This window comes from Coregonus clupeaformis, unplaced genomic scaffold, assembly GCF_020615455.1.
Source record: "Coregonus clupeaformis isolate EN_2021a unplaced genomic scaffold, ASM2061545v1 scaf0277, whole genome shotgun sequence".
NCBI lineage: Eukaryota > Metazoa > Chordata > Actinopteri > Salmoniformes > Salmonidae > Coregonus > Coregonus clupeaformis.
The window spans coordinates 150123-222211 of record NW_025533732.1 but is presented as its reverse complement, the minus strand read 5'-3'; the positions used below and the strand labels follow the sequence as shown (position 1 = coordinate 222211).

General features: G+C 44.8%; 1 protein-coding gene across 1 annotated transcript; it reads right to left on the bottom strand.

Annotated features, from left to right (window-relative positions):
- Positions 1-13354: 13354 nt before the first annotated feature.
- On the bottom strand, positions 13355-38793 carry LOC121586811 (transmembrane protein 170B-like). Its single transcript, XM_041903812.1, has 3 exons — positions 38411-38793; positions 17809-17979; positions 13355-13754 (listed from the first exon to the last, which is right to left on the bottom strand). Exons 1-3 carry the CDS (start codon positions 38580-38582, stop codon positions 13624-13626), a joined length of 474 nt encoding a protein of 157 aa, XP_041759746.1. The 5' UTR covers positions 38583-38793; the 3' UTR covers positions 13355-13623.
- Positions 38794-72089: the final 33296 nt, after the last annotated feature.

Sequence of the window (72089 nt, the reverse complement as noted above, 5' to 3'; positions counted from 1 at the left end):
CCACTGGGAATTACAGCTTGCCTCGAGTTGATGACGTACAGAGAATTACTCATACGCTGCTGCTCCCTGGTGGACGTTTACTGAATAAACATTTGAGTTGCAGTCAAAAAATAGCCAGGTTCATAATAGTGCCGTTTTAACACCTGCCCGCCAATCAGATCCTGAAGTATTGAGTAACACCTGCCCACCAATCAGATCCTGAAGTATTGAGTAACACCTGCCCACCAATCAGATCCTGAAGTATTGAGTAACACCTGCCCACCAATCAGATCCTGAAGTATTGAGTAACACCCAGAGCCTCTCACCCAGAGCCTCTCACCCAGAGCCTCTCACCCAGAGCCTCTCACCCAGAGCCCCTCACCCAGTGCCCCTCACCCAGAGCCTCTCACCCAGAGCCCCTCACCCAGAGCCCCTCACCCAGAGCCTCTCACCCAGAGCCCCTCACCCAGAGCCTCTCACCCAGAGCCTCTCACCCAGAGCCCCTCACCCAGAGCCTCTCACCCAGAGCCCCTCACCCAGAGCCCCTCACCCAGAGCCCCTCACCCAGAGCCTTGTGTGGCTGATTGTCTTGTCAACATCTAAGAAGCCTGTAACAGAACCAGAAGCCAGGTGGGTCGACGCCCGCCGCACTGTCCCCGCACACGACAGCCACCGGTCCTGACAATGGTCCCCTCTCAGGCGTTGAACAACAAAGGAAGTACCTCTTTCAGAGGGAGAGTCGGGGGAGTCGGGAGTGTCGGAGAAGAAGCCCTAAACAATGAGAGCCGAAGAGGTAGGTCATTTTTCATCCTGTCTATTAATAGAATGAGAGGAGAGAAGACCGTAAATCAGTCCCAGAGTGCATTGTGCCGTCGGCGGCGCAGTGGGCCTGGAGCCAGTCAGCCAGAACTAGGCTGCGTCCCAAATGGCACCCTATTCCCTATTTATTGCACTTAGGGTTGCAAAGCTACCGGTAATTTACCAAAGTTACCGGAATCTTCTGTACATTGTGTAATTAACAGAAAATCGATTGCAATCTATCTTAACGTTGGTCATTTATACTTTAATAAAAAAAAAAATTTATGTATTCATATATAGTATTCCTTTTTTTATATCTGTGTCCATATTGTCCATGAGTTTCTAGTGGATAGCCCATATGGTTCAAGAGAATACAACCTAATTAATTAAAAAAGCATCGAATCAACAATAGCACAATAGCATCTTCCAACTTTTAACGCCAAAACATTGACAGCAAATTCATATTGACATAGTAAAATAAATAAACGTTTGTAAAAACAAAATAAAGGATATTTCATGCTGAAACCCTCATATTAAACACCAATATTAAACCCTCATATTAAACACCAATGGTATCCACTATGTTGATGGTTTATATTTAGGATCATGTTTTACAGCTTTGTCATTCTTTTTTTTTTTTTTAAATAATCTATTTCATGATTTCATATATTTTACATGTGATACGGCCACACAGAAGGCCAGAGATAATTACAGACACCTGTGATAATCTTAAGTATTCAAAAGGGCCACTAGATGTCTGATATGAAAGATACCAAAATTCAGGTAGTTTACTGGTAAACCTCAAAAGTTTCCAGTAATATACCCTCCCTAAGTGCACTACTTTTGACCAGGGCCCATAGTAGTACACTGTATAGGGAATAGGGTGCCATTTGGGGCACAGGCCTAGTCAGACCCAGGCCGAGGTCCAGAGGACAGTGCAGTAAACTAACCTGAGGGTTCTCTCCATCCACTTGACTAACCCATAGAATGACTTTCCACCCTCAGTGACTGTGGCTAAGCCAGACTAGCCTAAGAAATCCCAGACCTAGGGCAACATTACTGGAACATTGGTACATTGTGGGAGGCAACCCGTCTGTCTGGAGAGACTAGGGCCAGCCCAGACTGTAGGCGCTGCCGTCACGACTGAACCTCTGGCCAGTCCAGGAGACAGACCCTGGGTAGTCTGATGTCTGCAGCTCATTTAAAGATGATGACCCAGGGGAGGCAAGGTCAATCATTTGAGATGATATGCCAGGTCAAACGACTTGGTCTGGATCCAGCCATTGTGGAAGGGGTCTTTTTTTTCTCAAGGCGAGCATGCATCCCCTTTGTCTCGTCCTCAACTCTGGAGTATTTCCTGAGGAGGAAGCAATAAGACAATAGGAACAAGACTTAATGAGCAGACCGATCTACTCTACGGAGCCATAATAAATCCTATGATGAATCAATATAGAACAAACTGTTTGGATTAGTGCAGTGATATGACTAAATTAGTCACCATGGTGATAGGATGATTTACAGCACATAAATGTAGTCTAGAAAGCAAATGTCTCAGATGAAGTAGTAGGCTATATCCGAAAGAGACACAAGTTGAGCCGCTGAGTCGTGTACAGTATGTCCTGAAGGAACTGAAACAGACAAGCAGAATAGATCTTTTCTCTTTTGAAATAAGACATGATTTACTAATCATCCTTTTCTACCTGTCAGTGTTTTAATATTTATCCTGGTGGTTCACTAGTTCATTCATCTCTGTATCAGTATTTGAGTGGAAACTGTTCCCCCACAGCCAGTCCTTAGAATAATAATCCCATGTCTGTAGAAAAGTGCTGTGTTTGAACTCGATCACAGAGAGGTGGCTTCCTGCCGTGACCAGAGCACTTCCAGGTTAAAGGATAAATACATTCCTGGAAGAATAAGGGGCACAGATTGCACCAAGAGGCCACGTAAAAGACAATTGGCTTTCGTTCCAAATGGCAACCTATTCCCTATATAGTGCACTACTTTTGACCAGGGCCCATAGGTCACTATATAAGGAATAGGGTACCATTTGGGATGCAGCCTCTGATGTGACATGTCAAATTCCAGAACAAGCTATGGAAGACAGAAAACAGGAAAGCAACATAACAGACTTCCTGTTTGGGATATAAAATACAGACTGACAGGTGATGTTCAGGGTGGCACCAAGTTGACACACAACACAGACACCTCTTGACCACACATTCCGTGGATCATATACACTCATATACACTCACCGCCGCTCTGCTCTGTTTCTGCTCTTATGGAACATTTCCTTCCCCCTATCCGTGCCCAGACTACGTCCCAAATAGCACCCTTTTCCCTATATAGTGCACTACTTTTAAACAGATCCCAGGCCAAAGGTAGTACACTAAATAGGGATATAGGGAGCCATTTGGGACACAGCTTCAGACTGGGCCACTGACCTCTTATCAGCTCCTCTCCAGCCACTCTACAGGTTATAAAACAGTCCCTTGTATGGAGCTTCCTGGAAACCACAGGCCTAGCCAGGAGTGTGGTCAGTAGAATAACAAAAATACTCACAAAACACGGTGATAAAGACTTGAGACCTTTGCCTTTTTTCATTCCACAAGCAACTGATTCAATTCCAGTGAGAGCAATGAGTGCATTGTCGCTTCCAGGCCTCAATCAACCTACATTAGGCAACAAAGATGACAATGGCACCTGGACACAAAGTGCTCACAGAGGGGACTAGGACATACAGTAATAGGACACTAGGCCTTGAGCTTTTGGGTTCAAGTCAAGTTGCTTTGAAACCTCCGACAAGGCACATTACACAAATATCCATGGAAAGACTAATTGTCCGAGGTTATAAATGGTATTTTGTTCCGACATGGAGACTAGGATCGGATCAGGAACTTTGCCATTGTTCTGCTCCAATCACTGACTGATGATCCATCACTTACAGAGGGTTCTTACTGAACATTGAAGGGCTGTACCATATTAGCCAAAACAGCAAACTTCCTCAAACCCAGGGGCGGCCGCACCATGTCTTTCAGCAGCTGGGTTAAAAATGGCTCTTAAACTGTATTAAGAGCACGTAGTATTGAACTACTTTGTCTATTGCCTCACTCTGCCAGTTGTAAGGCTCCAAGGGCCTTCCAACTGGCAGAAGCAACTCTCCTCCAATTGGGCTGGTCTAGCAGAAGCACCAAGGGTTTGGGCTGGTCTAGCAGAAGCACCAAGGGTTTGGGCTGGTCTAGCAGAAGCACCAAGGGTTTGGGCTGGTCTAGCAGAAGCACCCAGGGTTTGGGCTGGTCTAGCAGAAGCACCAAGGGTTTGGGCTGGTCTAGCAGAAGCACCAAGGGTTTGGGCTGGTCTAGCAGAAGCACCAAGGGTTTGGGCTGGTCTAGCAGAAGCACCAAGGGTTTGGGCTGGTCTAGCAGAAGCACCAAGGGTTTGGGCTGGTCTAGCAGAAGCACCAGGGGGTGTGGCTGGTCTAGCAGAAGAACCAGGGGGTGTGGCTGGTCTAGCAGAAGCACCAAGGGTTTGGGCTGGTCTAGCAGAAGCACCAAGGGTTTGGGCTGGTCTAGCAGAAGCACCAAGGGTTTGGGCTGGTCTAGCAGAAGCACCAAGGGTTTGGGCTGGTCTAGCAGAAGCGCCAGCTCGAGAGACAGGCCGCTCCCTCTTCTGATGATCCCTCCCTGGCTCCACATCCAGCTCGTGATAACTGGGCAGCCTTTTGGTAGCACTGCCAGGAGGCCAGCCATGAATGGGAGACAATGGCAGAGTCATGTGGAAACACAATGAGGATTTATGATGGCTCTGTGTGTGGGGTGTGTTGGCCTGGTACGGCTTCAGCATGGGCAGACCGAGGGCAGTGTTCATATGGACAGAAGGAAGGGGGAGGAGGGAGGGAGACAGAGCGAGAGGGAGGATATGGAGGGACAAAAGGAGGTAGGACAGAGAGTTATAGAGTTATGTCCAGAGGAAGAGGATAGGGTAACACTATGAGGATAGCTCTAACCCTAACCTTCACCCTAACCCTTATTCTGACCCTAAACCTAACCTTAACCCTTACCCTAACTCTAACCTTAACCCTTACCCTAACCTAATACTATCCAGGTCTGTGCCCAAACAGTTTGAGCTTCTACTTCTAAAAATCCACCTTTCCAGAAATAAATCTCTCACTGTTGCCGCTTGCTACAGACCCCCCTCAGCCCCCAGCTGTGCCCTGGACACCATATGTGAATTGATTGCCCCCCATCTATCCTCAGAGTTCGTACTGCTTGGTGACCTAAACTGGGATATGCTTAACACCCCGGCCATCCTACAATCTAAACTAGATGACCTCAATCTCACACAAATTATCAACGAACCTACCAGGTACAACCCTAAATCCGTAAACATGGGTACCCTCATAGATATCATCCTGACTAACTTACCCTCTAAATACACCTCCGCTGTCTTCAACCAGGATCTCAGCGATCACTGCCTTATTGCCTGCGTCCGTAACGGGTCCGCGGTCAAACGACCACCCCTCATCACTGTCAAACGCTCCCAAAAACACTTCAGCGAGCAGGCCTTCCTAATTGACCTGGCCCAGGTATCCTGGATGGATATATATCTCATTCCGTCAGTAGAGGATGCCTGGTTGTTCTTTAAAAGTAATTTCCTCTCAATCTTAAATAAACATGCCCCATTCAAAAATACAGAACTAAGAACAGATATAGCCCCTGGTTCTCCTCAGACTTGACTGCCCTTGACCAGCACAAAAACATCCTGTGGCGTACTGCATTAGCATCAAATAGCCCCCGCGATATGCAACTTTTCAGGGAAGTTAGGAACCAATATACACAAGCAGTTAGGAAAGCAAAGGCTAACTTTTTCAAACAGAAATGTGCATCCTGTAGCACTAACTCCAAAAAGTTTTGGGACACTGTAAAGTCCATGGAAAATAAGAGCACTTCCTCCCAGCTTCCCACTGCACTGAGGCTAGGAAACTCTATCACCACCGATAAATCTACAATAATCGAGAATTTCAACAAGCATTTTGCTACGGCTGGCCATGCTTTCCACCTGGCTACCACTACCCCGGCCACCAGCTCTGCACCCTCCGCTGCAACTTGCCCATGCCCCCCCGCTTCTCCTTCACACAAATCCAGACAGCTGATGTTCTGAAAGAGCTGCAAAATCTGGACCCCTACAAATCATCTGGGCTAGACAATCTGGACCCTTTCTTTCTAAAACTAGCCGCCAAAATTGTCGCAACCCCTATTACTAGCCTGTTCAACCTCTCTTTCGTAACGTCTGAGATCCCCAGAGATTGGAAAGCTGCCGCGGTCATCCCCCCTCTTCAAAGGGGGTGACACTCTAGATCCAAACTGTTACAGACCCATATCCATCCTGCCCTGCCTTTCAAAAAGTTTTTGAAAGCCAAGTCAACAAACAGATCACCGACCATTTCGAATCCCACCGTACCTTCTCCGCTATGCAATCCGGTTTCCGAGCTGGTCATGGGTGCACTTCAGCCACGCTCAAGGTCCTAAACGATATTATAACCGCGATCGATAATAGACAGTACTGTGCAGCCGTTTTCATTGACCTGGCCAAGGCTTTCGACTCTGTCAACCACCGCATTCTTATTGGCAGACTAAATAGCCTTGGTTTCTCAAATGACTGCCTCGCCTGGTTCACCAACTACTTCTCAGATAGAGTTCAATGTGTCAAATCGGAGGGCCTGTTGTCTGGACCTATGGCAGTCTCTATGGGGGTGCCACAGGGTTCAATTCTTGGGCCGACTCTTTTCTCTGTGTATATCAATGACGTCGCTCTTGCTGCTGGTGACTCTCAGATCCACCTCTACGCAGACGACACCATTTTGTATACATCTGGCCCTTCATTGGACACTGTGTTAACAAACCTCCAAACGAGCATCAATGCCATACAACACTCCTTCAGTAGCCTCCAACTGCTCTTAAACACTAGTAAAACTAAATGCATGCTCTTCAACCGAACGCTGCTTGCACCCGCCCACCCGACTAGAATCACTACTCTCGACGGGTCTGACCTAGAGTATGTGGACAACTACAAATATCTAGGTGTCTGGTTAGACTGTAAACTCTCCTTCCAGACTCACATTAAGAATCTCCAATCCAAAGTTAAATCTAGAATCGGTTTCCTATTTCGCAACAAAGCCTCCTTCACTCATGCTGCCAAACATGCCCTCGTAAAACTGACTATCCTACCGATCCTTGACTTCGGCGATGTCATTTACAAAATAGCCTCCAACACTCTACTCAGCAAATTGGATGTAGTCTATCACAGTGCCATCCGTTTTGTCTCCAAAGCCCCATATAATACCCACCACTGTGACCTGTACGCTCTTGTTGGCTGGTCCTCACTACATATTCGTCGCCAAACCCACTGGCTCCAGGCCATCTATAAATCACTGCTAGGCAAATCCCCGCCTTATCTTAGCTCATTGGTCACCATAGCAACACCCACCTGTAGTCTGCGCTCCAGCAGGTATATCTCACTGGTCATCCCCAAAGCCAACACCTCCTTTGGCCGCAATTCCTTCCAGTTCTCTGCTGCCAATGACTGGAATGAAATGCAAAAATCTCTGAAGCTGGAGACACTTATCTCCCTCACTAACTTTAAGCATCAGTTGTCAGAGCACCTTACCGATCACTGCACCTGTAGACAGCCCATCTGAAATTAGCCCGCCCAACTACCTCATCCCTATATTGTTATTTATTTTGCTCATTTGTACCCCAGTATCTCTATTTGCACATCATCTCTTGCACATCTATCATTCCAGTGTTAATACTAATTGTAATTATTTTGCACTATAGCCTATTTATTGCCTTACCTCCATAACTTGCTACATTTGCACACACTGTATATATATGTATTTCTGTTGTATTTTTGACTTTGTTTTGTTTTACCCCATATGTAACTCTGTGTTGTTGTTTTTATCGCACTGCTTTGCTTTATCTTGGCCAGGTCGCAGTTGTAAATGAGAACTTGTTCTCAACTGGTTTACCTGGTTAAATAAAGGTGAAATAAAAAATAAAAAAATAAAACCTTAGCAACCAGTTGCTTATCAACAGATAGTTTGTTGATAGTATGACCTTCTGTAAAGCATCTACAGATGGAAAAACCGGACTATCCAAAGTTTGAGGATAGGAAGGGTTGACAGGTGACATTGTGGTCCTCTGTAGCTCAGCTGGTAGAGCACGGCGCTTGTAACGCTAAGGTAGTGGGTTCGATCCCCGGGACCACAAAAATGTATGCACGCACGACTGTAAGTCGCTTTGGATAAAAGCGTCTGCTAAATGGCATATTATTATTGTGATAGATGGAGGGAGAGAGGACATGGTCAGACTAGTCACACAGTATAATAAGGAGTGAGCTTCTAGAAAGAAGAACGGTGGATTGCCAGGAGAGGCAGGAGAGCTTCAGCATCATAGTCCCAATAATACTACCACTCTCTTCTTAACAAAACCATCCTTCAACTGAACATACTACTGTACTCTATGAACAAGTAACAGTCTATTTAATACATTTAGGAATAAGTGAAAAGACTAACCAACAGTATTTTTTACTGCAAAACATTTTATTTCAACAGAATGCTGAGTATGTACAGGAGAACATTTGTACATAAATATGCAAGTTATAAACATCAGCGGTTCGCTGGTACAAAATTAAAAAAAAAACATATTATACATTATCTACACGTGCCACTTGTTTTGCACCACCATTGTCTGTGGATTGTCCAAATCCATTCACACACATTATCCGAGTTGCATTCCGCATACAGTTGCTGAAGGGGTACAGAGTTGTCCTTGGAGCGTCCGTGGTATTTGTATAACACTGAACTGGACTGAGGGGTTGGCGTTGGTTATAAGCTCATGAGAAATACAAGCCACGGATGATAGGACAGGGCATCGTACGGTCGGATGGGGGGTTGGGGGTATTGAAAACTGTGGGGATCACCAGTTGCAAAATGTCCCTTTAGTTATTGCCGTTTCCACAGGATTCCCCGCCCACGTCTATGACATCATCACATGGTGAGGACAGAGCAGAAAAACGTACTCATCTTCCTCATCATCCAACTCCAACAAATGTCCATTCATGGCAATTACATTAAAGGAAAAATCCACCCAAAACCATTCATTCCATTCATTTACAGTGTTAAATAACACTAATATGTGAGAACAATATTTTTTTATGAACACATTTTTCATTTTGGCATTATAATAATGTTGGTAGCAACATGGAAAATCGTTGTGGAAATTTGTTGCAGCTCAAGTCAACTACAAAATCCACAATGCAATGATATCTCTATGGGCTGGCTGGCTAGCTAGCTAAGTAGCTACACTCTTAGAAAATAAAAGGTGCTATCTAGAACCTAAAAGGGTCCTTCGGCTGTCCTCATAGGATAACCCTTTGAATAACTATTTTTGGTTCCGGGTAGAACCCTTTTGGTTCCAAATAGAACCCTTTTGGGTTCCATGTAGAACCCTTTCCACAGAGGGCTCTACATGGAACCCAAAAGGGTTTCACCTGGAACCAAAAAGGGTTGTACCTAGAACCAAAAATGGTTCTCCTATGGAGACAGCCGAAGAACCCTTTTTTCTAAGAGTGTAGCTAGCAAATCCCAAAGATAATATCAGCATGTGAAGTAGCTAGTTAGCTGTAAAATCGCCTAAACAAACTGCACTATGAATTTAGGAGTCTACAATCTCACCATGTTCAACCTGCAGATCGATGTGCCTCACAGAGTGGAGTCTAACAGGAGATGTGAAACTTTGACCGTGCTACGTCCATGGGCAGCGCGGTGCATTCTGGGCGATTCTGGGACAAGGAGCACTCTCTTTCAAGGAGTGAATGGGAGTCTATTGGGCGCTAGCTCAAAAACCCCAACATTAGCACGGATTTTGTCAACAAGAAGTATAACATTACAAATCTTTTCCGAGATGTCAGATAATTAACTTGCTATCTGTAGTATCGTATAGCTTTGGAATCGTGACATTACGTACTTTCGAGGAAAATAGGAAAGTTTCTCGACATATACACTGATTTTGAGACGGAATTGAGTGACGACTAGCTTAGCAACGTGAACGCGATTGGTCGACAGTCTGCTGGGTGGGGCGTTATACGTTCCTTCATTCAGTGGCTTCCTATCTCCTTTCTATAATATCTCTGGAAACGGCATCCTGCAATGCACCCTGGACTAAAGAGGCAGACTGATAGGAAACATGTGCTAGACCCTCCGTTAAATTACAAATTTCTCGAGGTAGGAATATCGCAGAAATATTATCAATGGCTCATTCAAGAGAAGACATCCTCTCGAGTTATGACATCGGTCAGTATTGAAATCTGACATGTATGATAAGACATCTTCGCGATCTAAAAGTCGTATTCCTATTAACTTCCAGTGTAGTGAGAGAGACTTTATCACGGTGCTACGTCATACCAGCCGGATTTCTGCCTGGTTGAACGGCAATAACTCAGATACACATGAAAACAAGAAATGACCCAGGGAATCGATAAAACATCACTCAGAGATGCACCAAAACAATATAACGTTCAAAATGGGTGAACCTTTCCTTTAACGTTCCCAAATATGGTTACTGTTTGTAATAGACAAATACATCTTCTTGGTATCAAAATACTATCCATGGTGCAAATGTAATGTCAATGTATGTCAGTACAGCTCATGCTACATATCCTCTGGTGAACACTATATCAGGGTTGGGGTCAATTCTTCAATTCCAGTCAATTCACAAAGAACACCGAAATGCCAATTCTGTTTAATGCTTTTAAATGACAATATTTAGAATAGGAATTTGATTTACTTTTTTAAATTGACTGGAATTGAAATGGAATTGACCCCAACCCGGCTTTGTATAATATGCACAATAATACATGATGCATGTGCACTGACCATCTGGCCAACAAAATATATACTTTGTCTCTCAACAGTATTAGGAATAGTTTTTGGAACTTTGATGGCAGAAAAGTAGTTGTGAACACCTTGTAGATTAAATACATCAAAAGGGTTTAAACCACATTATTATGTACGACATTACTCAGTAACCTGCCATAAGGCAACATTTTGCCCAAGACTCGAGAAAGCGCTTTTCAGGGATTGCAATGACTATTGTATTGCAGGCCTCTTATGAAAGAAAATAAGTTAATACATGTTAAAACAGTCACATACACAACCACACCACACAGACATACATCAAGTACAACATCAACACTCAAGTCCTATGCACCATACGCAGTAACTCTGTCAAACACAGTTTCACTTACAAACAGAAACATACAGTATAGATCATATCGCTCTGACAGCAGGGTAGAGTCATCTGAAATAATTCATATTTGCTTCCTGAACTAGAACTAGAAAAGATTCCAATGAGTGTAATAACTTACTAATGAACTACAAATTCAGTTGATCTGGGGAATTTGATCATTCATAATATTTACTGATTATAGTTTGTTTTAAGTATTTTCTTTAATCAAAGAGTTCTGAGAGAGCTAGTATGGGATAGGTATACATTAGATTTGTCAAACAGAAAAGTTCCCAGACTATCTGGAAGCCCCAGGAATTCATTTAAGAATATAATAGAAATTCAAGTACAAACTGACAGTATATATAAAAAAAAAATGTCATCAGGCATCTCTTCAATACAAAATCCACAATCATCTTTTCCTCAATGCATTTTCACAACTAACGCTGGCTGCTACTGTCCCTTATTTAATATTCAATACACTGGCGCCATCTGGTGGGATGACTTGGTACTGAAGGTAAGTGGCGTCGATTATATAACTAATGAAAAACAACACAGCAATAGCATTCATTGGTAAACACTCTTAGATCACTCAATTAGGTCACACTGGACATTAATATTTGGCCAAACTGAAGCAAACCTTGTTAACTTTTGGGGGGGTTTGGGGATTTTAAAGTCAGTTTCTTCAGCTCGTGCCATTGTGCAAAAATAATGGTTCTGACATTAAAACAATTCATGCTTTCTCAGCAATAATAACAATCAAAAAAGTAAGCAATCCATAATAAATAAAGCTAACATGTGAGAACAAAGTCCTTTGGCATAAAAAAAATAACCCTTAGATTCCACCGAGGGCCTGTTGCGGTATTCACCCCTAGTTACTAGGTGGCAGAAGAACCCTTTATTGGTCTAATGTAATTTACTGACCAATTAAAGTGACTGGTGGGGATGGTATGTTATCAGCTCTTTGATTAAAAGTTAATTAAATTGTCAGTACAATATGCAAAGTAAAACTTAAAGAGAACACATAAACAAGTCAAACTTAGTTAAACAGAACACATTAACAAGTCAAACTTAGTTAAACAGAACACATTAACAATACACACTGGCTTGGCAAGACCTAACAGAGAGGCAGGGAGCCATAGACAATGGCCGTCTCAGCAGCAGAATCTGTCTGACTGACCACAAGGGCTCTGGTCAAAAGTAGTGCACTACACAGGGTGCGGTTTAGGATGCAAGCCTGAGTCTCTGACCTTCTATAGAAATGGCTCTCTATGGAGTGGGATTTATAGGAGTCCAGACATTGTTATCACAATGCCAAGTAGCAGCTGGATTCCAATTTCTAAACCTTGAAAAGGTCCAATGCAGTTTTTATCTCAATATTAAATCATTTCTGGGTAACAATTAAGTATTGATTTCAATCAAAATGGTCTCAAATTTTGCTAGGACTGTCTGAAGTGGGGAGGGGGAAACTGAAAACTAGCTGTTATTGGCAGAGAGGTTTGGAACTCTCTTATTGGTCTATTAGCTAATGTACCACCTGGTGATGTCACCACCCTCTCCAGCCAAGCTTTATGGCCAGAGTTGCTATTGCCTCAGAGTACGTTGGACGACCTGGACTGGTCTAGACATGAATTGACAAAGGTCAAACAGGGATATTGGTTATCGCCATAATAACCTTGAACTACGGCACCTCAACAACTTTCCTTAGTCAGACACCTTTTAGGTAAAGGAGGGGGATTGCCAACATTTAGAAAGTGCAAAGCTTAAGCCATTAGTCCTTTTCTCTCGATCCCCTAACAAATAAAACATGTAGGAGTATGTTGCCAACAAAAACACTGCTGCGGTAGTTGAAGGACTTTACAAGAAGGAATGGTTATTATGATGTCCACAGTCAGAAGAACCAGTTGTTTGTGGTTGGTTTGTGGTTGGTTTTTTAACACTGAAAGGTAGTTTGGTTGACCGTCATCGTTGGGTTGACAACCTCTCTGGCATGTCAGAATGATGATTGGTCGTCAAAGGGCCATCTCTGTTCTGGCCATGGCCCTCATCAGCGTACCGTGGCACTTCAAGGACCATAGGTTATTGAGTGTACAATTAAATACAGGTTGTTGTCGTTTTTCTTTACTGTAAAAAATGTGGGTGGTTTTCCCCCACAAGTGCAACAGAAAACCTTCAAGAACATTTTAGTCATTTTAGCAGACGCTCTTATCCAGAGCGACTTACAGTTAGTGAGTTCATAAATTTTTCATACTGGCCCCCCGTGGGAAACGAACCCACAACCCTGGCGTTGGGGGGGGTACTATCTCTTCTGCATCCCTCCCTAAATGTCTGGGACATCTGGGACATCTGGGAAACCACCGTCTTCAGCTAATTTACTGTGTTCACAACGTGAAGTTAACCGCCACCACAGTTCACCCATAGGGCTGTGTGTGTAACTGGTCGGATGTGAACCCTGGTCTCCCGCACACCGTGCCCAGTCTCTCCTTTTCTCTCTCTCTCTCTTCTCCTGTGTCTTATCTATCCATCCGTCAGTGAGTCTGTCCATCTGTGTGGACGGGCCATCTCTTCAGAGAGTGGCCAGTATGCGTGAGAAGGAGATGAGAACAGAGAGGGTGGTCTGGCCCACTCCAAACACCAGGGCCTGGAGAGGGGCCATGTCCTTCCCTGCCACCCTGTACACCCCAGCCACCGCCGCACCTGGGAAAGAGACACACCCCCACATACAGATGGTCATTCATATGAATATTAACACACACATCCTAACATACAGCAGCCAGTCAAGCCTTGTCAACTGCACCACAGATTGTTCAATAGCGTTTAAGTGCTGATAAAAATGAATGACAGAAATGTCTCTCTCCTTATTCTCAGCCTGTCCTCATGTCTCAGCCTGTCCTCATGTCTCAGCCTGTCCTCATGTCTCAGCCTGTCCTCATGTCTCAGCCTGTCCTCATGTCTCAGCCTGTCCTCATGTCTCAGCCTGTCCTCATGTCTCAGCCTGTCCTCGTGTCTCAGCCTGTCCTCATGTCCTCACAGTTGTCTCTCTAGACTCTCCCACATGGACAGTTTTAGTAGCAGCGTTAAAAGATGGCCCTTTTAAAGCTGGCCGTATAAGTCATGGCTCCACACAGACAGAGGGGGTGTGAGTGAGTGTCCCTGTTCCCTACATACTGTGTTTACTCGCCACTCTGACTGCGTCCCAAATGGCACCCTGTTCCCTACATACTGTAGAGCACTACTTTTCACCAGAGCCCTATGTGGCCTGGTCAAAAAAAGTTAGTGCACTATGTAGGCTGCCATTTGGGACGCAGTCTCTCTCTCTCTCTCTCTCTCTCTCTCTCTCTCTCTCTCTCTCTCTCTCTCTCTCTCTCTCTCTCTCTCTCTCTCTCTCTCTCTCTCTCTCTCTCTCTCTCTCTCTCTCTCTCTCTCTCTCTCTCTCTCTCTCTCTCTCTCTCTCTCTCTCTCTCTCTCTCTCTCTCTCTCTCTCTCTCTCTCTCTCTCTCTCTCTCTCTCTCTCTCTCTCTCTCTCTCTCTCTCTCTCTCTCTCTCTCTCTCTCTCTCTCCCCCTCTCCCTACAAGTTAGTCACGCCTCTCTCACTATATGCCGTTATGACCATCGCCATGGAAACAGTCTGTACTGAAGAGGGTCTCAAAAGTCCAACTGTCTGAGTTCAACTTAAACATTTTTGTTTTTGTTTTAGCTCAAGACCTTTAGATACAAATCTTATTTTGAGTCAACAACAAACAACGATGTCAAGACAAGGGACACTGGGAGAGATTAGCCTATAAACTGGCTCAAAGTTGTTGATGTCTGACTGTTGCCGGTCGACCACTAAATAACCTCACCTTTCCTCCCTCTTGGCAGAGGGCTGCTGCTGCTGCTACACGGTGCTAGCTTTTGGCTGTTTTAGTGTATAACACACGGGGCAATGCACAGTCAATAGTCTGCTCTCTCAGCTAGCATCAATATTAATAATAAATTGTCCGTCTATTTTTGGCTTGCCTCTGTGATTGAGTGTTTAATCCAGGCCTCTCATCAGGAGCTCCTGTCCTACCCTACGTCCCAAATAGCACCCTATTACCTACATATGTAGGATCTTAATTTGATCACCCTGTTGCAGGATAACTTTCCTGCAGTGCAGGGAATTTTAAACTTGTAGTGATTTGCGGTTTAAAAAGGTTTCTGAAGTTTGTCATTTCCACATTAAATTTCAGACTTGATTTTCCTTTACGAGAAATGTAGCAACCCCTACAAAAATGTCAATTAATTATAATTCACATAATAATTTCCTGTTGCTGAATGATTATTTTCCTGCTGTAGCAAACTGGCTCAAATTAAGATCTGACATCTGTATTTAGTGCACTGCTTTGACCAGAGCCCTATGGCCCTGGTCAAATGTAGTGCACTATGTAGGGAATAGGGTGCCATTTGGGACACAGACACAGACTAAGGTCTATTTACACATACAGATGCAGTACTATGTACCACTCTCTGGACTGGAAGATGATATTAGGGCTAAATATGTTGGGCATGAGTAGAGAGGACAATTGGATAGAGAGCCAGACAGATGGAGAGATATGCAGATCGATAGACAGACGGGAAGAGGACAGCAGCCACACAGACCTATCGACAGACAGACATACACAGACAGACAGACAGACAGACAGAATGGGTGGTGACAGAGAGGTAAAATGCAGACCGACAGACAGACAGGAGGAGGGCAGCAGACAGACAGACAGACAGAGGGCAGCAGACAGACAGACAGACAGAGGTCAGCAGACAGACAGACAGACAGACAGAGGGCAGCAGACAGACAGTGGGCAGCAGACAGACAGACAGACAGACAGACAGACAGACAACGGCAGCAGACAGACAGAGGGCAGCAGCAGACAGCCAGACAGACAGACAGGAAGAGGGTAGCAGACAGACAGACAGACAGACAGACAGACAGGCAGAGAGACAGACAGAGACAGAATGGGTGGTGACAGAGAGGCAAAATGCAGATCGACAGACAGACAGACAGACAGGAGGAGGGCAGCAGACAGACAGACAGAAAGAGGGCAGCAGACAGACAGACAGAGGGCAGCAGACAGACAGACAGACAGAGGGCAGCAGCCAGACAGACAGAGGGCAGCAGACAGACAGACAGAAAGACAGAGGGCAGCAGACAGACATGAAGAGGGTAGCAAACAGACAGACAGACAGAGGGCAGCAGCCAAACAGACAGAGGGCAGCAGACAGACAGACAGAAAGACAGACAGACAGACAGACAGACAGACAGACAGGAAGAGGGCAGCAGACAGACAGACAGACAGGAAGAGGGCAGCAGACAGACAGACACAGGGCAGCAGACAGACAGACAGATAGACAGACAGACATACAGACAGAGGGCAGCAGACAGACAGACAGACAGGAAGAGGGCAGCAGACAGACAGACAGACAGATAGACAGACAGACATACAGACAGAGGGCAGCAGACAGACAGACAGACAGATGGCAGCAGACAGACAGACACAGGGCAGCAGACAGACAGACAGACAGATAGACAGACAGAGGGCAGCAGCAGACAGCCAGACAGACAGACAGGAAGAGGGTAGCAGACAGAACGACACACAGACAGACAGACAGGAAGAGGGCAGCAGACAGACAGCCAGACAGACAGAGGGCAGCAGACAGGAAGAGGGCAGCAGATAGCCAGACAGACAGAGGGCAGCAGCAGACAGCCAGACAGACAGACAGAAAGAGGGTAGCAGACAGAACGACAGACAGACAGACAGACAGACAGGAAGAGGGCAGCAGACAGACAGCCAGACAGACAGAGGGCAGCAGACAGGAAGAGGGCAGCAGACAGACAGACAGACAGACAGACAGAGGGGAGCAGACAGACAGCCAGACAGACAGAGGGCAGCAGACAGATAGACAGAGAGCAGCAGACAGACAGGAAGAGGGAAGCAGACAGACAGACAGACAGAGGGCAGCAGACCGACAGACAGACAGACAGACAGACTGTAGAGGGCAGCAGACAGAACGACAGACAGACAGACAGACAGGAGGAGGGCAGCAGACAGCCAGACAGACAGAGGGCAGCAGACAGACAGCCAGACAGACAGAAGGCAGCAGACAGACAGACAGACAGACAGAAAGAGGGCAGCAGACAGACAGACAGACAGACAGAGGGCAGCAGACAGACAGACAGACAGACAGAAAGAGGGCAGCAGCAGACAGACAGAGGGCAGCAGACAGACAGACAGAAAGAGGGCAGCAGACAGACAAACAGAGGGCAGCAGACAGACAGACATACAGACATAGGGCAGCAGACAGACAGACATACATAAAGACAGACAGACAGAGGGCAGCAGACAGACAGACAGAGAGACAGACAGGAAGAGGGCAGCAGACAGACAGCCAGACAGACAGAGGGCAGCAGACAGACAGACAGACATAAAGACAGACAGACAGACAGACAGACGGCAGCAGACAGACAGCAAGTCAGACAGACAGGAAGAGGGCAGCAGACAGACAGCCAGACAGACAGAGGGTAGCAGACAGACATACAGGAAGAGGGCAGCAGACAGACAGACAGACAGACAGGAAGAGGGCAGCAGACAGCCAGACAGACAGGAAGAGGGTAGCAGACAGACAGCCAGACAGACATACAGACAGACAGACAGGAAGAGGGGGGGTGGCATACATAAGCTGGGACAGACACACACACACACACACACACAAACTCAACATCTGCCAATGACTCACTGGTGATGACCCCTCCGGCCAGGGAGGCCAGGAAACCCAGACTGACCAGGACCAAGGTGATGAGGCGACCCCTCTTGTGGCGCTGCAACATGACTAACATGAGGAGGCCCATCGCCCCGTGGACCAAGAGAGAGGAGAACAGACACCACAGGAACACCCAGTACCACATCTCTGAGAGAGAGCGGGAGGGAGGGAAGATAGAGTTTAGTGGTTGGACAGCTCTGTACCTTTCCAACAGGGAAACAACACGCACACAGACGAGTGGTTAGTTAGACAGCTCTGTATACATACCAACAACCTCAGCAAGGTGTTGAAAACATAGTATCTGAATGGAAATATACAGAGTGGTTAGAAAATATAAGCCTATATATTTGAAGTATTAACCCCTTTAAGGTGTTAGAGTACATGGCCTTCACGTACTCTAAATATAAAACCGAGAATGTGGTTTAAGACACATCTCTGAACAAACAACCACAGGAAGCAGTTTTGGGTCAAACCTCAGAGCAGGTGTATGATTATTATATCTGAGAGAGACAGAGAGCAGCAGCTGCACACACCAGATCTAGGGCCACCTTGTGCCTGGGCTCACGAGAAGGCAGCCAAGCACGGTAATACAATGTAAAAATACAAAAAATTAAATAATAATTTATTCAATTTACAATTGTAAGGCAACCAGTTGCAATATGATTGTGAGTTTGTTTGCTCAACAAAATGTTTGTTGACCAGGACCAAAACAAAATATTTGTTGACCAGGACCAAAACAAAATGTTTGTTGACCAGGACCAAAACAAAATGTTTGTTGAGCAAACTCACAACAAAAAGTTTGTGTGTGAAAATGTTGTAGAGCTGTTTGCCTTATAATTGTACATTGAATCAACATATTATTATTTTTTATAGTGTAGACACCATTCAATAAAACAGGCTGCATTTCATAACATTTCTAACATTTCATATCCAGTACCCATTTTGAAGGTTTATGAAGGGTATTAAATCCATTCAGTGAAGGATTTAAAAGCACTTAAATTAAGCATTTAAATTCACTGTTCTATCAAATTCGGACAAATTTTGCGATACCTACGAAATATTACAAAAATGTCTGCACTCACTACTGTAAGTCGCTCTGGGTAAATGACTAAAAGGTAAATACCAAACATTCTCCTGCTGTGTCCCACTCCTAGAACTACTGTACTGCTCTACGTTACCCCCAACGGGCAGGTAACTTAGTGGGTAAGAGCGTTGTGCCAGTAACCGAAAGGTCGCTGGTTCTAATCCCCGAGCCGACTGGGTGAATAATCTGTCGATGTGCCCTTGAGCAAGGCACTTAACCCTAATTGCTCCTGTAAGTCGCTCTGGATAAGAGCGTCTGCTAAATGACTAAAACAAAACAAAACAAAACAAACAAACCTGGAACGCATACATGGTACATACTGGACAATTCCTTAACAAGTATCCCTTTTCACAAAGAGCTCCTCCAAACATATTGGACATTCCAACACTATGATGAATTGATTTATCTCTATGTTCTAACATAGGAATTCCAACACATATCTGGCATTCCTAGTACATGACCAAGGTAGCACCTGCCATAGTAATCGCTCTGAAAGAACACAGAGATACTCTATGGATAAACAGGGACGCACCCAATCTTATGATGTCCCAGAGAGAGGCTTGAGAGCCCGGCAGAGAGTCCTATTCACATTCTCTCCCTCCCCTCATCCCTTGTTCTATTCCTCTTTTCCTGGCTCCTGCAGACAAGCTTTGCATAAAGAGCTGCGGCCTTCTGGCCACATCACATTCACTCAGCCAGCGAGAGGCCAGATTGGCTCCACTGACACAGAGGCAAAGTGGATTGGACATAAATTCGGACTGGATGTTTGGGGTGTTGGGGAGAGAATGTAATTTGTCTCATCACAATTTCTTCAGTCACTCCCCCAAAAATATTTTGAGGTAGGGTGGAGTTTTACCCCATGTTTCCCTACAATTGACCCATGTTACATTTAGCCCCACTCTCCCCTATGCACTAATGGCAAATTGCTGTTTTCCCCTGCAAGAAGTGTTGTGCATTGACTGCTTGTCAGAATGCATGTTTCACACAACAAGCCGACTAGGTAAATACAGTGAGGGAAAAAAGTATTTGATCCCCTGCTGACTTTGTACGTTTGCCCACTGACAAAGAAATGATCAGTCTATAATTTTAATGGTAGGTTTATTTGAACAGTGAGAGAAAGAATAACAACAAAAAAATCCAGAAAAAAAACGCATGTCAAAAATGTTATAAATTGATTTGCATTTTAATGAGGGAAATAAGTATTTGACCCCTCTGCAAAACATGACTTAGTACTTGGTGGCAAAACCCTTGTTGGCAATCACAGAGGTTAGACGTTTCTTGTAGTTGGCCACCAGGTTTGCACACATCTCAGGAGGGATTTTGTCCCACTCCTCTTTGCAGATCTTCTCCAAGTCATTAAGGTTTCGAGGCTGACGTTTGGCAACTCGAACCTTCAGCTCCCTCCACAGATTTTCTATGGGATTAAGGTCTGGAGACTGGCTAGGCCACTACAGGACCTTAATGTGCTTCTTCTTGAGACACTCCTTTGTTGCCTTGGCCGTGTGTTTTACAGCCCTCTAACCAATTGTACTATTATGTGTGTTTTTCCATGTTATTTGTAATTTATTTTGTACATAATGTTTCTGCCATCGTCTCTTATAACCAAAAAGAGCTTCTGGATATCAGGACAGCGATTACTCACCTCGTATTGGACAAATAATTTTTCTTCAACGAGGTGGCGCGAAGGATATCCTACAGACACCCGACAAGGCCCAAATCCCGTCATTCGCATGAGGAAGAGACGGAGATATCGTGGGCGTAGGTCGGGGTGCCTTGTGAGGATCCGGCGGCGAGCGAGTAAACTGCCGCTCCCATCAATCCTATTAGCCAATCTTCAATCATTGGAAAATAAATTGGATGACCTAAGATTACGGTTATCCTACCAACGGGACATTAAAAACTGTAATATCTTATGTTTCACAGAGTCGTGGCTGAACGACGACATGGATAACATACAGCTAGCGGGCTATACGCTACATCGGTAGGATAGAACGGCTGACTCCGGTAAGACAAGGGGTGGCGGTCTGTGTATATTTGTAAACAACAGCTGGTGCACAAAATCAAATACTAAGGAAGTCTCAAGGTTTTGCTCACCTGAGGTAGAGTATCTTATGATAAGCTGTAGACCACACTCTTTACCAAGAGAGTTTTCATCTATATTTTTCATAGCTGTCTATTTACCACCACAAACCAATGCTGGCATTAAGATTGCACTGAATGAGCTGTATAAGGCCATAAGTCAACAGGAGAACGCTCATCCAGAGGCAGCGCTCCTAGTGGCCGGGGACTTTAATGCAGGGAAACTTAAATCCGTTCTACCTAATTTCTACCAGCATGTTAAATGTGCAATGTGATGTCACGAGAGGCTGTGTCCTGGAGGGACGTACATCCCCCTGAGGTGGCTGCAAACCCAGACAGCTATGGCTCCATCTGCTGGTATGGTCGGGATCTCCACCCCTCTATGGCCAATCTTCCCACGCAGCTGAAACAAATGAGGAGCTGATGAGCTGAAGGTTTGGGAAGGGAAGAGACACAGTCTCCAACCTGGGCTCTCTGGAGGACAAGAGGGCTGCACGTCCACTTCCATGAGGAATATAAGGATTTGGAGATACTTACCTTTGGGAAATACTCACCTTTGGATATATGCACCTGTGGAAATACGTGAGAGACATTTGGAAGGACTTTTTGCTGGGTTGGCCACTAGCTGCAACGTGGACTACAGTAAGGCTGGGGAAAAGTTATCTGAGCGAGTGAGAATTATGATTTTGGATGTGGAAGAGACATCCCTGAACTGTTAACCCTTAAAGAGCCACAAGAGAACAGAATTTTGTTATATTTTCGTTAATTTCCCAAGACCTATAATAAAATCCTTGTTTTGTTTGAACCTTGTCTCCTTGCACTACTTGAGCAATCCCGCTGAAAGCTGTGTAGCCTCGTGAGCGTCACAGATGGTGGAGAATACGGGCACGCTCAAGCGTTAATAGTGCATGTCAGAGGAGGATACCGAAGGTTTGATCACCCAGTTTTCCAAGTTGGCCGTAGGCTCCCCGCCGACTGAAATGGAGGACATATTGAAAGCCCTTGTTGCTGGCCAGCAAGCCCAGATGCAAGCAAACGTGGCTCTCTTGGAGGAGCAAAAGAAAGCCAACCTTCTGAAGGCAGAGGAATTGCAGTTGCAGAGACAGAGGGTGGTCCAAAATACCCGCCCAATAAAGGCAAGTGACTTTATATCTAAGATGGGAGCTACCGATGACATTGAGGCATACCTGCATGCATTTGAGGCCACGGCCACTAGGAAGCCTGGCCCAAGCAACAGTGGGTTGGTCTGTTAGCCCCCTTTCTAACCGGGGAATCGCTGAATGCTGTCCGGGACCTGGGCCCTGACCAGGTTACTGACTATGATGCCCTGAAGTCTGAGATCCTCAGCAGATATGGACTCACAAAGTTTGGTATGGCCCAGCGCTTTCACAGCTGGACCTTCCAACCAGACCAACCTCCTCGGCGCAGATGCATGAACTTGTCCGAATCGCAAGGAAATGGCTGGATCCGCAGAGGAATACAGCAGCGGCGGTGGTGGAGGCCGTTGTGGTGGATCGTTACCTACGCGCCCTGCCTTATGAGGCAAAAGCGGTTCATCAGTCAACAGGCCTTGACCACGGCTGATCTGACCGTGGAAGCTGTGGAAAAGTACCAGGCCACAGCGGAGATGCTGAATGCTTCCCGAAAAAGACCCCAGGAGTGCGGCCCCACCACAAATGGGAAGAACCCGTCCAAAAAGGACCCCCAAGGTCTCGAACCCAGCCACGTCAGGACTTATCCCGGCTCCAGGGGGAGCCAGAAACCAGGCGGGTCCAAGAAGAGTACACCAGGAGGGGGAACTTCGACAGTGTTACCGGTGTGGGGAGATGGGACATATCTCCTGGCTGTGTGGGGAAACCAGCCGAGAACCTATGCCCACTGCGGAGTCCTCCCAGCTCAGCACCCACACACCGTTTGCCTCGCTCTTGGGACTCGTAGATGGCGGCCCAGATCGACCCCCCCACCTGCCCGGTAACTGTGAATCACCATGATGTGGAGGCCTTACTGGATTCTGGTAGCCGTCCACCCTGGTGCGTAAGGATTTGGTGGGCCCAACGTGTCTGACCCCGGGGAAAGTCCTCCCAGTTTCCTGTGTCCATGGGGACACCAGAGAATACCCCATTACTGAACTTACAATGACCAGCACACGGGGACCATACACACGGCGGCGGGGTGGTTGATTCCCTCCCGTCCCTGTCCTAATGGGACGAGACTGCCCAGCCTTTTACCCACTCTGGAGAGAGTCTCAGGAGAGGATAACCCGAGTACCTCGGAAACGGAGAGCAAGACTCATCCTGGGAAGGCTCCGGTGCAATCCTCCGAGTTACTCACTCCCGCCCGGGCTCTGATAGGATGGCAGGTGCCCAGACCCGACACAGAGACGGAGCTACAGAATCTGGACAAAGAACTGTCTGGTCTGAAGGGGACCGCTGAGAGGTATCGTTTGTTAAAGCAACAGTTAGACATGAAGACAGAAGAGTTAGATATCCTCCAGGCTAAACTCCAACAGAGCTCCTTCCATAAGCAACAGGGGGCTGGAGAGGCTGCGCAGGACCATCGAGGAGTGTGAGGAGACCCTGCGCAGTAGTAAGGAGGTCCAGAAGAAGGCAGAGGAGAAGTACAAGGTGTTGGAGAACAAGATGAAGAATGCGGAGGCAGAGAGAGAGAAGGAACTGAAAGCTGCTCAACAGAAGCTAAACTCTGCTAAAACCAAGGCTGATGCGTTCAGTAAGAAACTCAAGGAGAGACAACAGGAGGCTGAGTCCCTGGTCCTAGAGGTGGAGGAGTTGAAGAGAGAGCAGGCTGGCAAGCACCACGGCAATGCGGACGCCCTCTCCCGGCGTGATGCCTTCTTCGCTGCCTTTACCCCGACAGGCGTCGGTCCCGAGGAGGGGTGTGTGATGTCACGAGAGGCTGTGTCCTGGAGGGACGTTACATCCTGAGGTGGCTGCAAACCCAGACAGCTATGGCTCCATCTGCTGGTATGTCGGGGATCTCCACCCCTCTATGGCCAATCTTCCCACGCAGCTGAAACAAATGAGAGCTGATGAGCTGAAGGTTTGGGAAGGGAAGAGACACAGTCTCCAACCTGGGCTCTCTGGAGGACAAGAGGGCTGCACGTCCACTTCCATGAGGAATATAAGGATTTGGAGATACTTACCTTTGGGAAATACTCACCTTTGGATATATGCACCTGTGGAAATACGTGAGAGACATTTGGAAGGACTTTTTGCTGGGTTGGCCACTAGCTGCAACGTGGACTACAGTAAGGCTGGGGAAAAAGTTATCTGAGCGAGTGAGAATTATGATTTTGGATGTGGAAGAGACATCCCTGAACTGTTAACCCTTAAAGAGCCACAAGAGAACAGAATTTTGTTATATTTTCGTTAATTTCCCAAGACCTATAATAAAATCCTTGTTTTGTTTGAACCTTGTCTCCTTGCACTACTTGAGCAATCCCGCTGAAAGCTGTGTAGCCTCTCGTGACGTCACAGCAACCAGAGGAAAAAAACTCTAGACCACCTTTACTCCACACACAGAGACGCGTACAAAGCTCTCCCTCGCCCTCCATTTGGAAAATCTGACCATAACTCTATCCTCCTGTTTCCCGCTTATAAGCAAAAACTAAAGCAGGAAGTACCAGTGACTCGGTTAATAAAAAAGTGGTCAGATGACGCAGATGCTAAGCTACAGGACTGTTTTGCTAGCACAGACTGGAACATGTTCAGGGATTCTTCAGATAGCATTGAGGAGTACACCACATCAGTCACTGGCTTCATCAATAAGTGCATCGATGATGTCGTCCCCACAGTGACCGTACGTACATACCCCAACCAGAAGCCATGGATTACAGGAAACATCCGCACTGAGCTAAAGGGTAGAGCTGCCGCTTTCAAGGAGCGGGACTCTAACCCGGATGCTTATAAGAAATCCCGCTATGCCCTCCGACGAACCATCAAACAGGCAAAGAGTCAATACAGGACTAAGATTGAATCGTACTACACCGGCTCTGACGCTCGTCGGATGTGGCAGGGCTTGAAAACTATTACAGACTACAAAGGGAAGCACAGCCGTGAGCTTACCAGTGACACAAGCCTATCAGACGAGCTAAACCACTTCTATGCTCGCTTCGAGGCAAGCAACACTGAAGCATGCATGAGAGCACCAGCTGTTCCGGATGACTATGTGATCACGCTCTCCGTAGCCGATGTGAGTAAGACTTTTAAACAGGTCAACATTCACAAGGCCGCATGGCCAGACGGATTACCAGGACGTGTACTCCGAGCATGTGCTGACCAACTGACAAGTGTCTTCACTGACATTTTCAACATGTCCCTGACTGAGTCTGTAATATCAACATGTTTCAAGCAGACCACCATAGTCCCCGTGCCCAAGGACACTAAGATAACCTGCCTAAATGACTACCGACCCATAGCACTGACGTCTGTAGCCATGAAGTGCTTTGAAAGGCTGGTCATGGCACACATCAACATCATTATCCCAGAAACCCTAGACCCACTCCAATTTGCATACCACCCCAACAGATCCACAGATGATGCAATCTCTATTGCACTCCACACTGCCCTTTCCCACCTGGACAAGAGAAACACCTACGTGAGAATGCTATTCATTGACTACAGCTCAGCATTCAACACCATAGTGCCCTCAAAGCTCATCACTAAGCTAAGGATCCTGGGACTAAACACCTCCCTCTGCAACTGGATCCTGGACTTCCTGGACGGAGCCGCCCCCAGGTGGTAAGGGTAGGTAACAACACATCTGCCACACTGATCCTCAACACAGGGGGCCCCTCAGGGGTGCGTGCTCAGTCCCCTACTGTACTCCCTGTTCACCCATGACTGCATGGCCAGGCACGACTCCAACACCATCATTAAGTTTGCCGACGACACAACAGTGGTAGGCCTGATCACCGACAACGATGAGACAACCTATAGGGAGGAGGTCAGAGACCTGGCCGTGTGGTGCCAGGATAACAACCTCTCCCTCAACGTGACCAAGACAAAGGAGATGATTGTGGACTACAGGAAAAAAAAAGAGGACTGAGCACGCCCCATTCTCATCGACGGGGCTGTAGTGGAACAGGTTGAGAGCTTCAAGTTCCTTGGTGTCCACATCACCAACGAACTATCATGGTCCAAACACACCAAGACAGTCATGAAGAGGGCACGACAAAGCCTATTCCCCTCAGGAGACTGAAAAGATTCGGCATGGGTCCTCAGATCCTCAAAATTATACAGCTGCACCATCGAGAGCGTCCTGACTGGTTGCATCACCGCCTGGTATGGCAACTGCTTGGCCTCCGACCGCAAGGCACTACAGAGGGTAGTGCGTGCGGCCCAGTACATCACTGGGGCCAAGCTTCCTGCCATCCAGGACCTCTATACCAGGCGGTGTCAGAGAAGGCCCTCAAAATTGTCAAAGACTCCAGCCACCCCTAGTCATAGACTGTTCTCTCTGCTACCGCACGTGCAAGCGGTACCGGAGTGCCAAGTCTAGGTCCAAAAGACTTCTCAACAGCTTCTACCCCCAAGCCATAAGGACTCCTGAACAGCTAATCATGGCTACCCGGACTATTTGCACTGCCCCCACCCCATCTTTTACGCTGCTGCTACTCTGTTAATTATTTATGCATAGTCACTTTAACTCTACCCACATGTACATACTACTTCAACTACCTCAACTAGCCGGTGCCCCCGCACATTGACTCTGCACCGGTAGCCCCCTGTATATATAGCCTCCCTACTGTTATTTTATTTTACTTCTGCTCTTTTTTTCCTCAACACTTTTTTGTTGTTGTTTTATTTTACTATTTTATTAAAAATAAATGCACTGTTGGTTAAGGGCTGTAAGTAAGCATTTCACTGTAATGTCTGCAACTGCTGTATTCGGCGCATGTGGCCAATACAATTTGATTTGATTTGATTTGATTTTTCAATGCCCTGGCTGAGGGAAGGAGGTTCTCACCCAAGATTTGACGGTACATGGCCCCGTCCATCGTCCCTTTGATGCGGTGAAGTTGTCCTGTCCCCTTAGTAGAAAAACACCCCCAAAGCATAATGTTTCCACCTCCATGTTTGACGGTGGGGATGGTGTTCTTGGGGTCATAGACAGCATTCCTCCTCCTCCAAACACGGCGAGTTGAGTTGATGCCAAAGAGCTCAATTTTGGTCTCATCTGACCACAACACTTTCACACCCAGTTCTCCTCTGAATCATTCAGATGTTCATTGGCAAACTTCAGATGGGCATGTATTTGTGCTTTCTTGAGGAGGGGAACCTTGCGGGCGCTGCAGGATTTCAGTCCTTCACGGCGTAGTGTGTTACCAATTGTTTTCTTGGTGACTATGGTCCCAGCTGCCTTGAGATCATTGACAAGATCCTCCTGTGTAGTTCTGGGCTGATTCCTCACCGTTCTCATGATCATTGCAACTCCACGAGGTGAGATCTTGCATGGAGCCCCAGGCTGAGGGAGATTGACAGTTATTTTGTGTTTCTTCCATTTGCGAATAATCGCACCAACTGTTGTCACCTTCTCACCAAGCTGCTTGGCGATGGTCTTGTAGCCCATTCCAGCCTTGTGTAGGTTTACAATCTTGTCCCTGACATCCTTGGAGAGCTCTTTGGTCTAGGCCATGGTGGAGAGTTTGGAATCTGATTGATTGATTGCTTCTGTGGACAGGTGTCTTATATACAGGTAACAAACTGAGATTAGGAGCACTCCCTTTAAGAGTGTGCTCCTAATCTCAGCTCGTTACCTGTATAAAAGACACCTGGGAGCCAGAAATCTTTCTGATTGAGAGGGGGTCAAATACTTATTTCCCTCATTAAAATGCAAATCAATGTAGAACATTTTTGACATGCGTCTTTCTGGATTTTTTTGTTGTTATTCTGTCTCTCACTGTTCAAATAAACCTACCATTAAAATTATAGACTGATCATATCTTGGTCAGTGGGCAAACGTACAAAATCAGCAGGGGATCAAATACTTTTTTTCTTCCCTCACTGTAGATAAACTATTCTACTATGGGGTTGTCAGATTTTTCTATTAATTACTTGTTTTCTTTGCAGATGAAAAGTAAATGTGGACTGTTCCAGCATCTTCAAAGTGCACCTTCGCAAATATATTTTGTCATGTGGTAGTCACCTGGAATACATTTCAATTAACAGGTGTACCTTGTTAAAAGTTAATTTGTGGAATTTATTTCCTTCTTAATGCATTTGAGCCAATTGTTGTACATTGTTGTACATTTGAGCCAATTGTCAGTTGTGTTGTGACAAGGTAGGGGTGGTATACAGAAGATAGCCCTATTTGGTAAAAGACCCAAGTTTCTTCAAGTGCAGTCGCAAAAACCATCAAGCGCTATGATGAAACTGTCTCTCATGAGGATCGCCACAGCAAAGGAAGACCCAGAGTTACCTCTGCTGCAGAGGATAAGTTCATTAGAGTTACCAGCCTCAGATTGCAGCCCAAATACAGTGCCTTGCAAAGGTATTCATCCCCCTTGGCGTTTTTCCTATTTTGTTGCATTACAACCTGTAATTTAAATGGATTTTTATTTGGATTTCATGTAATGGACATACACAAAATAGTCCAAATTGGTGAAGTGAAAGGAAAAAAATTACTTGTTTCAAAAAATAAATAACGGAAAAGTGGTGCGTGCATATGTATTCACCCCCTTTGCTACGAAGCCCCTAAATAAGATCTGGTGCAACCAATTACCTTCAGAAGTCACATAATTAGTTAAATAATCCAGAGTGGCGCAGTGGTCTAAGGTGCGCCACTAGAGATCCTGGTTCAAATCCAGGCTCTGTCGTAGCCGGCCGCGACAGACCCATGAGGCGGCGCACAATTGGTCCAGGGTAGGGGAGGGAATGGCTGGCAGGGATGTAGCTCAGTTGGTAGGGCATGGCGTTTGCTATGCCAGGGTTGTGGGTTCGTTTCCCACGGGGGGCCAGTATGAAAAATAATGTATGTAAGTCGCTCTGGATAAGAGCGTCTGCTAAATGACTACATGATCTCAGTATATATATATATATATATATATATATACACCTGTTCTGTTCTGAAAGGCCCCAGAGTCTGCAACACCACTAAGCAAGGGGCACCACCAAGCCAGCGGCACCATGAAGACCAAGGAGCTCTCCAAACAGGTCAGGGACAAAGTTGTGGAGAAGTACAGATCAGGGTTGGGTTATAAAAAAATATCAGAAACTTTGAACATCCCACGGAGCACCATTAAATCCATTATTAAAAAATGGAAAGAATATGGCACCACAACAAACCTGCCAAGAGAGGGCCGCCCACCAAAACTCATGGACCAGGCAAGGAGGGCATTAATCAGAGAGGCAACAAAGAGACCAAATATAACCCTTAAGGAGCTGCAAAGCTCCACAGTGGAGATTGGAGTAACAGTCCATAGGATCACTTTAAGCCGTACACTCCACAGAGCTGGGCTTTACGGAAGAGTAGCCAGAAAAAAGCCATTGCTTGGTGTTCCCCAAACATATGGAAGAAGGTACTCTGGTCAGATGAGACTTGCAGCTGTAATTACTGCAAAAGGTGGCTCTGTATTGACTTTGGGGGGGTGAATAGTTATGCACGCTCAAGTTTTCAGTTTTTTTGTCTTAATTCTTGTTTGTTTCACAAGAAAAAATATTTTGCATCTTCAAAGTGGTAGGCAAATCAGATGATACAAACCCTCCAAAAAATCAATTTTAATTCCAGGATGTAAGGCAACAAAATAGGAAAAATGCCAAGGTGGGTGAATACTTTCGCAAGCCACTGTATGCCCAATAGTTTAGTTAGCAAAAATTCATTAGAGTTAACTGCACCTCAGATTGCAGCCCAAATAAATGCTTCACAGAGTTCAAGTAACAGACACATCTCAACATCAACTGTTTAGAGGAGACTGCATGAATCAGGCCTTCATGGTCGAATTGTTGCAAAGAAACCACTACTAAAGGACACCAATAAGAAGAAGAGACTTGCTTGGGTCAAGAAACACGAGCAATGGACATTAGACCGGTGGAACTCTGTCCTTTGGTCTGATGAGTCCAAATTTGAGATTTTTGGTTCCAATCGCTGTGTCTTTGTGAAACACAGAGTAGTTGAACGGATGATCTCTGCATGTGTGATTCCCACCGTTAAGCATGGAGGAGGAGGTGTGATGGTGTGGGGGTGTTTTGCTGGTGACACTGTCAATTGAGATGGTTTGGGATGAGTTGGACCGCAGAGTGAAGGAAAAGCAGCCAACAATTGCTCAGCATATGACTGTTGGAAAAGCATTCCTCATGAAGCTGGTTGAGAGAATGCCAAGAGTGTGCAAAGCTGTCGTCAAGGCAAGAAGAATCTCAAATATAAAATATATTTTGATTTGTTTAACACTTCTTTGGTTACTACATGATTCCATATGTGTTATTTCAGAGTTTTGATATCTTCTCTATTATTCTACAATGTAGAAAATAGTAAAAATAAAGAAAAACCCTGGAATGAGTAGGTGTGTCCAAACGTTTGACTGGTATTGTATATATAAATGCTGGAATTCACATGACAAATTCTAAGTTATTTCATGTTTATAAATGATACTGTAAAAAGTCTCACCACCAACCTGATGTGAAATACAAAACCTGCTAAGTATTGAACTAATTCCTAATATGTATTTGTTGAAAGGACCACATATGGGGAAGACCGCTGTCAGTCGCTTGTCTGCTAAATGTCTAAAATGTCAATTGCAATACATGTGCCAATGACCTGTATGTGCTGTCAACATTAACCATGTTATCTTTAGCATAGCCATTTAACCTTGTTACACAACCTTCTACCTCTGGTATCGATCCAGCTGTCAGCTGTCATGCTGGGCAGAGAGAGAGACGCTACGGTGGTGTGACCCAGGGCCCATTGTGCTGCCTGGCCTCAACAGAACACACAGCCAGCTTAGTCAGCTCATACTGTTGAGACGAGACACAATACAGCCCCTATCTATGTCAGGGGAAGACAGGGACAGTACGGGATACTGTGGAGAGAGGGAGAGAGATGTCCAACCAAGAACACAGAGATCCAGAAAACCTGAGTTTATGCCTTCACTATGGTGAAACACTAAAACAATGCAGAAATACACTAAGAAAAAAGAAGGAACAGCATGTAGGAAAAAAGCTCATTGTGATTGAAGAATCAATAGACTCTAACCACTTCTGGGAAAATTGGAACGCACTAAACAAACAACAACACGAAGAGCTATCTATCCAAAATGGAGATGTATGGATAAAACACTTCTCCAACATTTTCGGCCATATAACCAAGAGCAAAAACATATACATGATCATTTACAAAACTTAGAATCAGCTATTAAAGACACTGGATTCTCCAATTACTTTGGATGAGCTACAGGACAAAATACAAACCCTTCAACCCAAAAAAGCCTGTGGTGTTGATGGTATACTAAACAGAATGATAAAATATACAGACCACAAATTTAAATAGTCTATTCTTAAACTCTTTAACATTATGAAATCAATGTACAAAAACAACAAGTGTGCAGTTAAAATTGGCCAAAAACACACAGATTTATTTCCACAGAGCCGTGGGGTGAGACAGGGGTGCAGCTTGAGCCCCACCCTCTTCAACATGTACAGTACCAGTCAAAAGTTTGGACACACCTACTCATTCCAGGGTTTTTCTTTATTTGTACTATTTTCTACATTGTAAAATAATAGTGAAGACATCAAAACTATGAAATAACAAATATGGAATCATGTAGTAACCAAAAAAGTCTTAAACAAATCTAAATATAGTTTATATTTTAGATTCTTCAAAGTAGCCACCCTTTGCCTTGATGACAGCTTTGCACACGCTTGGCAATCTCTCAACCAGTTTCACCTGGAATGCTTGTCCAACAGTCTTGAAGGAGTTCCCACATATGCTGAGCACTTGTTGCCTACTTTGAAGAATCTCAAATCTCAGTAAGACAAAAATAATGGTGTTCCAAAAAAGGTCCAGTAGCCAAGACAACAAATACAAAATTCTATCTAGACGCTGTTGCCCTAGAGCACACAAATAATTATACCTACCTCGGCCTGAACATCAACACCACAGGTAACTTCCACAAGGCTGTGAATGATCTAAGAGAAAAGGCAAGAAGGGCCTTCTATGCCATCAAAAGGAACCTAAAACCCAACATCCCAATTAGGATCTGGCTAAAAATACTTCAATCAGTTATCGAACCCATTGCCCTCTATGGTTGTGAGATCTGGGGTCTGCTCACCAACCAATAATTCACAAAATGGGACAGACGCCCAATTGAGACTCTTCATGCAGAATTCTGAAAATAATATACTTTGCGTACTTTGCGTACAACGCAAAACCCCAAACAATGTATGCAGAGCAGAATTAGGACTATACCCGCTAGTTATCAAAATACAGATAAGAGCTGTTAAATTCTACAAGCACCTAAAAGGAAATGATGCCCATACATTCCACCACAATGCCCTCACCTACAGAGAGATGAACCTAGATAAGAGTCCCCTAAGCCAGCTGGTTCTGGGGCTCTGTTCACAAACACAAACAGACCCCACAGAGCCAAGGACAGAAACACATTTAGACCCAACCAAATTATGAGAAAGCAAAAAGATAACTATTTGACACACAGGAAAGAATCAACCAAAAAATCTGGACCTAAACAGAGAGTACACAGTGGCAGAATACCTGACCACTGTGACTGACCCCAAATTAAGAAAATCTTTGACTATGTACAGACATAGAAAGTGATGTAGCGCGAGAGAGGTAGAGCGAGAGGTAGAGGGAGGTAGAGAGAGAGAGAGAGAGAGAGAGAGAGAGAGAGAGAGAGAGAGAGAGAGAGAGAGAGAGAGAGACAGAGAGACAGAGAGACAGAGAGACAGAGAGAGAGAGAGGGAGAGAGACAGAGAGACAGAGAGACAGAGAGAGAGAGAGAGAGAGAGAGAAGGACAGCGAGGAGAGAGAAGGGCCAGACTGGGACCAGAGAGACACGCCACCGGCAGCCAACTCCATTACGATTCCACACAGTCCACAGGATGGCGCTAGCTGAGCATCTGCTGGCCAACCCTAAGCCTGGCAGGATTTGTGGGACGCTCCGCATATGGAGACAGAGGGGGCATGTCCCCACACCACACACCTCTGCTCTGTCACGCCACTGGGACACAGATCCCTTAGTGGCACCACTCTTTGCATGGGAGTGTGTGTGTGTGTGTGTGTGTGTATGTGTGTGTGTGTGTGTGTATGTGTGTGTGTGTGTGTGTGTGTGTGTGTGTGTGTGTGTGTGTGGCTATGAGGGAGTGTCGAGAAGTCAAGGTCGTCTGTAGTAGTACAAGTGCTGTGTCATCTTCAGGCATGCAACCCCCGACCCCCCTTCCACCCCCCCCCCCCCCCACGACCCCCCTTCCACCCCCGTCAGCAGACTGTAGGATTATTAATGTGTGTTATACTGCTAATCCCCTACCACGGACCTGTGGGCCTCTGTCAGCAGCTTTCACAACATACGGCCTCGCATGCTAACACAAGCATTAAAGAGAAAGGGGTAACACTTCCTTTTTAGGGTCAATAATAAACCCTTTATAAGGCATTTACAAACCGTTTGCGCAACATTTATTAATCATTACTCCCACATATGTAAATGTTAGTAAACTAGTTATTCAGACGTGTATATATGGTTCCTTAATCATACTGTGTTGTGTGTTTGTTCTATGGCCAGGTACTGCTGGAATGTCTACCAATGGCATGCCCATCTTTTTATGAGGAATTACACCGGTCACTCAGACATTTATAAAGTATAAATAGCACTCACTTTTGATTAGGGACCTCAAAAATACTTTACTAATGATTAGTAAATGGTTTATTAATGTGGGATTAATTATTAATTAATAAATGGTAAACACACACTTTATAAATGCATAATAAAATGTTTATTATGGATCCGTGTTAACGGGAAAGACATTATGTTCCCATTCCACTGATAAGCGGCGAAAACTTTTGGCCCATGGAGCCTCGATTACAAAAGGCACAGCCAGGCCAGGCATCTGTAGCTGTATGGGGGCCCGAGGGACCAATGGGACTGAGAGCTATATGGGATGGGGGAGAACAGAGGGAGAGGACCACAGGGGAGCTGGGAGCTGGGTTCACCCACTGCTTACGCCAGGCTCAGGGATCAGATTGATAGTCCTATCTCCTGCTGTGTGGGGCGAGAGGAGGAGACAGATTAATATCTGCGACAGCATAGTCAGATATGAAAGACTGTGCTGTGTGAGAGTATAGTAGAAATACAGTAGCATCATACAGTTGTCAGCACTGTAATAACATGTGATAACATGTGAACAAAGGGAGCAAGCATGATAAAGTGAGAACAGAAAGGATAACTGAGAATTGACAAACATGCAATGTGCTTTAACGGTGTCATCAATAAACTTGTCAATCAGAGCATATCAATAACACTGTCCAAAGACAATCTCTTTGCTGGACGCAGTCTTTTCAACATTTAAAAACTGAGAATAGGGAAGGAAATGAGAAGTGAAATGGCTGGTAGGACACAGAACAACATGTACACAGGAAATGTCATTTGTTAAAGTACTCTGCTAGAGTCTGTCTGTGGGTGATACTAGCAGTATAAGGGAGAGGCCTGCCATAACATGTAGTTTATGGCCACTGTGAGAATCTACATTCACAACTTCTCTGATCTTCATCTCTTCTTATTTGTGGCCTGTTTTTCATCTGACTGATAAACTATGGGGATGTGATACTGGGTGTCACTCCTCGGTTCCCTCACTACAGCAACTTTACTTCTGCAGTACTTGTGCATGCGAGTCACTTCCCTGCCGAGTCAGCATGATTAACCACAGATTCACCCCAAATGGCAATCTATGGCATCCTATATGGCATCCTATATGGCATCCTATATGGCATCCTATATGGCATCCTATGGCATCATATATGGCATCATATGGCATCATATATGGCATCATATGGCATCCTATATGGCATCCTATATGGCATCCTATGGCATCCTATATGGCATACTATATGGCATCCTATATGGCATACTATATGGCATCCATATATGGCATCCTATGGCATCCTATATGGCATCCTATATGGCATCATATATGGCATCCTATGGCATCCTATATGGCATACTATATGGCATCCTATATGGCATCATATGGCATCCTATATGGCATCCTATATGGCATCATATATGGCATCCTATGGCATCCTATATGGCATCCTATATGGCATACTATATGGCATCCTATATGGCATCCTATATGGCATCCTATATGGCATCCTATATGGCATCCTATATGGCATACTATATGGCATCCTATATGGCATCCTATGGCATCCTATATGGCATCCTATGGCATCCTATATGGCATCCTATATGGCATCCTATATGGCATCATATATGGCATCCTATGGCATCCTATATGGCATACTATATGGCATACTATATGGCATCCTATATGGCATCCTATGGCATCCTATATGGCATCCTATATGGCATACTATATGGCATCCTATATGGCATCCTATGGCATCCTATATGGCATCCTATGGCATCCTATATGGCATCCTATATGGCATCCTATGGCATCCTATATGGCATCCTATATGGCATCCTATGGCATCCTATATGGCATCCTATATGGCATCCTATATGGCATCCTATATGGCATCATATATGGCATCCTATATGGCATCCTATATGGCATCCTTTCAACAGCAGTGCAATATAAAAGGTCATAAGGAGCCAATGGTTTCTCAGCAGGAAGTATGCTCTCATAAAATCTACATGCCAGCCATGATGCCCATATATGTACATCTTTCTCTTTGCACTGCAAAAAACTGAATTCCAGTCATGAGAGATCTTGAGATATTGATTTGACGGTGTAATGTGTGTTGTTCCACTGCCCTGTTCATTCTTAGGTTAGGCCTAATGTATTCTCTCAACATTTAGGCATTTCCACCCATTCAAAATAAATACCCCGAATACAATGACCAAAGTACTAACACAATTATATCATAACTCATTATGTACAAGCCTTATTTGAGAGAGAGGGAGCGAGAGGGGAGGCAGAAAGAGGCAGAAAGAAAGAGAGAGAGAGAGAGAGAGAGAGAGAGAGAGAGAGAGAGAGAGAGAGGAGGCAGAGAGAGAGAGAGAGAGAGAGAGAGAGTATGAGAGATAGACACAGAGAGAGAGAGAAAGAGAGAGAGAGAAGTAGGCTTAATTGTAATACTGCTTATAGTCAGGCGTTTAATCATCATCTGTGACACTGTCACTCAAGTTGTCTCTTCTAGACTGTGTTGCTTCTCAATATCATGACTGTTTTCCATTCAACAAAAACTCATTTAGAAGTTACCCAAGATACAACATCTAGGTCTTCATTACCCACAAAAGTGTGAAGGCGTGGATGTAAATGATGTGCCATATTTCTCTAGAACGCCCCAGACAGCTACCTAAGAATAGTAAAGCCCCCTTTACTGGCTCAAATAGCTGACCAATCAGCCTGTTACCAACCCTTAGTAAACTTTGGGGAAAAATGGTGTTTGACCAGACACAATGCTATTTTACAGTAAACAAATTGACAACAGATTTTCAGCACGCTTATAGGGAAGGACATTCAACAAGCACAGCACTTACACAAATGATTGATGATTGGCTGAGAGAAATTGATAATACAAATATGGTGGGTGTTGTTTTATTAGACTTCAGTGCGGCTTTTGACATTATCGATCATAGTCTACTGCTGGAATAACGTATGTGTTATGGCTTTACACCCCCTGCTATGTTGTGGATAAAGAGTTACCATTCTAACAGAACACAGAGGGTGTTCTTTAATGGAAGCCTCTCCGACATAATCCAGGTAGAATCAGGAATTCCCCAGGGCAGCTGTCTAGGCCCCTTACTTTTTTAAATCTTTACTAACGACATGCCACTGGCGTGTCTATGTATGCGGATGACTCAATACTATACACGTCAGCTACTACAGCGACTGAAATTACTGCATCACTTAACAAAGAGCTACAGTTAGTTTCAGAAAGGGTGGCAAGGAATACTTGGTCCTAAATATTTCAAAAACTAAAAGCATTATATTTGGGACAAATCATTCACTAAACCCTAAACCTCAACTAAATCTTGTAATGAATAATGTGGAAATTGAGCAAGTTGAGGTGACTAAACTGCTTGGAGTAACCCTGGATTGTAAACTGTCATGGTCAAAACATATTGATACAACAGTAGCTAAAATGGGGAGAAGTCTGTCCATAATAAAGTGCTACTCTGCATTCTTAACAGCTATCTGTTTGAACTACTGGCACACAGCTCGGACACCCATGCATACCCCACAAGACATGCCACCAGAGGTCTCTTCACAGTCCCCAAGTCCAGAGCAGACTATGGGAGGCGCACAGTACTACATAGAGCCATGACTACATGGAACTCTGTTCCACATCAAGTAACTCATGCAAGTAGTATAATTAGGTTTAAAAAACAGATAAAAATACACCTTATGGAACAGCGGGGACTGTGAAGCAACACAAACACAGGCACAGACACATGCATACACACACGATAACATTCGCACTATACACACGTACACATGGATTTTGGGTTGTAGATATGTGGTAGTAGAGTAGGGGCCTGAGGGCGCACACTTAATGATAAGTGAAATCTGTTGTGAATGTTTTGTAATGTTTTTAAAATTGTATAATTGCCTTAATTTTGCTGGACCCCAGGAAGAGTAGCTGCTGCCTTGGCAGGAACTAATAGGGATCCATAATAAATATAAATCCAAATACAGTCCATTCAGGAGTTGGAGAGGATGCCACTAATTGCAGGTCACAACTCGACTGAAAGATAAAGGAAGAGGGCTGTGTGCAACAGAGATGACAACACTTCACAGTGCCAAGTGCATTCACGCACCATAAAGATTAATTAACGGTATAATAGATCATTATTAATTTAATGAATCCAAGCATGGCAGCATTTACATGGGAGTGAAATTATATTTATCACACAATTTCCGTTACACATTGCCAGATGTTATTCTAGAGATAGGCCTACCATTGACAGCCGGATGCGTCCTGCGAACCAAGGTAGGCTACCGGTAGTCTATGGAGACCGACAGAGGAAACACCTCGGGTCAGTTACCAGTTCCCGGTAGATATTTCGTGCTGTGGGTGCTCCCCATGTCGCCCTGATGTCGGTAGGCTACAGTAGGTTAGTAGATAACGGCCAGCACTGCATGTGTGTAGCCTACAACACTGGCAATTGCGTGAACCGAGCCAGACCCTACACACAGCGGTTGAAATGCTGCCAAGTGCACGACATGGCTGTACTCTGTACAGTAATAATGTGACATAGCCTACCTGTGAAATGTTGCAGCGTCGTGCCTTGCACCCAGAGGCTCAGCACTTGCTGCACTGATAGATTGATAGAATAATCATTGTTCGTGTTCATGTTTCTGTCGCCAGTGCTGCCGCGGCCCGGGTTCGCACCCCTCTTTGTCAAATGGCTGTACGTGGCTTTTGACGAAGACATCGAGGAGACCGGGGTGGCATGAGCTCGGAGGCTTTATCCCCCGGCGCGCACCCCTCTACCGGTGCCTCTGTTTCGGCTTGACGTTGTTCATTTCCGCGCGGGGAAGGAAAGGGCCAACGGCTAGTCTGCTCGTGCTCATTCTCGAACGCAGCCGCGGATTTTTGGAGGCCATGATGAGGATGGGATGGCAGCGCGATAGAGCATAGCGGAGGTGTGGTCCTACATCAGCCAGTCGATCTACATAACCCTTAAAGGGGCCGTCACCAGTTAAAGGGGAGTGTACGCTAAGCCTACGAGTTACCGTTATGATGTTGTAGCCCTTAATGAATGGTAAACAAAAGATGAGTAATCAGTACAGTCGTGTTTACGCTGAAAACGTGCGTAATCATGTGGCACATGCGGGCGTAATTGAGCTGTAAAATTGTGAAAATCATTGAGGGGACTATCAACTGTAGTAGTCTGTATATATATTTACTATGAGAGGAATGATGTGTTTTTGTATTGCAGGGCGTTGTCTGTGACGTCTCATCGTTTCCAGTACTGTCCATGGTGCTGATTTGCTCCCAGTGGAGTCAATCCTAAAACGCCTGATAAAGGTGGAGGAGCTTAATATCAATAAGAGATATAATATTCAGCAGATTGTATTCTGTATTACCATAATCTGAGTCAATATTAAGGTCATCTTTCTGGAATTTATCAGAGAGAGATGTATAAGATCACATTCCAGACACAATGATTGCTGCTGTGAAAGCAGATGAGAAGTCTGAAAGCTTCAACCCTACTTTTTATTATTTTATTTATTTATCAGGGACGTGCACAGCATGATAAGGAACCAGAGCTAGCTATAGCGGTCTTCCCCATATGTGGTCCTTTCAACAAATACATATTAGGAATTAGTTCAATACTTAGCAGGTTTTGTATTTCACATCAGGTTGGTGGTGAGACTTTTTACAGTATCATTTATAAACATGAAATAACTTAGAATTTGTCAAGTGAATTCCAGCATTTATATATACAATACCAGTCAAACGTTTGGACACACCTACTCATTCCAGGGTTTTTCTTTATTTTTACTATTTTCTACATTGTAGAATAATAGTGAAGATATCAAAACTATGAAATAACACATATGGAATCATGTAGTAACCAAAAAAGTGTTAAACAAATCTAAAATATATTTTACATTTGAGATTCTTCAAAGTAGCCACCCTTTGCTTTGATGGCAGCTTTGCACACTCTTGGCATTCTCTCAACCAGCTTCATGAGGTAGTCACCTGGAATGCATTTCAATTAACAGGTGTGCCTTGTTAAAAGTTAATTTGTGGAATTTCTTTCTTTCTTAATGAGTTTGAGCCAATCAGTTGTGTTGTAACAAGGTAGGGGTGGTATACAGAAGATAGCCCTATTTGGTAAAAGACCAAGTCCATATTATGGCAGGAACAGCTCAAATAAGCAAAGAGAAACGACAGTCCATCATTACTTTAAGACATGAAGGTCAGTCAATCCAGAACATTTCAAGAACTTTGAAAGTTTCTTCAAGTGCAGTCGCAAAAACCATCAAGTGCTTTGATGAAACTGGCTCTCATGAGGACCGCCACAGGAAAGGAAGACCCAGAGTTACCTCTGCTGCAGAGGATAAGTTCATTAGAGTTAACTGCACCTCAGATTGCAGCCCAAATAAATGCTTCACAGAGTTCAAGTAACAGACACATCTCAACATCAACTGTTCAGAGGAGACTGTGAATCAGGCCTTCATGGTCGAATTGCTGTAAAGAAACCACTACTAAAGGACACCAATAAGAAGAAGAGACTTGCTTGGGCCAAGAAACACGAACAATGGACATTAGACCAGTGGAAATCTGTCCTGATGAGTCCAAATTTGTGATCTTTGGTTCCAACCGCCATGTCTTTGTGACACGCAGAGTAGGTGAACGGATGATCTCTGCCTGTGTGGTTCCCACCATGAAGCATGGAGGAGGAGGTGTGATGGTGTGGGGGTGCTTTGCTGGTGACACTGTCAGTGATTTGTTTAGAATTCAAGGCACACTTAACCAGCATGGCTACCACAGCATTCTGCAGAGATACGCCATCCCATCTGGTTTGCGCTTAGTGGGACTATCATTTGTTTTTCAACAGGCCAATGACCCAAAACACACCTCCAGGCTGTGTAAGGGCTATTTGACCAAGGAGAGTGATGGAGTACTGCATCAGATGACCTGGCCTCCACAATCACCCGACCTCAACCCAATTGAGATGGTTTGGGATGAGTTGGAATGCAGAGTGAAGGAAAAGCAGCCAACAATTGCTCAGCATATGTGGGAACTCCTTCAACACTGTTCGAAAAGCATTCCTCATTAAGCTGGTTGAGAGAATACTAAGAGTGTGCAAAGCTGTCATCAAGGCAAAGGGTGGCTACTTGAAGAATCTCAAATATAAAATATATTTTGATTTGTTTAACACTTTTTTGGTTACTACATGATTCCATATGTGTTATTTCATAGTTTCGATGTCTTCACTATTATTCTACAATATAGAAAATAGTAAAAATAAAGAAAAACCATTGAATGAGTAGGTGTGTCCAAAATGTTGACTGGTACTGTATATATATATATATATATATATACAGTGGGGAAAAAAAGTATTTAGTCAGCCACCAATTGTCCAAGTTCTCCCACTTAAAAAGATGAGAGAGGCCTGTAGTTTTCATCATAGGTACACGTCAACTATGACAGACAAATTGAGATTTTTTTTCTCCAGAAAATCACATTGTAGGATTTTTAATGAATTTATTTGCAAATTATGGTGGAAAATAAGTATTTGGTCACCTACAAACAAGCAAGATTTCTGGCTCTCACAGACCTGTAACTTCTTCTTTAAGAGGCTCCTCTGTCCTCCACTCGTTACCTGTATTAATGGCACCTGTTTGAACTTGTTATCAGTATAAAAGACACCTGTCCACAACCTCAAACAGTCACACTCCAAACTCCACTATGGCCAAGACCAAAGAGCTGTCAAAGGACACCAGAAACAAAATTGTAGACATGCACCAGGCTGGGAAGACTGAATCTGCAATAGGTAAGCAGCTTGGTTTGAAGAAATAAACTGTGGGAGCAATTATTAGGAAATGGAAGACATACAAGACCACTGATAATCTCCCTCGATCTGGGGCTCCACGCAAGATCTCACCCCGTGGGGTCAAAATGATCACAAGAACGGTGAGCAAAAATCCCAGAACCACACGGGGGGACCTAGTGAATGACCTGCAGAGAGCTGGGACCAAAGTAACAAAGCCTACCATCAGTAACACACTACGCCGCCAGGGACTCAAATCCTGCAGTGCCAGACGTGTCCCCCTGCTTAAGCCAGTACATGTCCAGGCTTGTCTGAAGTTTGCTAGAGTGCATTTGGATGATCCAGAAGAGGATTGGGAGAATAGCATATGGTCAAATGAAACCAAAATATACTCGTCGTGTTTGGAGGACAAAGAATGCTGAGTTGCATCCAAAGAACACCATACCTACTGTGAAGCATGGGGGTGGAAACATCATGCTTTGGGGCTGTTTTTCTGCAAAGGGACCAGGACGACTGATCCGTGTAAAGGAAAGAATGAATGGGGCCATGTATCGTGAGATTTTGAGTGAAAACCTCCTTCCATCAGCAAGGGCATTGAAGATGAAACGTGGCTGGGTCTTTCAGCATGACAATGATCCCAAACACACCACCCGGGCAACGAAGGAGTGGCTTCGTAAGAAGCATTTCAAGGTCCTGGAGTGGCCTAGCCAGTCTCCAGATCTCAACCCCATAGAAAATCTTTGGAGGGAGTTGAAAGTCCGTGTTGCCCAGCGACAGCCCCAAAACATCACTGCTCTAGAGGAGATCTGCATGGAGGAATGGGCCAAAATACCAGAAACAGTGTGTGAAAACCTTGTGAAGACTTACAGAAAACGTTTGACCTGTGTCATTGCCAACAAAGGGTATATAACAAAGTATTGAGAAACTTTTGTTATTGACCAAATACTTATTTTCCACCATAATTTGCAAATAAATTCATTAAAAATCCTACAATGTGATTTTCTGGATTTTTTTTTCTCATTTTGTCTGTCATAGTTGACGTGTACCTATGATGAAAATTACAGGCCTCTCTCATCTTTTTAAGTGGGAGAACTTGCACAATTGGTGGCTGACTTAATACTTTTTCCCCCCACTATATATATATACAGTGGGGAGAACAAGTATTTGATACACTGTCGATTTTGCAGGTTTTCCTACTTACAAAGCATGTAGAGGTCTGTAATTTTTATTATAGGTACACTTCAACTGTGAGAGACGGAATCTAAACAAAACAAAAAATCCAGAAAATCACATTGTATGATTTTAAAGTAATTAATTTGCATTTTATTGCATGACATAAGAATTGATACATCAGAAAAGCAGAACTTAATATTTGGTACAGAAACCTTTGTTTGCAATTACAGAGATCATACGTTTCCTGTATGTCTTGACCAGGTTTGCACACACTGCAGCAGGGATTTTGGCCCACTCCTCCATACAGACCTTCTCCAGATCCTTCAGGTTTCGGGGCTGTCGCTGGACAATACAGACTTTCAGCTCCCTCCAAAGATTTTCTATTGGGTTCAGGTCTGGAGTCTGGCTAGGCCACTCCAGGACCTTGAGATACTTCTTACAGAGCCACTCCTTAGTTGCCCTGGCTGTGTGTTTCAGGTCGTTGTCATGCTGGAAGATCCACCCACGACCCATCTTCAATGCTCTTACTGAGGGAAGGTTGTTGGCCAAGATCTCGCAATACATGGCCCCATCCATCCTCCTCTCAATACGGTGCAGTCGTCCTGTCCCCTTTGCAGAAAAGCATCCCCAAAGAATGATGTTTCCACCTCCATGCTTCACGGTTGGGATGGTGTTCTTGGGGTTCTACTCATCCTTCTTCTTCCTCCAAACACGGCGAGTGGAGTTTAGACCAAAAAGCTCTATTTTTGTCTCATCAGACCACACGACCGTCTCCCATTCCTCCTCTGGATCATCCAGATGGTCATTGGCAAACTTCAGACGGGCCTGGACATGCGCTGGCTTGAGTAGGGGGACCTTGCGTGCGCTGCAGGATTTTAATCCATGACGGCGTAGTGTGTTACTAATGGTTTTCTTTGAGACTGTGGTCCCAGCTCTCTTCAGGTCATTGACCAGGTCCTGCCGCGTAGTTCTGGGCTGATCCCTCACCTTCCTCATGATCATTGATGCCCCACGAGGTGAGATCTTGCATGGAGCCCCAGACCGAGGGTGATTGACCGTCATCTTGAACTTCTTCCATTTTCTAATAATTGTGCCAACAGTTGTTGCCTTCTCACCAAGCTGCTTGCCTATTGTCCTGTAGCCCATCCCAGCCTTGTGCAGGTCTACAATTTTATCCCTGATGTCCTTACACAGCTCTCTGGTCTTGGCCATTGTGGAGAGGTTGGAGTCTGTTTGATTGAGTGTGTGGACAGGTGTCTTTTATACAGGTAACGAGTTCAAACAGGTGCAGTTAATACAGGTAATGAGTGGAGAACAGGAGGGCTTCTTAAAGAAAAACTAACAGGTCTGTGAGAGCCGGAATTCTTACTGGTTGGTAGGTGATCAAATACTTATGTCATGCAATAAAATGCAAATTAATTACTTAAAAATCATACAATGTGATTTTCTGGATTTTTGTTTTAGATTCCATCTCTCACAGTTGAAGTGTACCTATGATAAAAATTACAGACCTCTACATGCTTTGTAAGTAGGGAAACCTGCAAAATCTGCAGTTTATCAAATACTTGTTCTCCCCACTGTGTGTATATATATATATATATATATATATTACACATCTATAAGCATTATTGCATTTTTAATGGCTTCTTTAACATATATTAAATACATAATGCAGCAATTTAGAAAATTGCTTTGCTGTTCTTTCTGTGTTGTCTTTGATAACTAGGTCTACAGTCATTACCAGAGAAAAATGTTTACATTTCTGTGGGGATTTGATTGTAAGGACAAACTTCTAAAGAACTAGGCCAATGACACAGTATAACTTTAATTTGCATGATTCAGCATCAACACATTAAACACTGCAAAGAACCAAATGCTAATTTTAGTACAGCGTAATTTACACTGTTTCATTTTCGTAGTCTGATGGTTGTGAAAGAGAGAGAGAGACAAAGACAGAAAGAGACAGAGAGGAAGAGGGAGAGAGATGGGGGAGAGAGAGGAGAGAGAAAGAGAGGAGAGACAAACATAGAGAGAGAAAGAGAAGAGAGAGAGAGAGAGAGAGAGAGAGAGAGAGAGAGAGAGAGAGAGAGGGGGGGGGGAGCGAGAGATGTTATGATCTCTGAATGATCTGGAGCAAATTTCTAAGGGAGCAGTATTTTCAGATACTGTGCCAGTTCAAAAGGTATCAAAATGACATCTGAGGAGTAAACCTTCAACATCATGTCAGGAGTATATCTTCAACATCATGTCAGGGGTATATTTTCAACATCATGTCAGGAGTATAACTTCAACATCATGTCAGGAGTATACCTTCAACATCATGTCAGGAGTATACCTTCAACATCATGTCAGGAATGTACCTTCAACATCATGTCAGGAGTATATCTTCAACATCATGTCAGGAGTATACCTTCAACAGCATGTCAGGAGTATATCTTCAACATCATGTCAGGAGTATACCTTCAACATCATGTCAGGAGTATACCTTCAACATCATGTCAGGAGTATACCTTCAACATCATGTCAGGAGTATACCTTCAACATTATGTCAGGAGTATACCTTCAACATCATGTCAGGAGTATACCTTCAACATCATTTCAGGAGTATACCTTCAACATTATGTCAGCAGTATACCTTCAACATTATGTCAGGAGTATATTTTCAACATCATGTCAGGAGTAAACCTTCAACATCATGTCAGGAGTATACCTTCAACATTATGTCAGGAGTATATTTTCAACATCATGTCAGGAGTAAACCTTCAACATCATGTCAGGAGTATACCTTCAACATCATTTCAGGAGTATACCTTCAACATCTTGTCAGGAGTATATCTTCAACATCATGTCAGGAGTATACCTTCAACATCATGTCAGGAGTATACCTTCAACATCATTTAAAAAAAAAAATTTTTAGTAGACGCTCTTACCCAGAGCGACTTACAGTGTGCATACATTATTTTATCGAACCCACAACACTGGCGTTGCAAACGCCATGCTCTACCAACTGAGCTACATCCCCTGCCGGCCAAATCCCTCCCCTACCCTGGACGACGCTGGGCCAATTGTGCGCGCCGCCCCATGAGTCTCCCGGTCGCGGCCGGCTACGACAGGGCCTGGATTCGAACCAGGATCTCTAGTGGCACAGCTAGCACTGCGATGCAGTGCCTTAGACCACTGCGCCACTCGGGAGTATACCTTCAACATTATGTCATGAGTATAGCTTCAACATCATGTCAGGAGTATATAGCTTCAACATTATGTCAGGAGTATATACTTTCAACATTATGTCAGGAGTATACCTTCAACATTATCTCAAGAGTATACCTTCAACATTATGTCAGGAGTATACCTTCAACATTATGTCAGGAGTATACATTCAACATTATGTCAGGAGTATACCTTCAACATTATGTCAGGAGTATACCTTCAACATTATGTCAGGAGTATATCTTCAACATTATGTCAGGAGTATACTTTCAACATCATGTCAGGAGTATACCTTCAACATCATCTCAGCAGTATAACTTCAACATCATGTCAGGAGTAGACCTTCAACATCATGTCAGGAGTATAATTTCAACATTATGTCAGGAGTATACCTTCAACATCATGTCAGCAGTATAACTTCAACATCATGTCAGGAGTATACCTTCAACATTATATCAGGAGTATACTTCAACATCATGTCAGGAGTATACCTTCAACATTATGTCAGGAGTATATCTTCAACATCATGTCAGGAATGCACAGTGAGGCGAACGACCTGAATATGATTTGGGAGATGGAATGCTGTGTCAGTCAGAAGAGGATCACCTAGGGCTGGATTTACTAAGCCTTTGCACCTGTTATTTTCAGAATGCAATAAAGATGAAAACATACAAGTTTACTTTTACACTTGATCTGATTCTCAAGATGTGATTCCTCATCTTGTTTCTGCTCTACGTTTTACGTTTGATTCCTTTAAGAAACTAACAGGCGCAAACTTTGATATACTAGCACTTGATCTGATCCACAGTCTCAATTCCAAACAGCCTTGGTATCATAACAAAGATATAGTTGACAATAAAGAGACATTTACCTTCTAGGTTTTATCATTTCACTCTCTGAGGCACAACTCTGACCACATTCAAATCCATAAAGCTGGGAAAGTAGCAGAAAGTTGTAGCATGACTGTGTCAAAGCTCTTCTATGGACACCTATGGCTTCTTGAACCCTGAGGTCTTTGTTGCGGTTGAGAGGTTTTGCTTTCATCCCACACTGTAAACCAATCATCAGCCTCCAATAATTATCCTTTGTGAACTTGGCTCTTTAAGAGACTAATCATACCAGACTACTCTCACAGATAATGGAGGACGGCATAAAGAATCACAGGATCTTGATCCAAACCAATCAGGTTTCAGGACTGGTCATTCAACTGAGACTGCTCTTCTCTGTGTCACGGAGGCTCTCCGCACTGCTAAAGCTAACTCTCTCTCCTCTGCTCTTGTCCTTCTAGACCTGTCTGCTGCCTTTGACACTGTGAACCATCAGATCCTCCTCTCCACCCTCTCCGAGCTGGGCATCTCCGGCGCGGCTCACTCCTGGATTGCGTCCTACCTGACCGGTCGCTCCTACCAAGTGGCGTGGCGAGAAGCTGTCTCCGCACCACGTGCTCTCACCACTGGTGTCCCCCAAGGCTCAGTTCTAGGCCCTCTCCTTTTCTCCCTATACACCAAGTCACTTGGCTCTGTCATATCCTCACATGGTCTCTCCTATCATTGCTACGCTGACGATACACAACTAATCTTCTCCTTTCCCCCTTCTGATAACCAGGTGGCGAATCGCATCTCTGCATGTCTGGCAGACATATCAGTATGGATGACGGATCACCACCTCAAGCTGAACCCTGGCAAGACGGAGCTGCTCTTCCTCCCGGGGAAGGACTGCCCGTTCCATGATCTCGCCATCACGGTTGACAACTCCGCTGTGTCCTCCTCCCAGAGTGCGAAGAGCCTAGGCGTGACCCTGGACAACACCCTGTCGTTCTCCGCCAACATCAAGGCGGTGACCCGCTCCTGCAGGTTCATGCTCTACAACATTCGGAGAGTACGACCCTGCCTTACACAGGAAGCGGCACAGGTCCTAATCCAGGCACTTGTCATCTCCCGTCTGGACTACTGCAACTCGCTGTTGGCTGGCCTCCCTGCCTGTGCCATTAAACCCCTACAACTCATCCAGAATGCCGCAGCCCGTCTGGTGTTCAACCTTCCCAAGTTCTCTCACGTCACCCCCTCCTCCGCACACTCCACTGGCTTCCAGTTGAAGCTCGCATCCGCTACAAGACCATGGTGCTTGCCTATGGAGCAGTGAGGGGTACGGCACCTCTGTACCTTCAGGCTCTGATCAGTCCCTACACCCAAACGAGGGCATTGCGCTCATCCACCTCTGGCCTGCTGGCTCCCTTCCTCTGCGGAAGCATAGTTCCCGCTCAGCCCAGTCAAAACTGTTCGCTGCCCTGGCACCCCAATGGTGGAACAAGCTCCCTCACGACGCCAGGACAGCGGAGTCACTCACCACCTTCCGGAGACATTTGAAACCCCACCTCTTTAAGGAATACCTGGGATAGGATAAAGGAATCCTTCTACCCCCCCAATTGTAAAGTGGTTATCCCACTGGCTATAGGGTGAACGCACCAATTTGTGAGTCGCTCTGGCTAAGAGCGTCTGCTAAATGACGTTAATGTGCCCTTGAGCAAGGCACTTAACCCTAATTGCTCCTGTAAGTCGCTCTGGATAAGAGCGTCTGCTAAATGACTAAAATGTAAATGTAAATGTAATGTAAATGGATGGGTATTCCCTATGGTTCTGGTCTGTGATATCAGGTATTGAAATTGATAAGCATTGGATTGCTGTGTGTATCTGACTTCCATAACAAGTAGTGAGGAATTCAACTGTGGAAGATGACTGGGAGTGAAGGGAAGTCTATGCTCCATATCACCTGTCAACTGAAATGGAGGGTTCTGTGTAAGGTCAACTGAAATGGAGGGTCCTGTGTAAGGTCAACTGAAATGGAGGGTTCTGTGTAAGGTCAACTGAAATGGAGGGTTCTGTGTAAGGTCAACTGAAATGGAGGGTCCTGTGTAAGGTCAACTGAAATGGAGGGTGCCGTGTAAGGTCAACTGAAATGGAGGGTCCCGTGTAAGGTCAAGTGAAATGGAGGGTCCCGTGTAAGGTCAAGTGAAATGGAGGGTTCTGTGTAAGGTCAAGTGAAATGGAGGGTTCTGTGTAAGGTCAACTGAAATGGAGGGTTCTGTGTAAGGTCAAGTGAAATGGGGTGTAGACTAGATAGTATAATGCGGGGGTGGGATAGTCTGTAGATGAAGAGACGGCCATTCAGGGGGGTAAAGCCTAACCCCACCCACCCTCCATACCTTTGGGCAGTTTAGGTCAGGTTAGTGGGATGAAAGAGCTCTTTGACTCGTTCCCACCAGTCTGCCTGCATACATTTGATACCCAGCTATCTCTGTACGGTGTGAAAACGTCAATGGATATCAGTCATATGATCTATGTTCTATGTGAGTCCAAAAGAAAAAATGGTTTCTCGTTGATATGTCGAGATCAAATGCACTGGTACTTTATAGCGCTTGCCTGGGTTGACAGTGTTGATCACAAAATTGCATATTCATCATTATAATGTTTTGATGTTTATTTTTTTAAAGTCAGAAGAATTAATCTCTGTTTTGGTGATTTAAAAAATGATCTGTAAGAAAACAAACAAGTAATTTGCATATCAAAAATCGCTTGTTTAGAAAATGGGATTTAATGAAGCTGTGGCTGAATACAAAACGAAGGTCACATAGAAACGGGGCAATATTTAATGAGTCCTGACCTAAAGGCCAACTGCCAGATTCAAATGTACATGTTTCCTTTTCGAAAAAGAGGCCTAACAGCTGAACCGCAAGCTTCTGTTGTTGACATATTTGGCCACCAGGTGGACTCCTACTCCAGTTTTCCTGTATTTCCCTGTTGTAGTTTTCCACAGACAGTCTTTCAGTTCAATCTCATTCTTGCTTTTACGCTTATTGTGTTACTGCACCAAGAGGTTAGAAGAAACATTTAGGCACTTTGTTTTTGCCGTCTTTATTTTGTTTGTGCACATTGCAGCACATCAATAACAAATACTGTAGGCTTATAAAAACAATGCAACATTCTCAAAACTAGGGACACTGAACAGTTTGAGTTCACATTGAGTATAAGCCTTATAGATTTATGGTACACCATTGAATGACTTCTCTTGTTGAATAAAATGTATCCACTGTAAAGCTTTCCCATTAGAAACTCTCCTGTGTGTTTTGGTCTGAAACAGGGGGATATAGGGTTCAGCCTGAGAAGTCACAGCCTTGGGGTACTGTATAGACCTGCATTCCGGACACTTCTATACGAAGTACCTTTGATCTCTTTCATTGTGAACCGCTTTTGTTTTTCCTGTGTAATTGAATCTGTTCATATACGGGTGCTTCTGTCTTTCTTTACCGTCACTCCAGGCAGACGGCCTCTGTACAGGTGAGTCATCGGCAGATGGCTTCATCTGGTTAGGATCCCTGTCACAGGACGTCACCGTAACTGGAACCAACCTGCTGAAGAGGATGAGTCAAGGGTCTGTATCCCAAATGGCACCCTATTCCCTATATAGTGCACTACTTTTGACCAGGGCCCATAGAACTCTGGCCAAAAGTAGTGCACTATGTAGGAAATAGGATGTAATTTGGGACTCACAGCCAAGATGCTTATTTTGTCTATTAAAGCAAAACGTACTGCACTGTACACTCATCTTAATCCCTCTTTTAATTCGTTTTCCTGATCGATCAAATGAACGGAAAAACCAGCAACACATTGAACTGATTGATTGTTTTATGTGATGGGGGGGGGGAGAAGGACATTATGCCATTAGCCTGGTCCTAGATCTGTTTGTGCTGTCTTGCCAACTACTGTGGTGATTGTTTAAAAGGAAATCGCAAACAAAACAAAAAATACCTGGGACCAGGCTAAGAGGACAGAAAGAAAAGGCAAAACAGAGTTCTCTCAGTCAGGAGTTTATTTAGTGTGGAGAACGGCCAGCTAGCCAGCCACAGCAGGCTCACTAGCAATGATTTCCAAAGGCAGCTGTCCAGGAGTTCCCCACTGTAAATCCCAGGTGGAGGTTGAACGGCGTTCGATGTGGTGATCTACTGAATGTCTTACTGAGGGAGCAGATCAGATCTGGACCACCTGAACTCTCTTTGAGGCTCCTGTGTGAAAATAAGCGCCTGCTCCAGAGAGCCCAGTGCTTGGCTTGAATCTGTCCCCACACCTGCCACTGACGAAGACTAGGCCCCAGGATGCATTGGGAAAATCACATGACCTGCCCTTTATTTGTCCCCCATTCTATCAAAAATCTTCATCTAATATACATCTATGGCTCTGTTTTAGACAGGTACAGGACATGTTTCTTTATTGGAGACATTTATTCCCCTGTTGATTTGAATGTGATTACTAATGGTTCATCCTTGCATTCCACTGGAAAAATCCTGTGGGAAGACCACCTATGATGTGTTGTCATATGTGTAATGATAAGGCAGATAAGCTCCAGGAAAGTGGATAAGTTGATCAGCTCGGCGGCTGGCGGAATGCTGGGTGTGTGTATGATTAGCGGGATTCAGTTCCTGTGAGGGGTCACATCAAAAAAGAGTCCCCCACTGCTGACACCATCCGTCCACTGTGGGAGCCTTAGTTCCACTCCCAGGTCCAGCTTCTGGCATTCTGCTGTCCTCAATGAAAGGAAACAAAGCCCTAGGTATTGCAACTGTTGTGATAGGACCTGAGACTATGGCATGCATTAGATATAATTAATCATCAGAGTACATAGAGGCTTTTCATGTCCCAATGTGTGTCAATCTTTCATTGGGGGAATTGTTCACATTATATTTTTACAGGGGGCATTACCTTGAACAGTCAATCACAGTCAGTGTCAAAGGAGTAAGGGTCATTGCATTCTTTGTTGCCTCTGTCATTTAACATTGTAATTGATTTACTTTACAACCCAAATTGTTTTATGATAATGGACTGATATGGCACACATCTTCAATGGATGGTTTGAGAATTCAGTTTTACAGCTTTGGTTTGATTTAATCTGATTTAATAGTTAACTTGGTAAACCCAAAACAGAGGCAGAACCTCAGTTTCATTTTGACTAGCTAGACCTACAAAATGGGGATTGGTGGTGGGAGGAAGGAGTGGGGCCCCAGGCTAAAGGTATGTGGGGGTTGTAAACCAGCTAGAGGCAGGACATCCCAGAAACATGAAAGTTTCCACCTTTTGACTCAAACCTCCCGAAATAAGCCCGGCTGGCCCAAGGCAAAGTCATCCAGTCGTAACTCGTAACCGACCTATCAGCGTCTAGGCAGATTCAGGAGGAGGACACAGTGTCCCACATGAGCTGCTGTAAATACAGACAATAGCTGCATCTCAAATGGCACCCTATTCACTATGTAGTGCACTACTTTTGACCAGAGCCTACATAGGGAATAGGGTGCAATTTGGGACGAAGCCACTATCATGACCAAAGCCACGTGACTAGTGAATGTATGGCATGTCCTTTCAAAGTCAGCAAAGTTCCTGTAGAAAATAAAATATTTGTATGTGAGTTAGTGGACTGGATCATTTTAACGCAGGTGGCGCTTAGAGAAAATGACACTGAAACATTGAATACCCTTAGATGTAGTATTCTGTTTCTTTCAATTGGCAACAAATAACATCTCAATGACAAGACAAGAGCCTCACAGCCTCTATGTTAGCTACCATCAACGATACAGATCAATGATACATAGATGCCAAAACATCAAAGTACATTTACATTTTCATTTACGTCATTTAGCAGACGCTCTTATCCAGAACAACTTACAAATAGGTGCATTCACCTTATAGCCAGTGGGATAACCACTTTACAATGTTTTTTTGTTTGTTTTTTTTGGGGGGTGGGTGGGTTGGAGTAAAGGGGGGGTAGAAGGATTACTTTATCCTATCCCAGGTATTCCTTAAAGAGGTGGGGTTTCAAATGTCTCCGGAAGGTGGTGAGTGACTCCGCTGTCCTGGCGTCGTGAGGGAGCTTGTTCCACCATTGGGGTGCCAGAGCAGCGAACAGTTTTGACTGGGCTGAGCGGGAACTATGCTTCCGCAGAGGTAGGGGAGCCAGCAGGCCAGAGGTGGATGAACGCAGTGCCCTCGTTTGGGTGTAGGGACTGATCAGAGCCTGAAGGTACGGAGGTGCCGTTCACCTGACAGCTCCGTAGGCAACCACCATGGTCTTGTAGCAGATGCGAGCTTCAACTGGAAGCCAGTGGAGTGTGCGGAGGAGTGGGGTGACGTGAGAGAACTTGGGAAGGTTGAACACCAGACGGGCTGCGGCATTCTGGATGAGTTGTAGGGGTTTAATGGCACAGGCAGGGAGCCCAGCCAACAGCGAGTTGCAGTAATCCAGACGGGAGATGACAAGTGCCTGGATTAGGACCTGTGCCGCTTCTTGTGTAAGGCAGGGTCGTACTCTCCGAATGTTGTAGAGCATGAACCTACAGGATCGGGTCACCGCCTTGATGTTAGCGGAGAACGACAGGGTGTTGTCCAGGGTCACGCCAAGGCTCTTCGCACTCTGGGAGGAGGACACAACAGAGTTGTCAACCGTGATGGCGAGATCATGGAACGGGCAGTCCTTCCCCGGGAGGAAGAGCAGCTCCGTCTTGCCGAGGTTCAGCTTGAGTTGGTGATCCATCATCCATACTGATATGTCTGCCAGACATGCAGAGATGCGATTCGCCACCTGGTTATCAGAAGGGGGAAAGGAGAAGATTAGTTGTGTGTCGTCAGCGTAGCAATGATAGGAGAGGCCATGTGAGGATATGACAGAGCCAAGTGACTTGATGTATAGCGAGAATAGGAGAGGGCCTAGAACTGAGCCCTGGGGGACACCAGTGGTGAGAGCACGTGGTGCGGAGACAGCTGCTCGCCACGCCACTTGGTAGGAGCGACCGGTCAGGTAGGACGCAATCCAAGAGTGAGCCGCGCCGGAGATGCCCAGCTCGGAGAGGGTGGAGAGGAGGATCTGATGGTTCACAGTATCAAAGGCAGCAGACAGGTCTAGAAGGACAAGAGCAGAGGAGAGAGAGTTAGCTTTAGCAGTGCGGAGAGCCTCTGTGACACAGAGAAGAGCAGTCTCAGTTGAATGACCAGTCTTGAAACCTGACTGGTTTGGATCAAGAAGGTCATTCTGAGAGAGATAGCAAGAGAGTTGGCTAAAGACGGCACGCTCAATAGTTTTGGAGAGAAAAGAAAGAAGGGATACTGGTCTGTAGTTGTTGACATCAGAGGGATCGAGTGTTGGTTTTTTGAGAAGGGGTGCAACTCTCGCTCTCTTGAAGACGGAGGGGACATAGCCAGCGGTCAAGGATGAGTTGATCAGCGAGGTGAGGTAAGGGAGAAGGTCACCGGAGATGGTCTGGAGAAGAGAGGAGGGGATAGGGTCAAGCGGGCAGGTTGTTGGGCGGCCTGCCGTCACAAGTCGCAAGATTTTATCTGGAGAGAGAGGGGAGAAAGAAGTCAAAGCATAGGGTAGGGCAGTGTGAGCAGGACCAGCAGTGTCATTTGACTTAACAAACGAGGATCGGATGTCGTCAACCTTCTTTTCAAAATGGTTGACGAAGTCATCCACAGAGAGGGAGGGGGGGGGGGGATTCAGCAGGGAGGAGAATGTGGCAAAGAGCTTCCTAGGGTTAGAGGCGGATGCTTGGAATTTAGAGTGGTAGAAAGTGGCCTTAGCAGCAGAAACAGATGAAGAAAATGTAGAGAGGAGGGAGTGAAAAGATGCCAGGTCTGCAGGGAGTCTAGTTTTCTTCCATTTCCGCTCAGCTGCCCGGAGCTCTGTTCTGTGAGCTCGCAATGAGTCATCAAGCCACGGAGCTGGAGGGGAGGACCGGGCCGGCCGGGAGGATAGGGGACATAGAGAGTCAAAGGATGCAGAAAGGGAGGAGAGGAGGGTTGAGGAGGCAGAATCAGGAGATTGGAGGGAGAAGGATTGAGCAGAGGGAAGAGATGATAGGATGGAAGAGGAGAGAGTAGTGGGAGAGAGAGAGCGAAGGTTGCCATGGCGCATTACCATCTGTGTAGGGGCAGAGTGAGTAGTGTTGGAGGAGAGGGAGAGAGAAAAGGATACAAAGTAGTGGTCGGAGACTTGGAGGGGAGTTGCAGTGAGATTAGTAGAAGAACAGCATCTAGTAAAGATGAGGTCAAGCGTATTGCCTGCCTTGTGAGTAGGGGGACGGTGAGAGGGTGAGGTCAAAAGAGGAGAGGAGTGGAAAGAAGGAGGCAGAGAGAAATGAGTCAAATGTAGACGTAGGGAGGTTGAAATCCCCCAGAACTGTGAGGGGTGAGCCATCCTCAGGAAAGGAACTTATCAAGGCGTCAAGCTCATTGATGAACTCTCCAAGGGAACCTGGAGGGCGATAGATGACAAGGATATTAAGCTTAAATGGGCTAGTGACTGTGACAGCATGGAATTCAAATGAGGAGATAGACAGATGGGTCAGGGCAAAAATTGAGAATGTCCACTTGGGAGAGATGAGGATTCCTGTGCCACCACCCCGCTGACCAGATGCTCTCGGGGTATGCGAGAACACATGGTCAGACGAGGAGAGAGCAGCAGGAGTAGCAGTGTTTTCAGTGGTAATCCATGTTTCCGTCAGCGCCAAGAAGTCGAGGGACTGGAGGGTAGCATAGGCTGGGATGAAGTCTGCCTTGTTGGCAGCAGAACGGCAGTTCCAGAGGCTGCCTGAGACCTGGAACTCCACGTGGGTCGTGCGTGCAGGGACCACCAGGTTAGAGAGGCAGCAGCCACGCGGTGTGAGGCATTTGTGTAGCCTGTGCGGAGAGGAGAGAACAGGGATAGGCAGAGGCATAGTTGACAGGCTGCAGCAGATGGCTACAATAATGCAGAGGAGATCGGAATAAAATGAACTAAACATCAGGGAAAGGAGAGAGCGGGGCCTCCCTCACCACAACTCCCAAATATAACTCTCCCAACTTCCACCTCAGAAACTATAATTGTTGTAAACTACAGCGGTTCAATGTTTTCTAGGAATAGACTAACCTAGTTTATTCAGCTAGCTAACTAGGTGCAGTATTATTCCGTGAAAAATGTCCGGGCACCTCGTCATAAGACGCCACAGCCAGCTAGCATGCCGGTCTCCAACAGCAGGGTTTAGCGCCAATACTCAGCCACAACAACCACCAGTGTATCAACATGCAAGCAGATCGTTCGTGTCCGTGTCTAACGTTGTGGGTTAGTCCCGACAGCTTGAGCGAGTCCGTCGTCAACTTATTCAGCCAGTTAGTTAGCTAGAATAGTTAGCAAACTAGCTAGCCATTGCTTTCAGACAAAGAAGAACCCCTCCTTTCACGGCACGAACACACAGAGAGAGCCAAACTAACGTTAACTAGTCACCCATGTCCCGAATTCCTTGAGCGACTCGGGCTATCAATATGTAAAAAACAAAACACAAGTGTAGGTTATGACTTACCCCTAGCAGCTACTGTTAGCTAGCCAAGTGCAAAGCTAGCCACTGAATTGACTCAGCCAGTTCGTGTCTGTTCAACAATTTTCAAGCACAGTAGCCACTTGCTACCTAACGTTAACGGTTCAGACAATGAGGTTAGAAAACAGCTGAATGGTAGGCAATTATTGTATGTAATCATTGTAGGCAGCCAGCTGGCGTAATTACAGGCACTCTCAGGCGTGAAACAACTATACCGTTGCTAATAGCTACTCGCCAGCTAGTCCAGGTGGTGAGTTAGCTAGCTAGCTAGCTTCGTGCTACACCCGGCACCGCCGAATACAATACTAACCTACAATAATTACATACAATAACTACCCACAGCAACCCACGATACCTACCTACAATACCTAACTACAATCTAAATACATAGTTTAAGCCTTACTCGACAAAGCCCAAGCTATGTATAAAGCCAAACTTACCCGACGCCAAGCTTACCCGCTCCACAGCGGGTAGAACTGAGACAGTCAGTCAGTGAACGATGCATCAAAACAGAACTGAGAACGATGCATCAAAACAGAACTGAGACAGTAGGTCAGTGAAAAATGCATCAAAGCAGAACTGAGAACGATGCATCAAAACAGAACTGAGACAGTAGGTCAGTGAACGATGCATCAAAGCAGAACTGAGACAGTCAGTCAGTGAACGATGCATCAAAGCAGAACTGAGACAGTCGGTCAGTGAAAAATGCATCAAAGCAGAACTGAGACAGTCGGTCAGTGAACGATGCATCAAAGCAGAACTGAGACAGTCAGTCAGTGAACGATGCATCAAAGCAGAACTGAGACAGTCGGTCAGTGAAAAATGCATCAAAGCAGAACTGAGACAGTCGGTCAGTGAAAAATGCATCAAAGCAGAACTGAGACAGTCGGTCAGTGAAAAATGCATCAAAGCAGAACTGAGACAGTCAGTCAGTGAAAAATGCATCAAAGCAGAACTGAGACAGTCGGTCAGTGAAAAATGCATCAAAGCAGAACTGAGACAGTCGGTCAGTGAAAAATGCATCAAAGCAGAACTGAGACAGTCGGTCAGTGAAAAATGCATCAAAGCAGAACTGAGACAGTCAGTCAGTGAAAAATGCATCAAAGCAGAACTGAGACAGTCGGTCAGTGAAAAATGCATCAAAGCAGAACTGAGACAGTCGGTCAGTGAAAAATGCATCAAAGCAGAACTGAGACAGTCGGTCAGTGAAAAATGCATCAAAGCAGAACTGAGACAGTCGGTCAGTGAACGATGCATCAAAGCAGAACTGAGACAGTCGGTCAGTGAAAAATGCATCAAAGCAGAACTGAGACAGTCGGTCAGTGAAAAATGCATCAAAGCAGAACTGAGACAGTCGGTCAGTGAAAAATGCATCAAAGCAGAACTGAGACAGTCAGTCAGTGAACGATGTGTTATTAGTCTTATCAGGTCACCGTGAGCTAGAAGGATGTGCTGCTGATTCCACCAGGCGCCACATAGACTAAACCCATTGGTCGAAAGTAGTGCATGAAATAGGAAATAGGGTGCTATTTGGGACATAGTCAAGTATGTGTGACCAGGTTTAACTTCTCAATCTCACAGCATTTAGGATGCAGGAGCAGAGTCACTTTACTGTCTGTCTGGACACAATCACCTCATTGGTCTCTACGGTTACTCTGGTAGATGATGCCTCTTCACTGATAAAGATCAGAGAGATTCTATAGATTCCTGTCAGAGCAAATGATTGTCTCCTATCAGAGATCACTTCCTGTCTTAGACAAAATGTCCTGTGTCTGTAGATGAGTGAATTTCCTAGTACACACTGTCGTAGAATATACTTTTTATGTGAGTGTGTACTTTGTAGTACACAGACATTTCATAGTACACACTTACTCTTTATGTCAGGGTGTGGGTCTACTCTGACCGCATAGGCTCTGTGCATTCATCTACAGTAAAGTATGTGGGCGTGTACACACGTATGAAATAATGTAATTCTATCTATGAGACATCCTAATATTTAGACTCAGTAGGCTCTTACAGTGTACGTCTGAATGCATGAACTCATTAAGGCTCAGTGAATCACTCTTTAGGTTGGCACCAGTTGGACCATCAGACTAAACAAAGGCTCTGCCGGTTGGGACTCTGATGTCATTCTATGAAGCCATAGTATTTTCAGGCTCTGCCGGTTGGGAGTCTGATGTCATTCTATGGAGCCATAGTATTTTCAGGCTCTGCCGGTTGGGAGTCTGATGTCATTCTATAGAGCCATAGTATTTTCAGGCTCTGCAGGTTGGGAGTCTGATGTCATTCTATGAAGCCATAGTATTTTCAGGCTCTGCCGGTTGGGAGTCTGATGTCATTCTATAGCAGGGGTGTCAAACGTCCGGCCCGCGGGCCGGATCAGGCCCGCAAACGGGTTTAATCCGGGCCCGCGAGATGATTTTGAAAAAAAAATAAAAAATAAAATAATCATAAAAAAAAAAAAAACATTTGGTAAAGTATAAAAATGCGCTGCAATTTTTCAATAAAATAAACTGCTGTTCCAATTGCGTCCACTGGATGGTGCAATAGCAATTGTGTTAAGCAAGCAAACTGTTTATACCGGGGCAGAGCAAGTAGGTCAAGCACGTGCAGCCAATTAGCTACTTTGTTTTGCCCGCGATATTTATTACGGCTTCTACTTTTAACATTATGTGCTTTGGCACCCTCATTGCCTCAATATGTCTCTGTCAAAAAAGAGAAAAGTGGACGCAGAGTGCAGAGTGTTCCAAGAAAAATGGTCATCCTATTTATTCACGGAATTGAATGGGAAAGCTGTATGTTTGGTGTGTTCAGAGCATGTTGCAGTGCTGAAAGAATATAACCTTCGTCGCCACTATGTGAGTCTTCATGCCGACAAATATGACAACTTTCAAGGACAGCGGAGATGAGAGAAGGTGAATGAACTGTTGGCGGGTCTGAAGAAACAGCAGTCTGTGTTTACTCACAGCCGAGACATCAGTGACGCTGCAGTGAAAGCTAGCTACCTCATTGCTAATGAAATCGCAGTGGCTTCAAAACCATTTAGTGAGGGTGAATTTGTAAAAACATGCATGATGAAGGCAGCGGAGATTGTGCCCCCTGAAAAGCGGCAGACTTTTGCAAATATCAGCCTGACAAGAAACACAGTTGCAGACAGGATTTCCGATCTTTCAGTGGATTTGGACAGCCAGTTGAAGCAAAAAGTAAAGTCATTTATTGCGTTTTCGGTTGCAATTGATGAAAGCACGGACATTACAGATGTTGCACAACTGGCCATTTTCATCCGCGGAGTTGATGACACATTGACCGTCACCGAGGAGTTCGTGGAGTTGGTGCCGATGACAGATACAACGACAGCAGCTGATATTTTTACCGCACTCGTCGGCGCGCTGGACAGGGTCGGAGTGGACTGGTCCCGCGCTGTCAGCCTGGCTACAGATGGTGCGCCCTCAATGATCGGGAAAAAAGTAGGCGTTGTGACAAAGTTCAGAGAGAAAGTGCAATCTGCAAATGGAGGACGTGATTTTTTGACTTTTCACTGTATTTTGCACCAGGAGGCTTTGTGTTGCAAGTCATTAAAGATGGATAACGTCATGAAGGTGGTCATCCAAACTGTTAATTTCATCCGATCCAGAAGCCTGAATCACCGTCAGTTTGACAGCCTTCTCAGAGAGAAAGACCACATCTATGGCCTGCCATACCACACTGAGGTAAGATGGTTAAGCCGAGGTGCTGTGCTGAGGCGTTTCTTTGATTTACGAGAAGAAATTGAACAGTTCATGGAAGAAAAGGGCAAACCAGTGTTAGAATTTCATTCCGCAGAATGGATGCAGGACCTTGCATTTATCGTGGATGTTACAGAGCACCTGAATAACTTGAACAAACAGCTGCAAGGGCGCAACAAAGTTGTCACGCAGTATTATGACAGCATACGTTCTTTCAAGTTGAAGCTGTCATTGTGGGAGACGCAACTTGCCGGTGGTGATGCAGCTTCCCCTGTCTGAAAAATGTATGCGCGACCCAACATGTGGCAGACATGAAGCGGTTCAAAGATAAAATAACGGGACTGTTACGGGAGTTTGAGCAACGCTTTCAGATTTATGTTTATATGTTTTTATGTTGATGTGCAATTGTTTTTAATTGATTTTATTTTATTTGTATATTTAACCTATTCTTGACTCTGTGGTTCTTGCACTTGTTTGGGGAACAGGATTTCATTATTTTTATCTACATTTCTGCCTGAGAAATGACACCCTGATATAGTTCTGTGATCTGTGATATACTTCTGTGAATCACTGAGGCATTGTGTGTTTGTGTGTTCTTTGTCCTCAGAACTTTCAAATAACTTGAGGTGTTTTATGATTAATAGTGATGTTGTGCTTTTGGACACTGTCCTCAGGCTCCAGCTTTATGTTTATATGTTTTTATGTTGATGTGCTATTGTTTTTAATTGATTTTATTTTATTTGTATATTTAACCTATTCTTGACTCTGTGGTTCTTGCACTTGTTTGGGGAACAGGATTTCATTATTTTTATCTACATTTCTGCCTGAGAAATGACACCTGATATAGTTCTGTGATCTGTGAAACAGTTCTGTTAATCACTGAGGCATTGTGTGTTTGTGTGTTCTTTGTCCTCAGAACTTTCAAATAACTTGAGGTGTTTTATGATTAATAGTGATGTTGTGCTTTTGGACACTGTCCTCAGGCTCCAGCTTTATGTTTATATGTTTTTATGTTGATGTGCTATTGTTTTTAATTGATTTTATTTTATTTGTATATTTAACCTATTATTGACTCTGTGGTTCTTGCACTTGTTTGGGGAACAGGATTTCATTATTTGTATCTACATTTCTGCCTGAGAAATGACACCCTGATATAGTTCTGTGATCTGTGAAACAGTTATGTTAATCACTGAGGCATTGTGTGTTTGTGTGTTCTTTGTCCTCAGAACTTTCAAATAACTTGAGGTGTTTTATGATTAATAGTGATGTTGTGCTTTTGGACACTGTCCTCAGGCTCCAGCTTTATGTTTATATGTTTTTATGTTGATGTGCTATTGTTTTTAATTGATTTTATTTTATTTGTATATTTAACCTATTCTTGACTCTGTGGTTCTTGCACTTGTTTGGGAACAGGATTTCATTATTTTTATCTACATTTCTGCCTGAGAAATGACACCCTGATATAGTTCTGTGATCTGTGAAACAGTTCTGTTAATCACTGAGGCATTGTGTGTTTGTGTGTTCTTTTTCTTTAGAATTTTCAAATAAACTTGACGTGTTTTATGATTAATAGTGATGTTGTGCTTGTAATATTTTGGACACACTGTCCTCAGGCTCCAGCTTTATGTTGTATGTTGATCGTATTAAAACAAAGAAAACAATCTGAAGTTGTTGTTTTTAAGTTATATATACCATGATTTTTCCGGTCCGGCCCACTTGGGAATAGATTTTCCTCCATGTGGCCCCTGAGCTAAAATGAGTTTGACACCCCTGTTCTATAGAGCCATAGTATTTTCAGGCTCTGCCGGTTGGGAGTCTGATGTCATTCTATAGAGCCATAGTATTTTCCATGCCCTTTTCTCTATTCATGTGCAGTCTACTATTCATTTTCCTAAGCACACCACCTGTACAGCGCCAACATACAGTACGTGACTATGGAACTGTCCAGGACAGGGCCGTAGCACAACAGGCCTCCTGACGTAGAATAGAACAGTCCTTGTCCCTCAGCCTTTTGTGAACTTTATTGACCCAGTTCAGACGGGACTCAGTCACACAATGACTACCTGTGCTTTGGCTTAGGTACCCTCCTCATAGCGAATGGTAACGCGAGCCTGTGAATGAATGACCTAACACACCTCCTAGATAAGATTTCAATGGTGTTTACCCATCAACACAGAACACTGGTAGATTTAGGCTGCGTTCCAAATGGCACCCTGTTCCCTACAAAGTGCACTACTTTGACCAGAACCCTATGGGTACAGATATACAAATTAATAATATATATGAATATATATATATATATTTAAGTTATTCAGTATAAATTCCCGAAATTACCATAGATTAGCATAGATTACCGGTATTTTTGGGGAATTACCGGTATTTTTGCAACCCTATCTCACACACACCTTCACTCCCTAGATATAGGATGCGCTCCAAATGGCACCCTATTTCCTACATAGAGGCTGGTCAAAAGTAGTGCATTTTAAAGGGAATAGGGTGCCATTTGTAATGCAGACTTTCTCTTTATTACAGATGCCTGGCCAGTTGGATCAAAAAAAGAAGCCTTGGATTCAGGTATGTGTTTTCATTCCAACTGAGACAAATACTTATTTTGACAACGGTGCTCTTTGAAACCAACATGAAATAAAATAGGATCCTCTATCAATGATTAGCGGTAATCGGAATAACCACAAAGGAAGGGTAGATGATAGTGGTATTGATTGACAGTAATAATGTTGATTTGCTTGGTCACACCTGGGGCATGTGTATGCATCATCACGCTATGTTACACAGTCATTGTAAGTAAGTAGCTTTGTCTGAGCCAGAAAGACCCATAAACGGTCATTTATAAACGTTTATCCTTTGGTAGACTAATCTATGATAAAATATTGAAATTGTCCAATTTACTGGTACCAAAGCCACAGAAAAAACTAAAATGAGGGAAACCCCTCTTTTATAATGTCTATATTGGAATCCATTATTTGTGAACGTATGGGTCATCACCAACAGGTGTTTTTATCTTCTGAGCTGCCTCTCTGAGACAACAGCTCCTCTCCTCCACATCTCCTGTCTCTGAGACAACAGCTCCTCTCCTCCACATCTCCTGTCTCTGACAACACTCCTCTCCTCCACATCTCCTGTCTCTGAGACAACAGCTCCTCTCCTCCACATCTCCTGTCTCTGAGACAACAGCTTCTCCCTCTCCTCCACATCTCCTGTCTCTGAGACAACACACCTCTCCTCCACATCTCCTGTCTCTGAGACAACAGCTCCTCTCCTCCACATCTCCTGTCTCTGAGACAACAGCTCCTCTCTCTCCTCCACATCTCCTGTCTCTGAGACAACAGCTCCTCTCCTCCACATCTCCTGTCTCTGAGACAACAGCTCTTCTCCTCCACATCTCCTGTCTCTGAGACAACACACCTCTCCTCCACATCTCCTGTCTCTGAGACAACAGCTCCTCCCTCTCCTCCACATCTCCTGTCTCTGAGACAACAGCTCCTCTCCTCCACATCTCCTGTCTCTGAGACAACAGCTCTTCTCCTCCACATCTCCTGTCTCTGAGACAACAGCTCCTCTCTCTCCTCCACATCTCCTGTCTCTGAGACAACACTCCTCTCCTCCACATCTCCTGTCGCTGAGACAACAGCTCCTCTCCTCCACATCTCCTGTCGCTGAGACAACAGCTCCTCTCTCTCCTCCACATCTCCTGTCTCTGAGACAACAGCTCCTCTCCTCCACATCTCCTGTCGCTGAGACAACAGCTCCTCTCTCTCCTCCACATCTCCTGTCTCTGAGACAACACTCCTCTCCTCCACATCTCCTGTCTCTGAGACAACACTCCTCTCCTCCACATCTCCTGTCTCTGAGACAACAGCTCCTCCCTCTCCTCCACATCTCCTGTCTCTGAGACAACAGCTCCTCTCCACCACATCTCCTGTCTCTGAGACAACACTCCTCTCCTCCACATCTCCTGTCTCTGAGACAACAGCTCCTCCCTCTCCTCCACATCTCCTGTCTCTGAGACAACAGCTCCTCTCCTCCACATCTCCTGTCTCTGAGACAACATCTCTTCTCCTCCACATCTCCTGTCTCTGAGACAACAGCTCCTCTCCTCCACATCTCCTGTCTCTGAGACAACAGCTCCTCTCCTCCACATCTCCTGTCGCTGTGACAACAGCTCCTCTCTCTCCTCCACATCTCCTGTCTCTGAGAACAGCTCCTCCCTCTCCTCCACATCTCCTGTCTCTGAGACAACAGCTCTTCTCCTCCACATCTCCTGTCTCTGAGACAACAGCTCCTCTCCTCCACATCTCCTGTCTCTGAGACAACAGCTCCTCTCTCTCCTCCACATCTCCTGTCTCTGAGACAACAGCTCCTCTCCACCACATCTCCTGTCTATGAGACAACAGCTCCTCTCCTCCACATCTCCTGTCTCTGAGACAACAGCTCCTCTCCTCCACATCTCCTGTCTCTGAGACAACAGCTCCTCTCTCTCCTCCACATCTCCTGTCTCTGAGACAACAGCTCCTCTCCACCACATCTCCTGTCTATGAGACAACAGCTCCTCTCCTCCACATCTCCTGTCTCTGAGACAACAGCTCCTCCCTCTCCTCCACATCTCCTGTCTCTGAGACAACAGCTCCTCTCCTCCACATCTCTCTCCTCCACTCTGGAACTGCTGGGGTCCCTGCTCCATCCATCCAAAGAGACACTAAACTGATACAATTACATCAATTTATCATCCGCATCTGTAAGCCATGATAGAGAAAAATAAATACAAAATTAACTGACGTACTCTTATCTAGTCATACTGTAATACAGCCTTGCTTTTGATATTACCCCAAGATCGAAAGATTGTATTTTTCAGTTTCATGCATGTATAAATAATAAAAAATGTCCTGCATGTATAATGTATTGTGTGGTCCTCTGTAGCTCAGCTGGTAGAGCACGGCGCTTGTAATGCTAAGGTAGTGGGTTCGATCCCCGGGACCACCCATACACAAAAAAATCTATAAAAGCGTCTGCTAAATGGCATATTATTATTGTAAATAATACATACACTACCGGTCAAATGTTTTAGAACACCTACTCATTCAAGGGTTTTTCTTTATTTTTACTATTTTCTACATTGTAAAATAATAGTGAAGACATCAAAACTATGAAATAACACATATGGAATCATGTCGTAACCAAAAAAGTGTTCAACAAATAAAAATATATTTTATATTTGAGATTCTCCAAATAGCCACTCTTTGCCTTGATGACAGCTTTGCACACTCTTGGCATTCTCTCAACCAGCTTCACCTGGAATGCTTTTCCAACAGTCTTGAAGGAGTTCCCACATATGCTGAGCACTCGTTGGCTGCTTTTCCTTCACTCTGCGGTCCAACTCATCCCAAACCATCTCAGTTTGGTTTAGGTCGGGGGATTGTGGAGGCCAGGTCATCTGATGGAGCACTCCATCAATCTCCTTCTTGGTCAATTAGCCCTTACACAGCCTGGAGGTGTGTTGGTCATTGTCCTGTTGAAAAACAAATGATAGTTCCACTAAGCCCAAACCAGATGGGATGGCGTATCGCTGCAGACTGCTGTGGTAGCCATGCTGGTTAAGTGTGCCTTGAATTCTAAATAAATCACAGACAGTGTCACCAGCAAAGCAGCCTCACACCATAACAGCCTCCTCCATGCTTTACGGTGGGAAATATACATGCAGAGATCATCCGTTCACCCATACCTCGTCTCATAAAGACACAGCAGTTGGTACCTAAAAATCTCAAATTTGGACTCCAGACCAAAGGACAAATTTCCACCAGTCTAATGTCCATTGCTCGTGTTTCTTGGCCCAAGCAAGTATCTTCTTCTTATTGGTGTCCTTCAGTAGTGGTTTTTTGCAGCAATTCGACCATGAAGGCCTGATTCATGTAGTCTCCCCTGAACAGTTGATATTGAGATGTGTCTTTTACTTGAACTCTGTGAAACATTTATTTGGGCTGAAATTTCTGAGGCTGGTAACTCTAATGAACTTCTCCTCTGCATCAGAGGTAACTCTGGGTCTTCCATTCTTGTGGCAGTCCTCATGAGAGCCAGTTTCATCATAGCGCTTGATGGTTTTTGCGACTGCACTTTCAAAGTTCTTGAGATTTTCCGTATTGACCTACCTTCATGTCTTAAAGTAATGATGGACTGTCGTTTCTCTTTGCTTATTTGAGCTTTTCTTGCCATAGTATGGACTTGGTCTTTTACCAAATAGGGCTATCTTCTGTATACCCCCCTACCTTGTCACAACACAACTGATTGGCTCAAACGCATTAAGAAGGAAAGAAATTCAACAAATTAACTTTTAAGAAGGCACACCTGTTTTTTGAAATGCATTCCAGGTGACTACCTCATGAAGCTGGTTGAGAGAATGCCAAGAGTGTGCAAAGCTGTCATCAAGGCAAAGGGTGGCTATTTGAAGAATCTCAAATATAAAATACATTTTGATTTGTTTAACACTTTTTTGGTTACTACATGATTCCATATGTGTTATTTCATAGTTTTGATGTCTTCACTGTTATTCTAAAATGTAGAAAATAGTAAAAATAAAGAAAATACATTGAATGAGTAGGTGTTCTAAAACTTTTGACCGGTAGTGTATTTAAATTAATAATCTACCTTGGTGATTATTGCAGATTCAGAAACTTTATTTATGTTTGTTTTCTCTTTTTTCGAGTTGTTATTTTTTAAATAGTCGTGTTGTTTTTTTGTTCGTGGTGTTCTTAGTTTGAATTTGTGTTTCTGTTCTTGTCTATTAGTGTTCTGTATTTTGTCATGTTCTATGTTTTGTGTGGACCCCAGGAAGAATAGCTGCTGCTTCTTCAACAGCTAATGGGGATCCGAATAAAAATCATAAAATCATAGGAGAGGGATAAGTAACCCACATCCCTCCACCATTAGACTGGTAGGACTGAGGCTCACCCTCCACCGTTAGACTGGTAGGACTGAGGCCAACCCTCCACCATTAGACTGGTAGTACTGAGGCCAACCCTCCACCGTTAGACTGGTAGGACTGAGGCCAACCCTCCACCATTAGACTGGTAGGACTGAGGCCAACCCTCCACCATTAGACTGGTAGGACTGAGGCCAACCCTCCACCATTAGACTGGTAGGACTGAGGCCAACCCTCCACCATTAGACTGGTAGGACTGAGGCCAACCCTCCACCATTAGACTGGTAGGACTGAGGCCAACCCTCCACCATTAGACTGGTAGGACTGAGGCCAACCCTCCACCATTAGACTGGTAGGACTGAGGCCAACCCTCCACCATTACACTGGTAGGACTGAGGCCCACCCTCCACCATTAGACTGGTAGGACTGAGGCAAAGCAAGCTAATGAACACCTGGCATTGGGGTTGTATTGTGAGACTTTGTCAGGAAGTCTTGTGGGCTAACACAATGGTTGTGTTTTTCAGTAGGGAGCCACGGGACTGTGGTGGTTTAAGCAAGCACGGTGATTCACTGGTGTGTGTGTGTGTATGTGCATGTGTGTGTGTGTGTGTGTGTGTGTGTATGTATGTATGTGTGTGTGTGTATGTGTATGTGTATGTGTGTGTGTGTATGTGTATGTGTATGTGTATGTGTATGTGTATGTGTATGTGTATGTGTATGTGTATGTGTATGTGAATGTGTGTGTGTATGTGTGTGTGTGTGTGTGTGTGTGTGTGTGTGTGTGTGTGTGTGTGTGTGTGTGTGTGTGTGTGTGTGTGTGTGTGTGTGTGTGTGTGTGTGTGTGTGTGTGCAGCTTCAGTTATTTTTCACAATAATGTGTGACTGACAGCTGTTTTTAACGGTAGTTGACTGTTTCTCAGCAGCTGTGGGTTTGAAAGAAGGGGAAAAACCTATTGAAAGTCGTCAACAGCAGTGACTGGCTCGTCATATCTGAATGGCTTGTTGGTGAGACACAGAAGGGCACACACTGAGGTCCACTCTCTCACCATCGGGTTAAATTTGACCTTTGGGTTGGCCTTTGTGTAGTTTTTGCTTCCATGTCAGAGTGAGGGTTTCCTGAACTTCAGTTGTCACAGAGGATGGGAAATGACATCCACTGTTCTTCATGTGATGTTGAAGGCTTAAAGCTAAGAGTTTTAATGGGTACTCCTGACTTCCATTGGTCTTTCTTTCCTGAGCATATAAAACAGGTACATAAAGGCTTAATGCAGTCATCCTACCATCTTCTAAAAGGCTTAATGCAGTCAATCCTACCATCTTCTAAAAGGCTTAATGCAGTCAATCCTACCATCTTCTAAAAGGCTTAATGCAGTCAACCCTACCATCTTCTAAAAGGCTTAATGCAGTCAATCCCACCATCTTATAAAAGGCTTAATGCAGTCAATCCTACCATCTTCTAAAAGGCTTAATGCAGTCAATCCTACCATCTTCTAAAAGGCTTAATGCAGTCAACCCTACCATCTTCTAAAAGGCTTAATGCAGTCAATCCCACCATCTTCTAAAAGGCTTAATGCAGTCAATCCTACCATCTTCTAAAAGGCTTAATGCAGTCAATTCTACCATCTTCTAAAAGGCTTAATGCAGTCAATCCTACCATCTTCTAAAAAGCTTAATGCAGTCAATCCTACCATCTTCTAAAAGGCTTAATGCAGTCAATCCTACCATCTTCTAAAAGGCTTAATGCAGTCAATCCTACCATCTTCTAAAAGGCTTAATGCAGTCAATCCCACCATCTTCTAAAAGGCTTAATGCAGTCAATCCTACCATCTTCTAAAAGGCGTAATGCAGTCAATCCTACCATCTTCTAAAAGGCGTAATGCAGTCAATCCTACCATCTTCTAAAAAGCTTAATGCAGTCAATCCTACCATCTTCTAAAAGGCGTAATGCAGTCAAGCCTACCATCTTCTAAAAGGCTTAATGCAGTCAAGCCTACCATCTTCTAAAAAGCTTAATGCAGTCATTCCTACCATCTTCTAAAAGGCATAATGCAGTCAATCCTACCATCTTCTAAAAGGCTTAATGCAGTCAATCCTACCATCTTCTAAAAAGCTTAATGCAGTCAATCCTACCATCTTCTAAAAGGCGTAATGCAGTCAATCCTACCATCTTCTAAAAGGCTTAATGCAGTCAATCCTACCATCTTCTAAAAAGCTTAATGCAGTCAATCCTACCATCTTCTAAAAGGCTTAATGCATTCAAGCCTCAAGCCTACCATCTTCTAAAAGGCTTAATGCAGTCAACCCTACCATCTTCTAAAAAGCTTAATGCAGTCAAACCTACCATCTTCTAAAAGGCGTAATGCAGTCAATCCTACCATGTTCTAAAAGGCTTAATGCAGTCAATCCTACCATCTTCTAAAAGGCTTAATGCAGTCAATCCCACCATCTTCTAAAAGACTTAATGCAGTCAATCCTACCATCTTCTAAAAAGCTTAATGCAGTCAATCCTACCATTTTCTAAAAGGCTTAATGCAGTCAATCCCTCCATCTTCTAAAAGGCTTAATGCAGTCAATCCTACCATCTTCTAAAAGGCCTAATGCAGTCAATATTCTAAAAGACAATACCACACATTAACCTGCCCACATTCAGTACATTCCCAGGATATCAGTTAGTTCAAGTCGGAAATCTCTTTTTACTACAGGCCTAGCAAGGCACCTAACAAATCTCTTCAACCGATAGTAGGTTTTACTACAGGCCTAACAAGGCACCTAACAAATGTCTTTAACAAACGATGAGAGGCCATTTTTATAATCAGTGTCTGACAGAGGATAAGACTCCCTCCCTCAGAAAACCGCCTTGCGGAACCTGTGGTGCTGAAAGGTGATATCCTAGCATGCTGTGATCACTACAGCCTGGATCAGAGAGCGGGAAAGATCTCAAGTTTCTAATGTTCCCAGTGGTCCACCCAGGACAACACAGACAGGGACTATTCCCATTACCCTCTCTATCCTGGGAAGAAAGAGATTCCCCACCCCCAGCAGAAAACGTAACCTTACACCGATCCACTTAAAACACAGAGAGAGATAAGGTGTCTGAATGTCCGTCACATGGTTATTAGTCGGTCCTGAGGGGTCCTGAGTGAGCCTGGTGGGAACACAATGGGTGTGTCCTGAATGGCACCCTCTTCATCTGCAGTATATAGTGCACTACTTTTAATCAGAGCCCTATGGGGCCTGGTTAAATGTAGCTCACTACATAGGGTATAGGGGGCCGTTTGGGACGCACACAGAGAGCAGAGAGCAGGGGTGACATTTGCCTAGTGTTCTACACTGTGAGGTTACGACACGTGTGTCCCCTTTGGGAACAGGTGTGGTCAGGAGCATGGATGACTGTCACGCAATACACAGCCAACGTCCGTTGGATGTCCCAGCTGTCTGGTGACACACGGTGCAGAGGGACATTGGGTTGTTTTGGATGAATCACAGGGTTATAGAGGATAGAGATGGCCTGTGGCAGGGTGTCATGACTCGTGTCAAGTGTCACGTCATAGTCTGCGTGACACTCTGGGTCACATCATACTGCACTGACAATGCCTTAGGCACTTAGTCTGACCCCAGGAAGAGTATATCTCATTACCTGTGTGTATGAAAGAGTGTGCATGCATGTTCAATAATGTAGATAAATGGTGGTTGTGTCTATGTAAGTTGTGTTTATGTGTTTTTGAATAAACAGAGAGTCTGTTTACCTGTTTTTCTAAACCTCTGTTTGTGTGTCTGCAGCATATGAGGTCAGAGACAAACTTTACAAACGTAATCTACAGTCTAGACATGTAGCTATGGAGAGTCTGAAACTCCCCCCTCCCCCCCCCCACTCCCCTCCCAATCCTCCCCCCAGGCCCCCAATCCCCCTCCTCTCAACACCTATCTCCCACACCGCTCCTCTTCCAGACAGACAGACAAGCCCTGGGGATCAGTCTCTTCACCTCAGACTGACTGACTGACAGCACACCGTGTTCCCATAACCGCTCTGGGGACACTGCACCAGCCTGGGAGAACAGCAAAGCGTTGCAGGAATGTTTTGAGAACGTTGTTGTTGATCTAGCAGACAAGAAAAGATGGACTGTGTTCCAAATGGCACCCTGTTCCCTACATAGTGTAGGGAACAGGGTGCCATTTAAGATACAGACATGGTTTCCTTTCTGTTGTATTCTTCTGTGAAGTTCGGCAAGGTTATGCTGCTGCAGATGTTGCCACGACGATGAGAGGAAGGGGTCTGATATGGCTGTTTCCCCCAGCTGCACCGTGTCCGAGCTGCCTTTTCATAGAAGCCCAGTGTGAGAGAGGGTGAAAAAAACGGTTTACAGTTGACCCTCTCACAGTGTGATATCATTGCTGCATGGTAACACTGGCCAAATCCAGCGATTAAAAAAAAAAAGATTTGGTTTAGGTCTTGGTTTGTTCTAGAGAGATTGGGATGGTAAAAAAAAAATATATATATATATATATATATATATCAAGTCAAATATAAAAACACTATTCATGTACTGAAAGAAAGCATAGGTTGCATAAATGAACGTGTACATTCTTTCTGCACAAAAACTATTACAGAATTTATGGAAATTATTACTGATAATAGTATCCGTCGTAGCCGGCCGCGAACCGGGAGACCCATGGGGCGGCGCACAATTGGCCCAGGGTCGTCCAGGGTAGGGGAGGGAATGGCCGGCAGGGATGTAGCTCAGTTGGTAGAGCATGGCGTTTGCAACGCCAGGGTTGTGGGTTCGATTCCCACGGGGGGCCAGTTTACGGGGATGCGATGGGAAATCTGGTCTGCGTACGAAATGGCACCTTAATCCCTATACAGTACACCACTATGGGCCCTGGTCAAAAGTAATACACTATACAGTACAGCAGAGCTGGGCAATATGGAGAACAATCCATATGGTGATAAATGACCTGAACTGATGAGAGGACGATAGATAGAATGACAAGTTTAACATTAACGT

Excerpts from the sequence above, each read along its gene's own strand:
- LOC121586811 (XM_041903812.1), bottom strand. The coding sequence starts at position 38,582 with ATGTCTTCGTCAAAAGCCACGTACAGCCATTTGACAAAGAGGGGTGCG. Across the intron at positions 17,980-38,410 it reads GACGCTGCAACATTTCACAG|AGATGTGGTACTGGGTGTTC; the intron begins GTAGGCTATGTC and ends GCTCTCTCTCAG. Across the intron at positions 13,755-17,808 it reads GGCCGGAGGGGTCATCACCA|GTGCGGCGGTGGCTGGGGTG; the intron begins GTGAGTCATTGG and ends TCTCTTTCCCAG.